Source organism: Epinephelus fuscoguttatus, linkage group LG23, assembly GCF_011397635.1.
Source record: "Epinephelus fuscoguttatus linkage group LG23, E.fuscoguttatus.final_Chr_v1".
NCBI classification, from domain to species: Eukaryota; Metazoa; Chordata; class Actinopteri; order Perciformes; family Serranidae; genus Epinephelus; species Epinephelus fuscoguttatus.
In genome coordinates this window covers 32,376,436-32,448,524 of record NC_064774.1, presented here as the reverse complement: position 1 = coordinate 32,448,524, position 72,089 = coordinate 32,376,436, and the positions used below count along the sequence as shown (strand labels likewise).

Below are 72,089 nucleotides of genomic sequence, written 5' to 3'. Positions count from 1 at the left end.
TCTTCTATGTCATGCGCTATCCACCACTTATGACTGTTCAGGTTGGGGCCAACTCTTATAATTAGTTATACATGCAGTGCAATGCATTGTGTGGGAAGAGTTTTTTTCTGTGTTATGAAGGGTTGTGTCTGATTGTGCATTGTGTCTTTAATATCTAAACACTCTAATGCAAAATATGAATATCCTCCACATATGAATTATACTTGTCATAAATACTGATTTTGTATAAAGCCACTGTCAATATGTGAGTCATGCATCGATGCGAGTCACGCACACATGAAATGGTCCTTCATGTTGAACATCTATGTACGGCTACATCATTTGGACAAACCACATGTCATGATCTAAGTTTTGTGTCACAATCTGAGTTTCAGCCATGGATGTGAGTCGCACATACACCAATTTATGTGCATGTATGACATACATAGGCACACATATAGCATTTTTTTTAAAGATAAAAGAAAGCTCTATAAGATCAAATGAGCTGTCATTGCGAAACAGATCTTCATGAGATAATGCCTCGAATCAACCTTTAGGGGTTAATTTCACAATAACGACCCGCTTGCTGTACATAAGCCTGCTTATTACATGGCTTTTTACTAAAGAAATCAATAACTTGACACAAACTGTTGATGTAAGAATGGTTTTATTGATTTAAAAACTATTCTATCTCCTTCTTTCTCTCTCACCCCAGCTGATTGCAGCAGATGGACACCCACCGAGAGAAGTTTTGGCACATGTAAATATAACTGGCTTCATTTAGATGTGTTTTTTCTGAGCTGTTTTGTTTCCTCCTCAATCCATTTTTCCATCCATCCGGGGACGGGTCGGGGGGGGCAGCAGGTCAAGCAAAGCACCCCATTCGTCCCTCTCCCCAACAAAACTTTCCAGCTCCTCTTCGGGGATCCTAAGGCGTTCCCAGGCCGGATGAGATATGTAATCCCTCCAGCGTGTTCTGGGTCTACCCCAGGGCCTCCTACCAGTTGGACTTGCCCAGAACACCTCTAACTGGAGGCTTCCAGGTGGCATCCTGATCAGATGCCCGAACCACCTCAACAGACCCCTTTCGACGCAAAATCTAAGGGGAGCTCTATTCCGAGCTCCCTCTGGATGTCCATGCTCCTCACCCTATCTCTAAGGCTGTGCCCAGCCACCCAAGAAACTCATTTCGGCCACTTGTGTGGGGCAATCCATCAGTTTCTGGCAGAGAACCATGGCCTCAGATTTGGAGGTGCTGACTCTCATCTCAACCACAATCCAGGCTGGCTCTGGGGACATTCATTTAATAAAACACTGGTTATTTTGCCTTTTTTACACTTGAATCCTGTAGTTGTTTTTATATTGTTTATTTTGGTAAAATGTCAGGTAAATATATTAAATATACTGAGATACAACAGAGATATTATCTCAACAAGCACAGGCTTACCTGATGGAACTTTTAGAGCTGTTTTCAGTATTCTTGTTGTATTGCATGACATTTGTTTTCCCAGAATGAGTTATTACAGAAAATGTTTGGTTCATGTTCAAGATGTTGTTTGTTGTTGTTGTTGTTTGACCCTGAGAATGAAAAGTACTAGTGTTACTATCTCATATGCTCCTTCAGTTGTAGTAGCAATAAAGCAGGCAAAAGTTATCATTTTGTGTTTTTGCATTTTCTCACTAATCGCCATTGAGTCAGTGCATCGACTTAATGGCGATACAGTCAAGTGTATGTGGTTTGCCCACGTGGTGCAGCCACAAGTAGCTGTTCGAGATGGCAGACCTTTTCATGCATGCATGGCTCACATCTTGTATTGACAGCCACCATATACTCATTTTGCACTTATGTTTCTGTCCCTCTCTGCTGGTGTATAGTAGGCGCATGGCAAGGTACAAAATACTATAGATCCCACTAGATTTCAACTTTTACAATAAAAAAACAACCTGCTTTTATATATTTTCATAAGAAGTTTAAGATTGCTTGTCCATACAGTTACCACACTTTAAAATCAAGGCTGTACCAACCAGCTACCACAACACTGCAAAGTCACTTCCCAAGTATTATGGCCAACATAGCAGACTCAGAAACCTGTTCCTATGTGTAAATTTACATACTTAGTGAAAATCAGGTTTGGAAATAATTACAATATATTTACAATAATGATCACTGACTACAGTATTTATATATATATAGTATTTAATATCATGTTGTTGTTGTTGTTGTTGTGTGTGTGCTTGTGTATATGTTCATATTTAATAAATAAAATAAAATTAATATTTTATATGTCAACCAGCTTTCTTCACAAAATAAAATAAAATAAAACCTGCAACTGCTGTTTACTAAAAAAATGTATCTATGAGTTTGTGCCTCAGTATTTCTAAAATCTTGAATCTGCAATTTAAACTTACCACATAGTTACCCAGGAGAGGTTAAACCTCTTCTGATATGACGTCAGCAGACTCAATAAACTGGCGGACAAGGCCAGTAATGTCATGGGGGTGGAGCTGGACTCTCTGGTGGCAGTGTCAGAGAGGAGGATGCTGTTTAATAGGTATCATCTCGAACAGTGTCTTCCATCCACTCCAGGATGTGCTGGTCAAAGACAGGAGCACATTCAGTGACAGACTTGTTCCCCCAAGAGCGCCACACTAGGTCATTCCTGCCTGTGACCATCGACCTATACAGCTCCTCCCTCAGAGTGTCAGCCTCTCTGAGTCAATAGACTGGCACTTGGACTTAATTCACCTATCAGCATTTATAATTCATAATGATCTATTATGTTTCTACTGTGCAATTTACTGTGCAATAACTGGTGCAATAATTCAACTGCTGCAATATTATTCACACTTACAGTTTCAGCACAGTGACATATATTTCATTTTCAGTATCTTAAGTACTAGAAAACACTTTAACACAATGCACATTTTATTTTTATTTTATTGCTTTATATTTACATACATTTCATAGTCTTTATTGTTACCTATTATAATTTTCTATTCTTTACATCAGAGTGACTGTTAATAAAGTATTTCTTTATTTGATCAATAAAGTATTTCTAATTCTGATTCTGATTCTGATATGAAAGGCCTATAAAGTCTGACTTCACACATACACACACACACACACACACACACACACACACACACACACAGGGAGAGAGCCCCTGCAGGGGGAGACACTGCCCTCCTCTTCTCAGACCGGTTAGAATTCAAAACACAACCGCCTTGCTCAATTTCCCGTCCTGCACCGCGGCCTAAGAAAAGCCCTGTGACGGTTATTTTAATTTAACATAAAAAATAAATAAAAATCACAGGAATGATATTATTCAAAAGTAACGACGGGGGTCGATTGTGCTGGTCGATCGGCATATTTTGGTACCGGTGAAATATTACTGCGCGCGCGTTTGAATTTCTATTTATTTTTTGTGTGTGTGTGACGGCTGTGTAGGGAGCTCGAGGAGCACAGCAGTTGGCGCCACTTTCAAATCCTCCACTGACAGAATGAGAGTCCGGCTTCAAATACATTTACACCCCACTTAATTTCTCTTTTTCATAATTACTGTAAAGCAAGGATTATCTTAACACCATTTCGTCTTTGGACATTTTTTTCTTCGGAAGGTAAGCAATTAAGTCATTAAATTTTGTGTGTATATTTTTTTTGAATTTTTGAGAGATAGTTTTGTGTTTTTAATTAATATGTACAGTTAAATATAATACCCTACGTGCTGCCCTCTTACAGTTTTAGGGAAAGACAGCGAACTGCTTGGGAGAATTTGGTGTTACTGTACAGCGAAGCCGTTGTGTAACCTCCTGCTTACTAAGCTAAAATGAAGTGCTGTCTAAAACAAAGGCTGTGTCGCATTTACAAACAGCTTCACGCGGCTCTTTTGTCGGACAGCTGCGACTTTATCCTTTTCTACATTGAGGCAGGTCGGTTTACAAAAGTCTAAGCCGTTGCAATATATGGGCTAACATTAACATGGGAGGAATTGTTTTATATTTCGGTACAAAAGAGTTTTGGGAGATAACTGAGTAAGCGGAGGAAGCGGGACACTCCCCCAGTCAAAGCCCCCTCCCCGAAGACCCCAGCCCCCTCCGACCGTTCACTCCGAAGAAATACGCTCCGAAATTACACTTTGCCCGTATGAAAACGAAAAAAAGCAACTTTTCCTTTAGACTCAACTAGCAAAACTAGTTTACTCCAGTTTAGATTGTGATGGAAAAGTGCTCAAACGAACTCGTCGGGTTTAGAAGGAACACTGACTCAGCATATTATCGAGGGCTCGCCCTGTTTGTCAACCTGCCATTACAGTGCAGCACACTGTCCGCACTTCGACGTTTTCCACAGCTTGTGAGCTATAGGCTTACAGGTGCAGTTACTTCAAGTCAGTGACTTTCATCCTGCTCACAATTTAGTTAATATCTCATAAGCGTCCTAACTACCATAATTATTAATAACCACGTTAAACAGTTGGTGCTAACGAAACAAATTATTCATGAATTAATTAAAAAAACAACAACACTTACAACCATGCAAGAATATATTGAGAACCATGTAAAAAGCTAGAAAAAATCTGGTTCGGTTTAATATTCTTATCACCTATCTAACCCAATAACATAATGTATGATAATGGCACATCTAACCCTGTCCATGTACAGTGCAGGCAGTTCTTACATTAATGAAGACAGACAGTCAAAATCTTCCCAAATGGATTAAATAGGAAAATAGTTGTCTGTGGAGTAATATGTGCCTATTTGAGGGGATGCATTAAGAAGTCCACAGCTCCCTCGCACTGCTGAGTAATAATTTAGTTAAGACTGGTTGTTAGCATTTAATATGCAGTCTTGCTTTTGAATTAACTGTGCAGATACAAGCATATCAGCACTACATTTAAGCTGAGTGATGATATTTGTATAAAGTTTATTCCTGTAGGTCTTGAATTATGTAATTAGATGTCGAAAGGAAGGCAAAGTAGTAGCTAGTCTTATCATAAGGAACAGTATCTCTGAGAATGTGTAGCCCAGTTATTATAAGATAAATAGCTGAATGTTACTGAAACAGGTGCTCACATAATGTAAAGTGAAATGTCTTTTTATAGGGCTGCACCTGAAAATTCTCCTTATTATCAGGCACCATACTGATGAATACTTAATCATAGATTTGATCAATAAAAAAAGTCAGAAAGTATTGCAAGATACACAAGATACTGTAGCTGAAAATGATACCTTGAGTTTACTTTGCCTGAGCAACAAACCTCAAACTGTCATTTACAATGAGATCAATGAGGAAAAAAGCAGAAATTCTTAACATTTGAAAAGCTGTGCTTATAGTGAATGTACTGTATTTTTTTCTGGGCATTATCAAAATTGCCATCCTCTATTTCTTGTCAGCTGACAAACTAAATGTCTTATTTATTTCAGTACTATATACATTATGTTCAAAGAGATGATAAAGAGTTAAAAGAATGAACAACAAAAAGACAGATTGAGAGATCTCTCATTATTCAGAAGAACTAAATGTGAGAGGGAAATTTAGCCTTTTTACACTACATAAATATATTTTAATTAGCTTAAATGTGGCTTTATCCATGTTAGGATGTTAACTGAACATAAAATTATAATACAAATGTGCCTCTCTTTTTTATTTAAATGAGGAAATCTACAGTTAAGGCCTGAAACCACCTATGTATGTAATCATATTAATCAATCATATATGACAGTTATTTTTGGATAGAAATGTAGTCTATAAAATGTCAGCCTCAGATGATGTGTTCAGATTGCTTGTTTTGTCTGATCAACAGTCAAAAAACCAAAGTTTTATAATTATCTAATCAGTTTACAGTGATGAACAGAGAAAAGCAGCAAATTCTCACATTTCAACCTGATGATGTTTGCACACTTCATGCCACAAAAGTTACTGCTTCCCTACTTCTACTTCATTTAAGTTTCTACGTTGGATCTTCATAAGGTCAAAATGTTTGAAAAATGGCAAAGAAAATGGTGTTACTTTTCCCTTATTTAAGCTGTTTTCTGATAGTCTTGTACCTACATGATTTGGATATAATTACTCTCCTTCAACCTTATCAGGTTTGACATTTTTGGTTGATAAATTACTTAAACAATTATCTGATTCAAAAGTGGTTAAACAAATAGTTTTTAAAGGCTAGAGCAGTTAAATGCTGCACAAAACTAGAGCTTGGTATTGATATTCTTAGATACTGGTGTCAGTGCCTGTCTTTTAATACTGTCTCAACAAAAACAGACATACAAGAACATACCTAAAAAAAAAAAAAAAAAGAAAGAAATGTATGAAACTAACAAAACTTTGACTCAAATCAGGAAATATTTGACGAGAAGATGTGTGAGAATCTGACCGGGATATTCAGTTGGAACTTTTAGGTGACAGTTTATGATATGAACAAATTTATGGCCAAAATTCAGGCAGTACTCGAAGGTTTTGAGGTTCTAAACAGTTTCAGAAACTGAAGTGCTGGCCAATTTTAAATGCAATGCCTTACAGTATTATCACCCTGTATTGATGGGATGGTGCTAGTGTGGAGCCTGGTGGTCATTATTACACATTGTGTAAGTCTGATCATTTCTAGCGAATTAAATAAGAATGCTGTGTGTTTAGGGGCCTCCCTTGAAGCTTTATTGTTAAACTGAGCAAAACTGGACATTTCAGTCCATTTTGTGTCTGTTTGAGGATTTTTTACAAGTCAGATTCCAGCTAACACAGACAGAGTTAGAGCCTTGGTCTTTTTTTGACGTGCACTTTTTTCTTTTTCCGTGTGTGTGTGTATGCACGCACGCGTTAACAGAAAGAGGGTGGGCAGGGCCTCTGTGTCCTCCTGGTAAAGCCATGTAGTTTGAGAGGAGCACTTTCAATAGTCTGAGGGCCGGCCTCTTTCCCGCCGACTTCCATCTCATGACCAAATTATATGAGAAAATACAGGAGAGACAGACAAACACTGAGCCCAGCCATCAGTGCTATTAACAGCATGTTTCTGCATTAATGCCAGTCCACCTGTGTCTCCCTTCAGCCCTTTCCCCCTCTGTCTCGGCGAGCAAAAGTCTGCCTGTTGCTCTTCCTTCCCTGATGTCGTTGCTGTGGTTTATGGTTTTTATTTTGCAACTTTCTACATGACAGCAGACTTCTCAAACCATGCGTCTGAAAGCGCAGAGAGCTTCCACTCAGAGCCACACTTTCTTCATTTTATCTCCCTCCCTCTCCTCCCTCCCAGTCTCACTCTTTCTGCTTCTGACAGCCCAGCAGCTTGGCAGGCTTTCAGCTCAGGGCTCGGCGCAGCTCAGCAGCCCTCTCGCCTCCCCCAAATTAATTTTTTACTCAGAAACGGTAGCTCCATCGGACCCCTCCTTTCACACCTGTCTCACACACACCCGCAGGGGCAAGCTCATTTTTTTCCAGATTTTTCGGCGCCCCCAAAAATGTTGATTTGTATTGTAGAAAGTGATGGCTAGGGAAAAAGGCTGCAGCCTGTACGTTTTATGCCTACTGAGCCTCCTCTCAGTTTCAGTGTGCGTAGCTGGGGCTCCAGCGAGGCAGCAGGCAGCACTGAGGAGGACTGGGACACACACACTCATATAGCTAGGAGGTGAAGATGTGAAGGGCCAGGAAGGAAGGATGAAGGGGGGGGACACTCAGGTTTTGGGGGCCAATTTTTGGGACTGGGACCAGAACCCCCCCGCCCAAGCCCCCCCCTGACAAACCCCCCCCCTCTTACTAGGAACAGAAGCAGGAGCAACCAGAAACCCCTAACAGGCCTTTTTTCTGCTCTCTCCCTGTCACTATAGTAGACTGGGTATATTCCCATTGATATGTGTTTGTGTGGAGCATGTGTGTATGTGCTGTAGTGGCGTTTTTAGGCCTGCGGTTTTTTTCCTGTCTTCACTTTTATTTGAATATCTCTGTCATCTGGTAGCCTAAATGTGTGTTAGAGAGTGTGTGTGTTGTTTATTATTTATTTTGTATTATTTTTTGAGGACTGGTAATAAGTGAGGACTAGGTTCGTGTCACTGGCCTGTTGGTAAGAGCATCTACACAACCTGAGGGGAGAGAGTGTGTGAGGGGCTTGTGTTGAGATAACTACCAGTGTTGTTGGTTAGGCAGCAGTTAGGGCTAGTTAGTCCTTCCATCACTTGGTTTATGATCTCAGCAGCAGACGGTAAGTGAATCTTTTTTTTTTTCTCTCTGAAGGATTTAAAATGGCCTCTTTTGCTGTGAATGAAGAGAGCTGTAGGCCACAGAGGGGAGCTTCTTTCAGCTCTGCGTTGCCTCTTTCTCCTTCTTTCTTTCCCTCCACCACAATTTTACTTGTGCTCTTTTCCCTTCTCTCTCCCTTACCCCCTCCTCTGTCTCCCTCTCTCCCTCTCTTACCGTTTCATGTTTTTTTTCCCCTTTGAATGAGGCTGAAAGTTTGGGGTCTGAATCTAATGCTTGTCTGTTGCTCCTGACATGACCCCTTGTTTCAAATCTAGTCACCTTCCATCAGCAGAGCTCTCTCTGATTGACTGTGTGTTCGTATGGCTCTGTAAGGCTTCAAGTCAGCTATCCTGGAAGCTTCGCATGAGTTACACTGCTTTTTCCACTCCATTACATCCATAATTGTCTTAAATGTTGACCCCACCTTCTAAATTCCTAATATGTTGTATTTAAAAGTGGATTTGATTTTTTAACATTTAATTTGTGGCTGAGCATTTGATGTATATGGGCATTTTTTACAAGTTAAACTTTTCTGAAAGTAAAAATCTTAAGTACAAAGTCGGGTGTGGTGCTTACAGGCCATGATTCCCTTCTTTCTCCTCTCCTCAAGCTTTATTCCAGCTTTACACTGGAAATGAGCACAAATCTTGGTTTGCAGTTACATCATGTATAAAGTGCATACTGTATATATATTGTATTTTAGTGTGGAAACAATAGCTTAATTAATTAATTATTAATCATAAACAAGTGCAGTTGTTTAGGTACAAATCCTCTGCAGATTCTCAAATATGAGGATTGGACTGATTAATAAAGTTATAAAGTGAATATGTTTGGGTTTCTAACTGTTGCTTGGATAAAATATACACTTTTAAACATCACTTTTGGGCTTTGGGGACTTACAGGTGGAATTCTTTATTTTCTGACATTTTAAAGCCCAAACAATTAATTAAATCATAAAGAAAAACATCTGCAGATTAACCGATGATAAAAACAGTAATTAGTTGCAGCACATTATAGCACAACTCAAAATTTGCACTTACATCTTATTTATAGGGTAGTGTAATGTTTAATTTATGAAATTATGAATGGATGCCAAACACTAGAAAATACATTACCAACAATCTTGGTAGTCAATTCTTCGTTGCATTCATTAATCATGCAAAAATGTCAAACATATCTTTACGTTTGGACTGCTGGCCAAAACATATGTTTAAAGACATAAACTCAGACTCTGAGAATGTGATGAGCATTTTTAACAGTTTTCTGACAACATTTTATCAGTAATTGGAAGTTGTAGCTCTGCTGTAGTTATCACTTGTCTGTAGTTTATAGCAATTTTTGAGACTTGAAATTGTCATCCATACAAATATATATATATATATATATATATGTGTATACACACCTAATGTGTAAGTTCAGAGGCTTAAAAATCAGATTCTGCAGCCAGATTCATTATAGTACTAGATTCATTTCATATTTTTTATTATTAGAAAGAAGTAATTTGGTTTTTCAAGTATTTTATTCACTAGATTTGCCCAAAACAGACTTTATTATTCATTAACAATTTCTAAATTGATTTTCCAGAAAGTGTACAATAATCAAAACGTGTCAGTGTTGCCATATGAAATGACATTTTAAAGACCAGAGATTATTCCTTTTGTTTACACACATATGTACCAGAGCTGAAAAGATTCAACTTTTCTAACTATGTAATTGTTTTTTAACTACTTACACTTAAGTAGTCATTGAGCATGTGTCATTGTTCTCATTAGAACCCTCCTCCAGTTCTTTGGTGGAACAGCTTCACTGTGCTCCCATGGCTCAGGTCTGTTTTTTTCTGGTTATTTGGCAGTAACATGCTGATGGAATCACTTTGCTTCACAGCTAAGAGCAACACTTGTAAAATCTGATCAGTTTACAGGCTTTCCTTGTGTTTTGTTAATTTTGATCATTTTATTTGATCCAAACTGGTGTAGATTTGCCCAGTGTGAGGTTTTACTGCTTTTCTCTGTTTCATATCATGTTTATTGAATATCTTTGATCAATTTAATGATCTGACTTTGGTGGACACTTGAATTCTTGTAATTTTATAGAGTAAATGATAAATAAGTGATTAAACAGTAATCAGTCGAAGGCTGTATAAAATAACAGTTGCAGCTGTAGCCTTCTGTGATAGCATTGTGTTCAGCAGTGTGGGGTAGTATAGAAAATCAAATATCACAATAGTTTTGACCAAATGGTTGATATCAGTATTGCGACAATATTGTAGGGTTGACTGTTGGTGCTTTCAGAAAATATTTACACACTGATAAATAAAAATCAGTATTGTGGATATAATGACTAAGTGGTAGGGGTGGGGGAAAAATAATAGCATACAGCATAGTCTTGCGATATTTTTGTGTGGCAATATCGTATTGTTACAGGGACACAAAGTATTGATTATTTTATGGTATAAATTACTGATACTACAAATACAAATTAAACTTTTGGTAGTCTGCTTGAATATAATAATTATAATAAGTTACTTTTTCAGATAACTAGATATATTTTGCTGCAATAAAAATGACTGAAGTGAGATGAACAGACTAACCTTTAATTCGATAAAACTGGCGATGTTAATGACATTTTCCTTTGGGGGGCATAATTTGCAGTTGAAAAAAGGTAATAAATCGCAACATATTTTATCATAATACTCAGCATATGGCAACATATTTAAAATCACAATAACATTGTGACTTGTCTATCGTAATAATATTGCATTGTTGGGCCTCAGCTGATTCCCAGCCCTACTAAGTGGGTAAAGGCAAATAAAAGTACAGCAAGAACTCTGGTGAGTTAAGAAAATTACATCACTTTACTGTAAAGCAGCTTTTAAAAACAGGAAAAGACAACACTTACCATTTTAAAACAAAAATCTAAGATGATATCTAGTGTTATATTATCGTATATTTATAATATTGATATATTATGATGATATGATATGATATATATATATATATATATATATATTTTAAGATTTAGCATGCTCTTAAATTAAATATAACACCAACAGGTTAGAGTCTTGTTTATCCTTCTCCAGCAACACTTTGTATTTTCTCATCCTGTCCTGTGACTCATATTAAACTGAGCTCCATCTCAATTCAGCCTGCTGAGGAGATTCAGGATGGAAAACATGAGGTGAAAAAGCTGTGTGTAAGGATGGCACGCCTCTAAACTGGACCATTAAACAATCATATTTAATAGTAGGCTACTGTATGAGGCACGGGTCTGGATTATTTCCCCAGAGCCACATCAGCAAAACATGACCTGCCAACTAACTCATCTCTCCTTTTTCCAGTGTTTTAGTGAGACCCTCTGCAGGTAAGATGCTATTCAGCTGATCACACCTTCCCTGTGGATCTTTTGTCTCACAGCTACAAATCTGCATCTGATACACTATTGATTCTTTTATTTTTTGGGTTATTTAAATAGCAATATAGGTTAATGTTGTTTTTTTTGTTTGTTTGTTTTTTTTTTAACCAGGCTGTCTATTAAGTGTAACAGCAGACACTGAAATCCTGAGTTCTTGTATGGTCAGTGTAAACTAGAAAATTCATTGGAAACAAAAACAGAATTTAGCCAGTTCACATGTTCACATCTCAGTAAATCTGAAAGCAGATTTAAAAATTAAAATTCAGTTTTCTTAATTTAAAACTGCACATAATTTCACAATGAAGCTGCTTAAAACTTACATCAAAATTTTAAAAAATATCATCAGGATCTTGAAATCATGGCAGATTGTTGCACTAGTATCAATAGATTTGACACTCGACTGTAGAATTTTTACAAGACTAGTGTTAACTAGTCTAATAATCTTATCAGTATTAGATTTTTTAGTGTTAAAGATTTAGATGCGATGCCAATATGTATTTCTGCAGTGTGGAGATACATCTTAATGTATAGAAACATACATATAAGCATTTGACAGTTTCTGTGATTTCTTCCCTGTGTTTTTGTATTTCATCATGATGATTTTCAATGTGACTTTTTTCCACTGTCCTCTGGTTTATCACAGGCAGAATGTGGTCATATGTCCTATTCAGAAATGTTATATTTAATTATTTCTGTTTGTCATTTATTTTGTTTGCACTGAAAATATGAGTATCTTCAGGAAAGGTAACATTATCTAATATGTGAAATGGGCCTAAAAAAATACACAAGCAGGTTAATCTCCACTAAAATGAATTCACAGTGAGGAAATATAAGAAAAAGGGGACAGAAAGTGAGAATATATTATTCCAGAATTGTAACAAATCCAGTTTTCTTATAGTTGTGATCATAAATGCAGATTTGATTTCTTTCGTCCACAGTAATTCTTAAAGCAGATAAACAGTGTGTGTCATGCACTCTTCACTTCCAGTCCTTCCTCCTTTTTCTTCCTTTTCCTCCATTTTGTTTGTGTTAGATTTCCCTTACAGATGATTCAGAACATTCACAAACCACTGAGTATGTTGATCTTCAGAATAAATACATTAATTCTGTCATTTTCTACAGATTATTATACAGTTGGCTGAAGTGAGCTGCTAAAAAAGAACCCCTTTTAGGCAGTGTGCAGCTGTTATACATGTGCTGTACATTTAAATTAAAATATTAATGCATGTTTTATGGAAATTAAACAGATTAGTAATTAACAGGTGCCTAAATTCACAAGAAAAAAAATTGTAAAAGAAGGAAGATAAAGAGAAAGAAATGCATTCCACATTAATTTCCCTTTTAAGTCTTCGACTGTTAAACTGATGTGTATTCCCCAAGTGTGTTTGATGGACTCACGGTCTCAGTGTCCAGGGTGCGCTCTAGCAGCACATCATGTTTTGCAGATATGTACTGAATCACTCCAAATCATTATGTGCTGCCACCGTGAGCCCTGGGATTCCCAGCAACACCCTGGGAGCAGCTCCCACCAAGAACTGTTTTGTCTTCCACACTTGTGACTGCAGTAACTCCTCTTACTGCACCTTGTCGTCTTAAAGGTCAGAGGTGATGCTGTACGTGTTGTCTGTCCACATCTGTGCATGTGTGAGTTTTCTGCCTTGTGTTGCAGCTCCATCACCATCACTGTGTTTTCCAACACATCAGTTCACTGTAGGTTTGGGTATAGAACAGCAGGACTCTGAGTTTTATCCAAATTCTGTTTGATAAGTTTGTTTTACTTTATTAAAAAGGGTTTGTAAAAAAAAAAAAAAAAACATATACAAAGAAAGTATTTAGTATTAACTGTGATATTGTATTGGCACCACTAATGATTTTTTTTTTATAATAACAATTGCATAATTAGAGAGTGTGTGTTAGTGTATGTAATAGGGATGGGACAAGACATGATTTTATTACAGATCACAAGTTAAAAAACGAAACAAAAAAACCCCACTTATGTACATGAATCTTATCGTGGTGAATTTCCATTATCGAGATACTTGTGAATATTGTATCCAGCAGGACCCAAAGAGACTGCTGGGCAACCAACAATAAAAGAGACTCTGCCAAAACAGGCTGCATACACACCAACATAAAAATGCAAAAGATCTTAACCAGATATTGGCATATTAATATTTTTAAAATTCTTTCTTTTTCCACAAAAAAAAAAAAAAATATCTGTGTATCTTACCTGCGATGTAATAAAATGTGTTTCTTAACAAAATCAAACATAAAGTGATTCCAGTATAATTTAGGGCCATTTCAAGAGTTTTACGCATATTTTGATAATTGTGCGGATAATTTCATGAATTGCAACTATTTTAGCAGGATAATCATGACACGGAATTTTCATATTGTCCCATGCCTAGAACAGTACCAGCCCTGTGCCAGTCATTAAAAACTATGAACAAAGTGGTCAACCTGCGATCCTTTATTCACTGCACTGTGACAAACACTGCCTAACAAGGCATTTAGTCTGACAGCAAACAATGTATTCTGCCAATGGGCTCAGATCACAGTTATATAGGAACCTCTCATAAACAACAGTGTCATAAAACAAAACAGAATAAGGCAAATGACTGCATTAGTATCAAAACAATTCAACTTAATCTGTGAAATTTCTTAAAATAGTGAATTTGTGCTGGAAACATAAAATTGTATCTGATTTGGCTGATTCTTTCACTTGTTTCAGAAAACGAGGTAAATAAATGACAGTTGACTGAATGACTTGTTAGGGTGGGCTTTTTTTGTAGAGTGTAGAGTTTGTAGGGTTTAAAAAAAAAAAAAAATACTAACAAACCAAAACATCTTTTTTCTCCTCACTAATCTGCTCAGTGTAAAACCAAAAGGTTACATTTATGACAGGGGTTTGAGTGGTGTAATTAGTGACTGGAGTAAAGTGTTAACACCTTAGTTCAGAGTTTCCTTCTCATTAACAGTCATGAAAACTTTCACTCTCCCCTCCATAAACCAAATTTGCTTTAGTGAACTATTAACAGTACTGAGAAAATTGATTGACCAAGGTTAAGTCTATTAAATTAAAATTTGTGGAACATCAATCGCATGTTTCTTGTGAATTACAACAGAGTCTGCCAGGGGTCGTATGGTGGGAAACAAGTTGATGTGGAAATGTGTGTGAATGATTCATAAACTGTAATCATGGATTGATAAACTGAGAGCACAGTTCAGGGCAGTTAAGTAAAACTTGTAGAACATGTATCTCGTATTCAGAGGGTGAATTGAATTCCATATTCCATATTTATTAAAAAAACAAAAAACATAATTCAGGATTTAATAATCACACCTGTTACATGGACGGACAGGCTAATAATTGCTGCCAGAAACACAAATAAAATACAGTAAAATCCTATTTTGTATTAAATAGACGTAACAAAAAAATCGGTCTCAAAATACCTCTGCTGGCCTGAACTGTATCCTCTCATACAAATATATACTTCAGTATGATGACGTTTTTTTTTGTAGGCCAACACAGAAGTGAGCAGCTCCATGGTTCCCTCGTCAAAATGCTTATGAGATTGTACTTTGGATTATTGCAGAAAGTAAGCACTGTGGCAAACATACGTTTATGGTACTTACACGATTTGTTAAGCAAGATAATCTTTACAAATGAACACCACTTTTATAACTTTTTAAGTCTAAATTTAATCGCCTGAAGTTAAAGCTAACGTTAGGCTATAAAGGAATTACAGCATGGTCACATGACTTCACATCGCCAACACAATATAGCTGTAAAGCAGTGTTCAATGTGATGACATTCTGTAGTCTCATTTAGCAACTTGTTAGCAACCGCTTTTATTAAGACACGTAGGAGCTTGAAATTGTACGACAGGGGTATTTATTGACATACTTTATGTTGTAGAACTTAATTTGAAAGTCTCTTAAACTTGTGTTAATCTAACATATAACCAAAAACATATTCAAAAATCCTGTTGACTTTGAGACGAGGGAACCAGTAGTAGTGAAATGCTAACTCATTCCGGGATTTTAGGACTCATTCCTCTTGAGTTTATACTGTGATTGGTTCATGGTCACTTTATGCAGCATACACGAAAGGACTCTGTTTTTGTGATACAGATTAATTTAGAGTTTATCTGTTTTTCTGTGGTAATATAAACACTGACTTGGGTGCAGTTGTGACAGTGCTTTATGAGTCCTCATAATTACTACACACCACACTGACCCCAAATGTCTGCTGTCTCTGAATGAGTGTATGCAGAGCATGTTTAACAACCAATGGTAATTCCTGTTGTTTTCTGTTTGTTTTTTGTTTTGTCCAGCAGGTGGACATGTCAGATCCTTTGTGTACAATGTTGACCACCACACTGTCACCATGAGTGGACTTTCTGTAAATGTTCCCTTCTGTCATCATGAGGTTTCAGAAATGTACCCAAAGTTACAATTACACTTTATCTCTTGACACACGGTAAGTAACATTTCTACAGAAACAGCCCGCTTGAGCTAAAAAAAAAAAAAAAAAAAGTGCAGACCCTCTGAACATTAAAAGTGAAAGTGTATTTTATGGATTTATCTTTGTATTTTTGAACATATGATTTTAGGTATTAGTAAAGCCAATGGTTCACACAGACAGCAGTTTCTTTAAATAGAAAACTACATCTTCAAACATGATGAAGACCTGTACATGTTACAAATCTTATTAACTGTCTTTGTTTCACACACACATTATAGCATGAACCTAAAACAATTGAGTTGAAATAAGTGTCTCATCAAAGAATGAATATTGGATAATCAGTGTGTCAGGCTGTAGCAGCACATCATTACTGGTAGTTGTTCTCTGTGCATTGCCAGTATGATATGTGCTGCTCCTGTCAGACATACACTCCTCTTCATCACCATCTTCTTTCAACACATAAGGCAGTGTCAAAACTTCTATAAAGTGTCAATTATTAGATTAATAAGGCTGACAGTAATATGTTTGTACTATTGAATATTAATAAAAGCCCTGTGTTTTTTTTGTAAAAAAGCAAAGTGTCTACTCCTTTCATGTTTTATACACTTTTTAATACTAAATTAATTAAGGAGCATGAAACAGAGCCAGCAGTGGCCAGCTGCCAAAGCCAGTTTCACTTCAGGATTATTTTTTCTAATTTTGGAGGAGGAATCATCTAAACCTGTTTCCTTAGTTTAAAATACTGTTACACTCAAAGGAAACAGACAATGCAGACTAAACAGAGACTGAAAATCAGCAAAGGGGAATTATCTAAAACTGGAGATGAAAATAAGTGGGAAATATGGTTGTGTGGTTATTTTGATCTCCAGTGGTAGAAGAAAGTGGCAAACATGAACAAGTCCACAGTACAATTTATAAATTGTTTTTATTAAATCACATGTACATTTTTGACACAGTCACACCCTCCTAAAGGGCATTTATTTAACTACAGCGGTCCACTTCAACGTGGATCCTTGCACACTTTTATTTTGTGCATGTTTTAAAAAACTAACCTATACTATACATTACTGCTGACTTTATTTAAAGACATACCATATTTGATTATTCCATGTGATCTTCCACATAGCCACTGGTTTCACTTCATTTAAGTTCAAGATGGATGGTCTACCAGAGTGATTGATTCATCATTCAACAACAATGCTGCTTGACAAATATGAATAGTCTATAAATTCTCATTTAGACATAGTGAGGTGTCTAAATAATATCCCATTTTACTTAAATCTCAGCAGATATTACTAGCTTTATGAGGGCTTTCAACTGAATCTCAAGGTCTTCATCAGGGGATGCAATGTACTCATTTGTCACAGGGCTCTTCAGTAAACTAAATGAAGGAATGTACGTTATTTTCTTCTTTCAGATTGTTCTGAAATGAACAGAATCTAATGGCTGCCTCAAAGGTGAAAAATCACAGAAAATATAAAACCACATGCTTTGGAATGAGCTCTGCAGTAATGTCAAGTATACATGATGTTAAATGCTACAATGGGCAAAAACAGAGCCAACACTTTACAGTAAATTGTATATACAACATTGACAGAAGAAATAAACAAATTACTTGTCATGGCATTTCAGCTTCTAAAATTAAGTTTTGTATGCAAATCTGGTATAAATATGGGTTTTAGTATTGCTGTTGCTATGAAAATATTGTAGGATAAAAACCAGCAGAACTTTACGTTCAGATAGATGAATTAATCATGTATGAAATCTATGACTATATTTCAAAGTATTTGTGAACATTACAGTTATTATTATAGAGTGCTGCAAAGATGACTTTTTTGTAGCCCAAACATAAGTATCACCATGGTTACTTTGTCAAAAAAAACCTTTGGGATTTTTCCATTGGATTTTACATTATTGCTGAAAACAAGCTCTGTGGCAAACAAAAGTTTATGATACTTACGCATCTTGTTCGGCAGGATAGTTTTCACATGTGAACACAAGTAAAATGGTGTTGTTAGGCTATAAATAAACTACACCACAATGAGGTTGTAAAGCTGTGTTTGATGTCATGACATTCTGTAGTCTCATTTACTCACTTGTTAGCAACCGCCTTTTTAGGACACTAATTTTAAGAGACCCATTTAATGTTTTAGAACAAAATGTGAAAATCTCAAACATTAACCACAGACCTTATTTTAGGCATCTAACCAATACCCATTCAAGAAACCCATTGACTTTAAGACAAGGGAACCAGGAGTACTAAATTGCTAACCACTCTATTTTACATGGTTATTTCTTAAGTACAGAACCCAACAGCAGTAGTAATGTTGATAACATCTGATCAAATGAAAAACATGTTAATCAGTGAGCTTCAGGGGTATTTGTGGGTATATATTTTTTTAGCTTTAGACAGAATCAGGCTAGCCATTTCCCCCTGCTTCCAGCCTTCTTGCAAAGCTAGGCTAACAGTCTTGTACTTAAAGCACAGACATGAAATTGACATTGATCTTCTCATCTAACTCTCAGATATAAAGTGAAAAGCCTATTTTTGAAAACTGTTTTAAAAATCAGTGGTCGATATTCCTATTCCTTTAATTTTAAAAAGTGGTCCACTTTCAAGCATATCCTAAAGTGTTCAACTGTACCTCCCAGTCCTCATTAATGGATGAAATCTGTTGAACAACTGGGCAAACCTTATCTACTGATTAAGACTAGGATGTGGTTGAAAGCTGAGAAGAAATCTAGTAAGTGGATCTTGAGTTAGGGGTGTTTTTAAAAAAAAATTATCATTTTTGATTATTTAAATCATTGTCATTTAAATATAAACCTCAAACTGACTGTCACCCACATTTATTTTTTACTCAAATGTGTTTCTGGGTCTAAAAAATGTATACTGTACTAATCAAGGTAAGGAGATATGTTATCACAAGATACCAGCTCTTAAAAATAATAAGCAACTACTCTTGTTGGTTATTTAGTTCCACCTTAACTAGAATGAAAGGAGCAGAGTGTAGGATCTGACCCTCTGTGTTCTTGTAACCTCTAACACAGTTTTACTGGCCAAGTTGAGAGGAAGGAAGGAATTTAGACAATTCACATTGAAAATATACTGGAACCAATCACTCAGACAGGAGTCCAACATGTCTTTGTCCTTCTAAAAACTCTAATTACTACATCATGTTTGACCTAAACTGAGGTCGTGTCTTGATGGTAGCCTCAGATTCACCAGATTTCATGTTCCAAGTTTCATTTGAACTCAAACCACGATCTTTCCCTAACCCTAACCAAGTGTTTTTTGTGCCTAAAACCTAACCAAACCTTCAACACAGTATTGTCACACCATAAAACCACAAGACAAGAATTTTTTTGAAGCAGCCTGCAAGATTTTCGCAAATCTAGGGTCAGCCACAGCCCTTAACTGAGGCCTAACACCTGCTAATACAATCATTAGCAAAATGGGGTGAGACTGAACATGAAATACAATAAATTGTCACTCTTTACCAGATGTTGAGAGGGGAAAAAAAGGATTCTTAGATGCATCGTGACTCTCTCTTAAAAGATTATGTCTTGATGCTGAAAAGTCAATAAGCGGAAATTCAAAAGCCAAATTTTTGACATTATGATCGCCTGTAACACTTGTGTAAGACCAGGCTGTATGATTCTAATGAATACATCAATTATATGGGGGAACAATAGAGACGTAAAATATGTGTGTCCTGTTTACATTGTAAGCTATTTTTTTGAGGATGCAGACCAACCAGCATGTCCTAGCTAAAAAGTGAAAAAAAAAGTTACATATTAGGGCTGCATCTTGATGGGGGAGCAAAATATCTTGTTGATTTAGCCAAAGTTTCTCTGTCTTTGTTTTCCTGGCTTCTCTTTAAAGAAACACAGGAAGTATGAATGTAAGAACAGTTTCCTTACTGCATACAGTCTTTTAGGAATGTCTGGATGTTTCTACATTGCAAAAGACAATGAGGCGGAGAGGAAATTGTCTAAAATTGCAAATTACTGCTGTTAATTTTTTTTTTATCCAAACATATTCCTGATAGTGCCAACAAGCAGGCCCGCTGTCAGGGGCGGACATGCAAAGGTCTATGCTGGACCCTTAGACTACAGCAATTTACTTAATGACTTACATCACTGACACTACAAGTTATATGTATTTACAAAATAAATTTATTGTTATTCTATGACAGGCTAAATGTGGCAAAGGTGAGGATCAAGGGAGACTAGAAAATAAAACCTGCTGTGGCGGGCTTAGTTTTAAAGATAGAGTAAAGATACTGATACCTGGAAGGAGGTAAATAATGCTCCAAAGTTAGGCTAAATTTTGGGGAGGCAAAAAGCAGCAATGCCTTTTTGAAATGGTATATTTGAATTTTTATTATAAATACTAGTCTTGGAATTGCATAAATGAACACATTATAAACACTGAATTTGGCAATGGTAACAGATGAGAAGTGAATTTATATTTTCACTGTTGATTCAATCTTACAGGTTAATCCCTTGCAGTTAATTTCATCAATAATTCATTTTACTCTTCTCTGAATCTTTGAGGGCATATTTTTCTCTACTTTTGTTTTGAGGTAAAAGGAAGAATATAACTGTCACAGTCTTATCTGAAAGAAAATCTGTGTTTTGAAATAACTGATGTGATCTTTTGTGCTTTGTGATCATATTGGCAATACAGAACAGAGCATGGTCTTGATGGGTCTATAACACTGGTTTTGGAAACAGTTGTTAGAGACTCTGTCTCTCGCACTACAAAACTAATGGCCGAGAGCTTATTTGAAATTGCCTGTGTTGGTATTAGAGCGAAGGGTGGATGGGGTTGGTGGTGCTGGAGTGAGTGTGAATAAGGGGTCCAGTTTGGAAAATTTTGTCCCCGTATCCATGATTCCTAATGGCTGGCCTGCCAACAACTTGATTCCTTTTTTCATAGTTTCATCCATCATTTGATGTCCATTGGAAGTGAAAGGTCAACGGGAGAGCAGAGGAAGGTCACTGGGATTCATGATGAGGCTTGAGTCCAGGTTCAGGTTATCTATGGAGACACAAAACAACAGCATTTCAATTGCTCCATTAAAGGAGAGGAGTCTGGAGTAAGTCTGGGTTTTGATTAGTGTCAACAAATTCCATTAAAAGACTAAAAATTACAACCTATTAGCCCGTCGCTCAACACTTTCTGACTTCTCTGCCCTGACTATCAGCTCCAAGCACATTAGTGGACATCAAAATCTTTAAAAACACCTCACAAATAGTTTGAAGGCAAGGCAAATGTTACACACAGTACTTTTAAGTGGGTACATACACTGCTGGTTTTGAGCTTCACATGGGATTATTTTGACAAGAACAGAAAACTCTCTTTTAAAACTTTAAATCATCGGTTTATGTGTGACTAATTCTACTGTATGTTATAGTATATGTTAACATGCACACACCATGAGAATTGAAGCCACTGTCAGTTGGTACCAGAAACAGTACTGATGTTCTATACCCAGTCCTACTCAAAATTCCTCCTAAATCAACCCCTCCGTGTAGTGCGTTTTACTACAGCCCGGTCTCATAGAAATATGTGAAATGGACACTAAGTCTTAACGACACATTACATGGCACGAAATGTGTTAAAAAGATGTGCTGGCAAGATGAAAATAATGCCAATGCAAAGTCTATTATGAATGGTCACATTTTTGTTATGAAACAATTAGGGTTGAAAAGATAAAAAAAATACTTCATTAAGTTTAGGAAAAGATCGTGGTTTCTGCAACAACAACTACGTACAGAACACAAGTGATGTAAATTTACATCAAGTCCATAAAGTTATGTAATTATATTCTCTTTTGGTGGTTTCACACAAGACACATAAAGAAGTGTCCTGGTTGAAAGTCCATGTTTGTTTGACCCATCCACCGCCCAGCCGCCAAGACTCAACAAATGTTTCTAATTGACCTGGCACTGGCATTATTTCCATGTTACCAGCCTGTAGTTTTAACACATTTTGTGTCCATCACCAGGCCTGAGCCGAATACTTGAGCATTCAACACAGATAATGCACTTTTTATGAGTATCATCCGAGTAACGTGTCAATATCCGTACTTGTGATGAAGGAAAACCCTAAATTGGGTAGCTGTGTTCAGTCTCTTAATCCTGTGTGAAAAATCTTCTTATCAACTTCTGATCAACAGTATCAATTTCAGACTTAAACTTGGTGTTCATTTCATGTATTTCTACTGGACTGTAGCGTTTCACTAGGTGTTGATCAGCCTCACCTTGATCAAAGTTATTGAGTTTTTTGGAGTTGGATCCTTCACCCAGTCCCTCGATGTCCACAAGATCACTGTTGACATCTGAGTCGTTGAGAGCACTGAGGGTCACGTCTACACACACACACACACACACACACACACACACACACACACACACCAGAAGAGAATTTCAAAAGGGTACTTAGCTGATTTTCAACCAGCTTAGTATCAAAACAATGTGGGCAGTATGTGTACATGAATTGTGGTAAACTTCCCTCCACCTAACCAGTGCCTAGACTTCCTTCCTTGCCCCCTGGACAAACTCCGCTGGATGACATAATTAACGTCATCTGGCGGAGTTTTGCTGGCTCTTGGCCTGTTGCTTGAACTACAGGCTGTACTAAAGCATTTTCACATTGCCCACCACTCATGCCGCCACCACAGACACAAGGTGTATAGAAGCAGGGCAAGAAACAGTTTTTGAAAAAACATTTTATCATTTTTTGGGCTTTTGCCTTTAACTGACAGGACAGTAGACTGGGTGTGAGAGAGAGGGGCGACGACAAAGGACACAGCCTTTATACATGCGGTGCCTGCCCTACCCACTGAGCCACTGAAAGCATTTTTAATGGAAGTATGTGTAAAAAGTATGCATTTTAAAAATAACTAAAATAAAAGTGAGACTCTTCATCCAGTTTTGTTTTTCAATATCATTGATAAGGGAGCTTACATGTTAAAATAACTGTCCATTTTCATACTGTGGTATACCTTAAAACCAGTATACTGTTGCAACCCTAGAGTCTCTACATTAAGGCTAGGTTAAAAATAATCAATTCATCTGATTCAAATCGATCTTCATTGAAATGACCTGATATTCAGTACAGGCCAAAAGTTTGGACACACCTTCTCATTCAATGCGTTTTCTTTATTTTCATGACTATTTACATTGTAGATTCTCACTGAAGGCATCAAAACTATGAATGAACACGTGGAGTTATGTACTTAAGAAAAAAAGGTGAAATAACTGAAAACATGTTTTATATTCTAGTTTCTTCAAAATAGCCACCCTTTGCTCTGATTACTGCTTTGCACACTCTTGGCATTCTCTCCATGAGCTTCAAGAGGTAGTCACCTGAAATGGTTTTCCAACAGTCTTGAAGGAGTTCCCAGAGGTGTTTAGCACTTGTTGGCCCCTTTGCCTTCACTCTGCGGTCCAGCTCACCCCAAACCATCTCGATTGGGTTCAGGTCCGGTGACTGTGGAGGCCAGGTCATCTGCCGCAGCACTCCATCACTCTCCTTCTTGGTCAAATAGCCCTTACACAGCCTGGAGGTGTGTTTGGGGTCATTGTCCTGTTGAAAAATAAATGATCGTCCAACTAAACGCGCCAAAGCGGATGGGATGGCATGTCGCTGCAGGATGCTGTGGTAGCCATGCTGGTTCAGTGTGCCTTCAATTTTGAATAAATCCCCAACAGTGTCACCAGCAAAACACCCCCACACCATCACACCTCCTCCTCCATGCTTCACAGTGGGAACCAGGCATGTGGAATCCATCCGTTCACCTTTTCTGCGTCTCACAAAGACATGGCGGTTGGAACCAAAGATCTCAAATTTGGACTCATCAGACCAAAGCACAGATTTCCACTGGTCTAATGTCCATTCCTTGTGTTTCTTGGCCCAAACAAATCTCTTCTGCTTGTTGCCTCTCCTTAGCAGTGGTTTCCTAGCAGCTATTTGACCATGAAGGCCTGATTGGCGCAGTCTCCTCTTAACAGTTGTTCTAGAGATGGGTCTGCTGCTAGAACTCTGTGTGGCATTCATCTGGTCTCTGATCTGAGCTGCTGTTAACTTGCGATTTCTGAGGCTGGTGACTCGGATGAACTTATCCTCAGAAGCAGAGGTGACTCTTGGTCTTCCTTTCCTGGGTCGGTCCTCATGTGTGCCAGTTTCGTTGTAGCGCTTGATGGTTTTGCGACTCCACTTGGGGACACATTTAAAGTTTTTGCAATTTTCCGGACTGACTGACCTTCATTTCTTAAAGTAATGATGGCCACTGGTTTTTCTTTAGTTAGCTGATTGGTTCTTGCCATAATATGAATTTTAACAGTTGTCCAATAGGGCTGTCGGCTGTGTATTAACCTGACTTCTGCACAACACAACTGATGGTCCCAACCCCATTGATAAAGCAAGAAATTCCACTAATTAACCCTGATAAGGCACACCTGTGAAGTGGAAACCATTTCAGGTGACTACCTCTTGAAGCTCATGGAGAGAATGCCAAGAGTGTGCAAAGCAGTAATCAGAGCAAAGGGTGGCTATTTTGAAGAAACTAGAATATAAAACATGTTTTCAGTTATTTCACCTTTTTTTGTTAAGTACATAACTCCACGTGTTCATTCATAGTTTTGATGCCTTCAGTGAGAATCTACAATGTAAATAGTCATGAAAATAAAGAAAACGCATTGAATGAGAAGGTGTGTCCAAACTTTTGGCCTGTACTGTAGATTCATAAAATCCAAGACTGATCTTTTAATATGCACTTTTTCCCACATCACATCACTTCCCACTTTCACCTCGTTAATCTCGCTGGTAGAAAACAGGCCATGGCACTAAATTAACAGCCGTAGTACTGAAAAGCTCCAACGTAACCAGTTCTTTTGTTTGTAGCTGATAGCTTACTGTTTTATGTTTGGCTGTAATTTATAATCATGCTGCAGCCACCACTCTTCATGGTGTCTGTGTGTCTGGGCTGCTGTGCCACTTTTACGGGCACACACAAACACACAAATACGGAGGGGAGATGCTGCCGTGGAGACAGATAAGTGAAGATAACTTGAGCTGATGACAACTACGCTTGTTTCTGTAAGTGCAATAAAACCTACATGAGGAAAAAGTCATACTTTATCAATATACCTTTCCAGCAACATGTGAAGATGTAGAAAAGAAACATTTCAATCTGCTCTGTCCACAGTCTCTCATCCACTGCTGCAAACATTATGTTATAAACAAGCACATAGTGTTTTCAAGCTAAAAGCAGATTGTTACTTACAATCTGAAACAACAACTGTTTATATCTAACGGTTTAGCTTAGTTTGCCACGTATCTTAACATTAACCAATGGTAATGTGACCTACAGGCAGTGACTCTCCTCAGCAGCAGAGAGGACAGGAGGACTGATACTGATACTGACTGATGTCTGTGTTCTTCATTCTTTCTTAACCTCACTCAGTATTGTGATGTCAGGAATGTGATTTATTTTACTGACATTTTAGATTTGTTTCCAGTGAGATATTGAGCTTGTATTGTGACTTTGTTGTTTTAATATTCCTGTTGCTGCTCTAGAAACAACATTTAGTTATAAAATATTCAATTTAAAACCTGTCCTGAATTTATTCTTTTTTAAAATACCCCCTTGTAAAATTTACAGTATTAGCTCTCTGAGAATCTCTTACACATTTTAACAAAAATTCATATTGTAATTAAAATATCCACAATTGAATCAAATCAAGACCTTGTGAATCAAAATCAAATCAGTTCAGGAAATCAGTGGCAATACCCAGCCCTACTTTATATTGTTTTATAGGAAAATCCTGCATATAGTATACCTTTAGGAAGTATACGCAAAGTAGTCCTACACTACATGATGCAGAGACATTATTCTGACAGTTAATTTAAAAAAAAAAAAAAAAGAGCTGTTGAGACAAGCTGTACCACTAATTGATTTGATTTGGGCACTATGAGCTCACAATCTACTGAATTACCTTACATAGTATCTCACACTTTACAGACCTGAGCCAGAGCACAAGCTAGCAGTTTAACAAGTTGAACCAAGTTTAAACTCTGTTCAAGCACAGTTTAGCAAAAATGCATGTGTTTGGGAAGTACTGAGCATCTGCCTGGATGAGACTTCTATTATACTGGACGTTGTCTTTGTAAAGGTATGCTTTGATGTAGTTTTGTTGTTGTTAAATGTGGACCCCTATGACTTTAATTCATAAAGAATTTTCTTCAGTTTTGGATTTGAGAAAAAAAGTTTTCCTCACACATTTATCATAACACAGGGTGAGTAATAGATATACAAATGGTCATTTTTTTACGCAAAGTATTGCTTTAATTACCAGGTTTGAGTGATCTGAATGTTCACAGCAGACTCCTTTCAAGTTGTGGAGGTGAGTATGACATGTAGTAGTAAACATGTTGTCCTGACTCACCTGCAGTCTTCTGTTTCTTCATGCTGGGCTGGCTGGAGGAACCCTGTAGTCCTGACGCCACGACAACCTGAGCCGTTGGTACGGAGATGACGGTTGGAGTGCCCTGCGCTGCCATAGCAACAGTAGCGATGGTTTTCTTGATGACCTTCTTAGGCCCTTCAGAGGCAGTGGGCAGAGCTCCCTCTTCGTACAGCTTCCTCTTCGCTGTGCTCTTCGTCTGACCACTGGAGGGAGGATGGGAACTAAACTGATTTTAGTATTTACATCAAGTTAACAGGAGCATCCACATGGGTTTGGATTCTTTGTAAATCTGCCATGGAAACTGCCACAAAAAAGGTGTGCACCTGGAGACTTCTCCATCACTATTAATATGTGTGTGTGTGTGTGTGTGTGTGTGTGTGTTACCCTGCAGGACTGGAGTCTGCCACTGGGTGAAGCTGCATGGTGAGCTCTCCTAGTTTGGTGAATGCAGCCCCAGCTGCAGAGAAGATCTCCCCAACCTGTGGAACACACACACACACACACACATTAAAACGGGACTCTGCCACAATGCCTGTTGTCAGTTTCATTTTCACACTGACTGTCTGCAGAGAAATATAGACTGGAAATGTATTTCCATGTAATATGTATCATTCAACAGGTATTGGACACAATCACATGAACACATATGCAGTGTGAGAGATGCACTACATGACCATGGTTGTCAGTCATATATGACGGTTGAAAGTTTGATTCTGACAAAGTCAGCAATAATGTGCTGCTGTAACAGCCTCCACACTTCAGGCTTCCTCAGTGAGGAGATGTTTAAGCCTGGCTGCAAGCTCTTTGGTACACACTGGAATGGTTATTTTTCTGTTTCCATTGTGAAAGTTGTGGATGAATGCCAGCTCACTACAATTAGGTAGAGAAAAAAGTGGATATATTGATATTGGTTATCAGTCAAATGAGTTGTTGCATCAACATATCAGATACTGGCATAAAATCCATATCATGCATCCGTAGTGCACATCAGATCATTAGTAACATTGACGGTAAAATAAGAAACCACAATATATCAATATGGAATTCCTAACCTCTCCACATTGACACAGTTTTCAACTTGCCTATAAACTTCAACAGCATAACTGAATTCCTGAAACCCATTTCTGGCTTTTGGTTTTGGTGCCACTCCAAAATTTTCAGTGGCCTCATCTGTCCACTCTATGAAAAACATCTGGGGGCACCACTGGGTCACAGCCAGGTGTTTGTGAAGCTGGCTTTGTGCATTAAAGTTCTGTCGTGATGTGTCAGGACCAAACACATAACTGAAAGCACTATATTGTCTAGTATTGTGTGGTGAAGCACTTCTCTTGATTGGCAGGAGCACCATAGACCAAGCCAGGAGAGAAATGTGGACAGTATGTACGCATACTTTTGTGCATGCAGCTTAATGGAAAGTATGACTGCACACACTTTAGAAGTGATCAGATTAGTGACCAATTAGAGCATATCAAAGCTGTTCAGTGGGATAATAAAACTAGAAGCGATACCTACGGAACTGTTCAAAGTATCTGACTTTCCTGAATCCATCTCTCAACACTGTGATGACCTTACAGTCAGTGATACATTTCTCCCGCGAGCAGCAGCGGGAAACATACTGACGGGCTTGTGCGTTTGTGTAAATTCTAATTAGTAGGATACTACTGATACTACTACTAACTGCGGCGGTAAGGCAACGCTACTTCTCACCGGTTCGTGTGTAAAAATGACTTACTTTAGTGGAAGCTGAGGTCATGTTGCTGCTCTCTGTGGTACCATAAACTGTCTATAGTCTGTGTAGGAGAACTCAATGATGCCTTCAAGTGGACGGAACAGCTGCTAAGATGCTAACAGCGTAGCTAGGTAAGTTAGCATTTGGTGCTCCTCGTGATGTAGCACCACAGCTAGAAATTTGCTATTCCACCGCTTTCAGTGTTAGTGCCTGGAGAAGTCCAACAATTGAACAGACTGATACATACTGCTATTAAAGTTTTATCTGCGGTGGTTTACGTTACCACTAAAGACAAATGGGTTACACTGTGAATACAAAGCAAGGCTGGTGCCGCCTTCACCGTCTCCTCGTAATCTCCGAGTTTTCTATGATAGCGCCCCATGTTTGGGGAATTTAGTGTGTACAGGAAGTCACAGAAACACTCACATCCTGTTAGATCTGATGCCGATTTACTAAATGTTATCAGAATCATATGTCAGTTTGTGCTCAGACTCCAGTGGCTTTAATTATGATAGAGTGACCTATTAAAATGCTTTATAGGCCATCTGTAGTTTATGTTCATAGTTCAACCTCCATTGTACATGAATTGTCATGTACACCTGCATCATATCAGTTTCCTGCTCCTGATTAGACCTTTCCCCTCAACTACATAAATAAACTGAAAACATCAGCATGACAGTCAAACAGAGGAAAGAAACACAAGACAACAGCTTTCATTAAAGATCAGTCAGATATAGTCAGGGCTTCACATCTGTACAGATGTTATTTTAGGAATTCTCTCATCTCACTTACTGCAAGTCTTTGTGTTCCGAAATACTTAAATAATTACAGTCAAATGTTAATATACAATAGACTGCATAGTTTCTGATGAATGTATTTAGTCTCTCTACTAAACGTCACCCTCTGTCACACAACGTGTTCTTTTAACAGAATAAAATGTCTGAAATTCAACAAAAATGAAAATGTATCTAAAACATCTCTGAATAATCTATCTTGCAGACAGTGGAGAGCAACTGCAGCGGGTGACTCTAAAAACTGCAGCCTCCTCAATTTCGTGAGAATATTGGTGTCCACTTTTGCATGACCTCAGAGCAGGTCGGGATGAAGTGGATGACAAATCTAACCGGCATGCATTGTGCTGTGATCGCTGGTGATTGAATCTATGCAGGCCTGGCTCATCTTGAACAAGCCTATACTACTATACATTAGTGGGCAGCAGAGGGCTTATGAAGCTTTGGGGTCTGACAGAGAATTAAATTAGAATGTTATAAATAAAGGTAGGTGTAGATTTCAGGGGGGATGTGGGGGACCTGTTCCCTCAGAATTCTTGCATTTGTCCCCTTCAATGAAAACATGAAGTGGCAAAGAACTATTAACAAAATTAAGTCATATACACCATAAACTGATACAGAAAAGGTGAGACTTTGTGTATACAAACCCACCAATATGGAGGAATTTAAGTGTTGATGATGTGATGCCTAAAAATTTTTGGCATGAGGACAGAACATATTACATGATTCTGTCACATAGCAGGAGTTATCATGTAGAGTGGATCAGTGAAAAGCCAGTGTATAATGCAGATCAAAGGAAGCCAGAACTAAACTCTTGGACTTAATTTGCATACTAACATGGTAGATATAGATAAATAACAGTTATATATGACAGGTGTATTTCATTTTTTGGCTAGTTGTCCTTAGTGTGCATAAATGAGACGTTACATTGTGTAGACAACACTGGGCTTGCCTGTGTTCAGCTCTGGTATTTACCAATTGGTCAGCTGTTCATGAGTAACTTCCTGGTAATAAAAAGGAGAAAATGTATGCCACAAAAAAGGTGTGCACCTGGAGACTTCTCCATCACTATTAATATGTGTGTGTGTGTGTGTGTGTGTGTGTGTGTGTGTGTTACCCTGCAGGACTGGAGTCTGCCACTGGGTGAAGCTGCATGGTGAGCTCTCCTAGTTTGGTGAATGCAGCCCCAACTGCAGAGAAGATCTCCCCAACCTGTGGAACACACACACACACACACATTAAAACGGGACTCTGCCACAATGCCTGTTGTCAGTTTCATTTTCACACTGACTGTCTGCAGAGAAATATAGACTGGAAATGTATTTCCATGTAATATGTATCATTCAACAGGTATTGGACACAATCACATGAACACATATGCAATGCCATATGCAGTGTGAGAGATGCACTACATGACCATGGCTGTCAGTCATATATGACGGTTGAAAGTTTGATTCTGACAAAGTCAGCAATAATGTGCTGCTGTAACAGCCTCCACACTTCAGGCTTCCATTGTGAAAGTTGTGGATGAACCAACTGGTCAGCTGTTCATGAGTAACTTCCTGGTAATAAAAAGGAGAAAATATGATGTAACAGCATAACGAGGACTACCCTGAATGCACCATTTTGTTTGTACAACAGCAGGAAGAACAAAAAGCATTTGCTCCCTTGGGGAGACAAACCCTTCACGGACAATTTACTTACAACACATTACAGTTATTACAACAATGTGTTTTTAAAACTATACCAAATTAAAAGGCACCAGACAGAGCACAGTAAGAGCAACTGAAGAAAGAAAGAAAGCAAGGAAGGAATATGTAATTATCTGTTTTGTTTTCTATGTGGGCTGAAGGTTTTAGTAATCCCGACAGTACTTGAACGCAGCGTCTTACACGTCATGCCTCGTTCCTGTGGTATCGTTCAAACCATAATAATAATGAATAAATAATTCAATTGATAAATAAACCGTGATTATGAGCAGTCGAAAGGCACCACAACTGGCACTTTTATGAAAATTAAAAAAACAATACTTATTTACATTAGTAAAACCAATTCAGCTATATTTATAGGAGCACTGTGCTGTTTGTTTGTATCTGTACTTAACTGCGACAAATACAAACACAACAAAATAAGCTAATTTAGAATGTTTATCTGGTGTCATCACAAGGTTAGGACTGAGGCTAACCGCTTTGTCATGATGCAGACTCCAAACGCGGGATAAAGTTTTTTTTTTTTAAATCTCTTCTCACCATTCTACCGACCATACATGAACGCAGCATCAGCCTGGCCATCGACAAGAAAGTCACGTGTCCATAGACAGTCAGGACAAGTGATTTTTAAAAAATATTTACATGCGGAAAATGTGTGTTAAATGTTTATCTATCTCAAAGAGGACACGCTGTTATTGCCTTGAACAAATAATTGTCAGTTTAACTGGAGCATTTTTATCCTAATGTACTTTTTTGTGTTTGATTTACATATAATTCGGCATATTTAAATTTAATTATTGATTTGACATTTAATGTAGACATATATGTAATCTGACGCTTTCTAAACTAACTACTGTGGCTCTGTCAACATGGTCAAACTTCCGGTGTTCAGTCACCTGACCGAACAAGTGACAAAAGTTTGATCAGCAAGTGACCCACCTGAAAGCTGGTTGGGCAACCGCCATTAAACTCAAAGAATAAGAAAGTGAGCTTACTTTTACTCAACAGAAGAGAACGGGCAGAAACATGTGTGCGTTGATTTGTGGACCAAAACTCGCCGCCTGTGGGATCATGTTGAGCACGTGGGGGGTTATAATGTTGGTGAGTGACTTTCTTTGCGTTGCCTTTTTTTTTAATTCTCAGTAATCACACCTTTATTTTCGATAGCTGTAAGTCGAGCTAAAACACGAGCCATTTCCATTTAAACCGTGGACAAAGAAGACGGATCTGCGAACAGCAATCAACAAAACGGTTATTTCAACATATACGTTTGGGTTTAATTCAGTTCAAAGGGCTTTTGTTGGTTTGGGAACATTGCACAAGCAAGGGTTAAAAAAGTATGAAGAGTAAGTAAAAACTCTACTAGAATCTGGTTTATATACATGTCGCAGCTGATTGGGTTCACCTCTGACACTCCACCTGACGAGAAAAACCTCAAAGCCCGTTACACACCACCTGAGGATACATGTCGTTCAACACGGACTGTCCTTGTAGTGAGTTTTGAGTTTAATTCCATTTCTCACTATCATATAAATATGGTACATAACTTTATGGTCATTTAAGAAGTTGTAATTTGTGCTGCTGTATTGTCATAATTTAAGTCAATAAAACCTGTTTGAACTGAATTACTGCAGCGTTGAATTAGAACAGGTATAAATTAAATTTGGCAAACATGAAACACATTCTTTTTAAGCACATTGTTTGTTTTTGAGTTGTTGTTATTTTTATTGTAAATATTATAAAAGTCCAGTGTTTTGGATTTAGGGAGATATATTGGCACAAATGGAATATAATATAATAACTATGTTTTCTGTAGTGTATAATTTCCTGAAAATGAGAATCGCTCTTATATTACTGTGTCTTGAATCAAAGCCATACCTTCAGCAAAGGCTCTGCATAGATGCGTACTCTACACCATAGCCTGATGTGCACCTCTTCAGAAATGTAGCTACACATCGTGTGACACGATGTGTAGCTGAAATGGTAAGCTGAAAACCATTTCCGTCATTGAAAACAAAGCTTTTATTTACTTTTATTTCACAGAAATAAAACAAAAAATGGTGAAGACAGTATTGTGGGGCAGCATAACTGACCAATAGTTCAGTTTGGGATAAAAGCACCAAATTCTGTACATATACTGTATAGCTTAACACAGAAAGAAGACATCTGGATATCGGGGTAAAGCAAAATGGCACGACCATGGCGGCAAAATCCAAAATGGCCACCACCCGTAAACAATTTTGGCTATAACTTTTGAAGCAGAGGGGCTACAAATGCAAGCTTGGTCTCTATTTTATGTTTTTTGACCATAACAAACACAATTAAATGCTTAGTTTTATGATTGGATGCATTAGGACCTCAAATTTGCATATCTCAAAGATGGCAACTACCTAAAATCCTGGCTTCATATGAGTAGATAAAAACTCCACTAGCCCTTTAGGCTAATGTATACAATGTAAAATACCATAGGGTTGTGCTCGTAACATTAGGATGTTGTATTTGTTTGGAAAACGCCTTAAGTATAAGACAGATGTTTTGTCAGTGAACCTTGTGAGCTGTAATGGAGCCAAATTTCGTAACATTACCTTTGATAAATGTTGCTGTTGTCCCAGGCTTTATATGAGTAGAGGAGATGGCTGCTCGCTGCTAGGCTAATTTATACAATGTAAAATGGAGGGGGAAAATAAATTGTGAAGACAATAAAGCCCCCCATAAAATAGCATTTTAAGTCTTGTGTTAAGTGGATAAAAACTGCTATAGCCGCTAGGATAATTTATGCAATGTAAATGTCAAATAGGCTTTTGCTAATAAGGTTTGCATGATGTATTTGTGCGGAATACGTGTCTAGCATACGACAGTTGTTTCTGTTGGTGAAGCTGGTGAGTTGTAATGAAGCCAAATTTTGTAACGTTATACTTTTGTTAAATGTTGATTTTGTCCATGGCTTCATATGAGTAGAGGAAATCTCTGCTAGCAGCTAGGCTAATAATAAAAAATTGTCATTGGCTTGTGCTAATAAGATTATCATGTTGTATTTGTGGGGAATATGTTTCCATTGGCCATGTGTGTAGAATACAGCACGACCATAAATCTGCCTTTAGAATGAGCCATTTATATCTAGCCTATATAGGGAGCGGGTCCTCATCTATGGCGTGAATGTATGTTGCACTGCCATGTTTGTACAGTAGCCCAGAATGGACAAACCAAACGCTGGCTCTAGATGAGGCCATTTGTGTCTTTGGGTCGGCCACTGGAGTTTGCAGCCCCTGCGCTGGATAAACACAGATTTTTTTTTTTTTTTTTGATTTTTTTTTTCATTTCTATGTCAAACTGCTTTATTAAGTGTTTTTACCTGCTTAAATCACTGTGTCCATATAGGAAGAGACCTCTGTGGATAATTCAGCTCCTGGTAATATCTCCTGAACAATGACCACTAAAGTAATTCTAATCAGGAAAAGTTTAAGCTGGCTGCAATCTGCAATCCTCACCACTAGATGACACTAAATTCCCCCACTCTAGTGACTGCTATCAATGAAAAAAGCCACTAAGAATTTGAGTGGGCTTTTAACTGTGACTCATTCAAAGAAATCCATGCTGAAGTCCAACGATGCATTTTATGACGGTTTATTTGATAAACTGGATAACTAAAGCAAAATGAGATGAAACAAAATATTGCTGATGTGATTTCATGATTATGATGACAGTCAACAGAAAATACTGGAGCCAGCACTCACCCTCTTTGTCTAAAAGCCACCAAGTGAATGAGCAGGTGAAATAATGTGAAACCACACCCACTCCTGCTCCAATTACTACCAGAAGTAAAGGTGACCAAAAGAATGTGTACAACCTAAACAAATAATAAACAGGGGTTAAACACATAATCTGGCTCCTACAAACACTGTTCCTTTGAGGTTTACCCCAGCTTGCATTATTTCCCGTATAATGTTACATACACTGCCTGTATAAACGTTGCACTACACAAAATGTGTTTGGTCAAATTAATTTGATGTAAGAACACATAAGATACTGTATAAATATACTTTTCATCAGTTATATTTTAGGAATCATTTTAATATTTTTTGCTGGATTGTCTAATTTTGATTAACCTACCTTTATACATATCCAGTTTCAGATTTTTGTAGAATGAGTAAAACCAGTGACATAAAATATTCACTTTTTTTTTTTTTGTCTCAAAATTATAGTTTTAAAAAAGTGGTTTTGATCATGTTTAGTACACAAGGCTTACAGCTTCATAAACCATTTCATGAGAAGTAAATGTGAGCCAATATTTGACATTAGATTAGTGTAAATAGATACAGGCTATTTGTTGAAGACTCCTCCTTCTGATTTTTATTTATTTAATAATGTCTTGTGTAAACCGATCACCCTGCCATTGTTACTGTAGGACCCATGACATACTGTGCCTTTTAGTAACAAGTCTCTGTCTTCATTCTCAGGCCATGCTGGGAATTTTCTTTACCACACATTCAGCTCTGCTGATTGAAGATGTGCCTCTGACCAGTGGAGACTTCAACGAGTAAGGCTTTTACTGTCACACTTCACTCCAGATTTCTGCCTATACAGCTGCACTGTGGCTTGATAGAGTCTCTACATATCAGAGCTAGACCTATTGGAGATATATCAGTATCTGTGTATACGCTGGCTGATAAACAACAAGAAATGGCAGTACAGAAATGCCAAACTGAGTCTGAGGTCATTAAAAGCAGTGTTTGCATTACGGTGATTGTCCACCAGAGAGCACAGTTTACATTTTGGTCTCAAATCTTAAAAAGGTAAAAGAAATCTAAGGAATCAGTATCAAGCTGATTGTTAATGCTATGTGTTGTTGTTTAAAAAAAAATGCAATTGCAATATCAGTATAATTCTCAAAAATCAAATATTAGTTGGGCTATCTTTTTCTCTTCATGTGGATTACTGTTAATTTATCATGCTGATCTGTTCTGTACGTCATCTATTGCACGTCTGTCCGTCCTGGAAGAGGGATCCCTCCTCAGTTGCTCTTCCTGAGGTTTCTACCGTTTTTTTTCCCCGTTAAAGGGGTTTTTTTGGGGAGTTTTTCCTTATCCGCTGCGAGGGTCATAAGGACAGAGGGATGTCGTATGCTGTAAAGCCCTGTGAGGCAAATTGTGGTTTGTGATATTGGGCTTTATAAATAAAATTGAATTGAAATTGAATTGAGGTGTTATATTATAGACATATTGGACACATCAGTGTAGAAGCCCTGCTCAGCAATCACAGGCATTGCTGCTGCTATTCAGCAATCACATGCACTCACACACTGATGGCACAGCCTTTTGGAGCAATTTGGGGTTCAGTTTAACCTCTTTGTCACTGTAAAAAGGCGATGCCAAGTATCAGTCTTTTATTTTATAGATCATTAATTTTTTGCAAATATATATTTTAATACAACTTGTATGCAGCATTTCTGACAGGTTTTTTGACGTGTTAGTCAGTCTGTCTCCTTTGTACCACGTTTTGCTGCAATAAAATGTATTGAAATCAGATAAACAGACCGAAAACTTTATGAGATATTATCTTACTGATGTTGGCAAAGTTTTCCTTTGGGGGAATTATTTGCAGTCTGGATAAATGTAATAAATCACAATATCTGACAATATATTTTATCGCAATACTCAACATATTGCAATAATATCATACCGTGACCTAAGTATCATGATAACATCATGTCGTCGGTGTTCTGGTACTTATGCTAGTTTTGGCGGAAACGGAGTATAACTTGCCCAATAATACTTAGCAACATGCCGACTGGAGGAGCTGGGGATCAAACCACCAATCCTTCGATTAATGCATGATCTGCTCTACCTCCGGAGGCACAGACAACCTAATAGGCTTTGCATTAGTGATGTCATACAATATGTTAATTAGTGAGCTCTAGAGGTGGAGGTGTTTTCTTGAACTTGCTTGCTACCCAAGTCCATCTTTTTACTTAACACACACAGATTAATATCGCGCTTCTTTTCTCTATCTCAGAAACTGTTAGCTCACAAGCATATCTCAAAATATCAGAATGCATATATGGCAGCAGTAACAGCTTTAGATGTTAGTAGGTGTTATCTAACTCCTTCAGTTTTTGTATGCTTTAATGATGCTGTGTTCCCCCTCAGTACGAACCCCCCTCAGAAGGTCTTTGATGTGTACGACAGAGTTGGCTACAACTGCTTCATAGCATCTGCTATCTACACCCTCATTGGGGCTTTCTCCTGCTACCAGATGAAGCTCAACAGACAGAAGGTGAAAATGTTTATTTGTTCTTGTTTGTTTGTTTGTTTGTTTGTTTGTTTGTTTTTTGTTTATTTTAGCTAAATGATATTGGCCGTCTTGGAAAGGCTCAAACCACAGTGAATGACAGAGAGGATCACATACAACATAGGAACACTGGAACTACTTTCTTCTTAAGTAATAATCAGCCCAGAAGTGGGTCACAAGTCCATTCTGAATGGACCGAAAGAGTACAGTGAATTTCCGGCACAGAGTTTTTATTTTGAAGGGCCATTTCCTGCTGTAGAGTGAGTGACTAACAGACAGCTTCTTGGCAGACTTGGCAAACATGCTCAATGACATGGCCAAACACAAGTATGATGCTGAACATATTAAACTGTGTGGACTAGGGATGCATGATATTGTATTTTTTGCAGATATCCGATAAACCGATATCTAAGAACTTATTTGGCAGATAACCAATACTGATACTGATATATTCACTTATTTCCCTACCTAATTTTAGTGATCGTCAAGTGTCTTCTGTAGTGGAATTAACATATTATGCTTGCATACTCTTATCGTGATGGCCCACCAGCAGATGAAGGCATGAAATACAATAGTTTTCAATTATGTAGTATTCATTACTTGTGCAAAATAAGAGAAAGCATGTTGATTCTGATAGTCCATTTTTAAGTTGATATTGGCTGATACCAATGATGGCTCTGTGAAATCTGGACCCCTTGGCTGGACCATTTGGGAACCACTGCCTTAGGGGGTGTTAAGACTATGCAGAATAGTGATGAATTTTGGTCAACCAAAAGTTGAGCCAGGTTCAACTTTTATTGCCATTATGATCCTGCGTTTGTTTCATGTTGGTGCTGCCACTGCATCAACGCAGTGGTCTCATTCAGATGCTTGTCTGAACACAACCAATAGACCCTAAAAGTCCTCTTGGACTCAGAGATGAACTGATTAGATTTTGGTATTCAAAGGCCAAGGTCACTGTGACCTTGAGTCTGTCTCATTTTCATTTAGAAATCTCAAGAACACCTTGAGGGAATTTCTTCAAATTTGGCACAAATGTCCACTTGGACTCCACAACAAACTGATTCGATTTTGGTGGTGAGAGGTCACTGTGACTTTGCATCCGTGTCATTCTTGTGAACACAATATCTTCTAGGCCTTGAAGGAATTTTACTCTAACTTGGCACAACCACCCACTTGTACTTGAGAATGACCTGTTATGAATTTGGTGGTGACATTTGGTCAGACACTGAATTGGTGACACTCATCTTGGGTGCTCACCTTGAAACTGTGCTTGAAGATGCGTGTGAAGTATCCATGTTGTAGAATATAAAGCTTCCTTGCAGCAACATCCATATATGAAGCATTTGGAGCATAATTGTAGTTCTTAAAATACCAATAATGGAGCTAAAAATGTTATTCCCCAAGTAAAAGATTGTTAGTTTGAACATTAAATTCCACACTGTGTAATTAGCACCATCATTAGCAGCAACAAAGCATGTGTGAAAGTAGAGTAATTGTAGTGATTATCTTCAATCCATCCCTAATCGGTATAATATATAATGATTAAACTGATCAATGATGTTTGCTGCAGTCTTATTTGTGTACTCATGCATTTTGTTTGACTTGTTGTTTAGGAGTACCTGGTGCACTAGTGCCACCTGCTGGACTGAGGAGCTCCCAGCAGCACTCTGACAGCAAGAGGTTCGCCTGTCCTCTGACCACTGTCACCTGTCTCAAGGTTTAAAGTCCTAATCATAAACTAAAGGGAGGAGACTAAACGCTATGTGACAGCAGGTCAAAGATCAGGCCTTCTGCACCTTTGTGTATCTAAGATGAGATTAATTCTACCTCTGATTACAAGTGCTGAAATGCAAAAAGTTGTTGTTCCCCAGTGATTGTTCTTGTTAAATTATTTTGTCTTGTCTTGCCCTTTTATACCCATTGCACAAGAGAATGTATTTCTGATTATTGCCAGTATCTATCTGTGTTTTGAATGTTAGTCATTAGATCAAATAATTAATTTCCTTCACCTGTCTATTATTCTTATGAGCAAGGTTCCATTCCATTTCAAACATTCAAAGGTATGTGTTTACTTGATTAGATGGTTTATTTGACACAAGCCTGGATTTTTCACTTTGTCAAAGCTGATGTTGTTTACACAGTTTGTCCTCACACTTCAAACCTGCAAAAGTGCATCTCATCCACAGTTAGTTGGATCATGTCCAAGACTTTTCAGCTTTTCAACACAAACATATATGTTGCTTAATTACCACAACTTAAAGAGATAGGATCTTTAGAAGTGGGGTTATATGAGGTACTAATCCGCAGAGGAGAAGTTTGGGGAAGCAGGCAGGTGTACAGACACGGAAGCTAAGTGATGTACTGCTGTGGAGGGGGCAACTGCAAAATGTTTTTTAACCACCTGAAAGAATCTATATCAGTTTATGTGTACAACATATTTTAAAATATTTTCACCACTTTACCTTCCCACCAGACAGCCCTGTCAGACAGGGAAGCAGTTGATGGCTTTAGTTCCACATGTGTGCTCTCCTCTATAGCCACCAGACTCCTCTGACAAAACCAATTAATTTAGCTTGCTGAACATAGGCGCTGATTGTCCTCCACTGCTTTGTTCACTTAAGTTAGCTTGTGTTTAGTGTGACAGTGGTGAATCCTAACTAACCCTTTTAAACACCAATGTCACATAATAACACAAACTAATTAACTGTTCGAGGCGGAAGTAGACCAGCAGCTCCCATTTGCAGCAGTGTTAAATAACTGTTTTTCTCAATGGAGTCTGGTTGTGAATAGAGCAACAAAACGGTTTCAGTTCCCTGTCAGAAACTGCCATCTGACAGCTAGGTAAAGCAGTGAAAATATTCTAAATATGGCATAGGCTTAAATTAATACTGATTTTTTTTTTTTTCAACTGGTTAAAATACACTTTGTTGCTGACCTCATCCACAGCAGTACTATGTTTAACTTCAGTGTCAGTACTCCAGCCTGCTTCTCCAAACTTGGGGCGTGTTGACCGCCATCTACTGTATGTATTACACTAACCATGGGTAAGTACCTCATTCAACCTCACTTCAAAAATTCCAAACTATCTAACTATAAATGGTAAATGCACACATGAAAATATTGGCTGTATAAAAAAATGAAAAGAGTGCAATGACAAAAAGAATCCACATTTAGTTTGACAGAGTGAGCTTAATTCAATATATGTACTAGCTTTTAGCCACATCTAATGAACATCATCAGTGTTTGGTGGCTGCATAAGGAGGGGGTGGTAACTTCTGTCTCTGTTCAAAGATGGTCTCTGGTGTCAGATGTAAATGTCCTCCTTCTTCAACTTAACTTGGGCCATGACCTTTGACCCATTCCCAGTAGGGATGCACGATAATGTCGGCACATCATTGGTATCAGCCAGGGGTAGGCAACCTGCGGCTCTGGAGCCTTGTGCCTTTTGTCTGTGGCTTTGACAAAAACAATATCACATAATCATTTTTATTTGTTATTGTAGGCCTAAAGAAATTCCTACATTCTCCATTTGTAAAAATGTGTAGTGTATGCATGGAATTTAAAAAAAAAGAAGAAAAAAAAGTAACATTTAGTCATGTGCGTCATACGCATATGGCCTGGCGCCTTTTACTCTTAATTTTGCCAGATCTCAATAGTGGTAGCTAGTCTTGAGTCTCCCTTGCTAGGCTAGCTATGGATTCCAAATCCATAAAAGAAAAAAAATGTCTCAGAGGAAAAAAAGAATTTAAAAGTGCATGGACAGATTTGTGTGGTTTCACTGCCGGCGCTGTAATATTTAAGTACCAAATAATCATAAATAGCTTACTCCAGAGGAGCTACCTTGTGGTAAGAAATATTTTTGAATGCTCATTTAGACCTATTGTTAATTTCGACTACACATTACCATAAGACTCAAATATGTTTTGCAGCCCCAGGCAGATTTTTAGATTTGCACAATGAATGAATAATACATACATTGACAAATATTGTATTACATGTCTTGATTTGCTGGTGGGCCATCACGATAAGAGTATGCATGCTTAATATGATGTTAATTCTACTACAGAAGAAACTCGAAGATATATCTGTCAGTCATGGGCTAAATGAGTTGTTATATATTGGCATATCAGATATTGTCAAAAAAAATCTAATATCATGCATCCCTAGTTCCCAGTCAACCACCTGATTGAAGTTTTCAGAACAGAAGCAGTTGTGTCTACAGCATTTCACTCAGAACAGGTATATTTTTGTGCCTCCATTATGCTTGCAGTGGTCGATGACTTGTGCCTGGCTTACAATGATCCATTTAAAAAAACTTTATGTGACAAAAAGATGATGTGACACAATCAAACTGCTTCTGGTTGACATTCCATTAACACTCCTTTACTTAACAAAGACACCTTGGCTTGCATTCTCAATTAAACATGTTATAGAAATCATAAATGGTTTAATATTCACATAAATAAAAAAGTATTTTCCCCTACTTCGGTTTTCTCATGTTTTTTTTTTTTTGTTTTTTTTTTTTTTTGTCAGTATTAACAAAAAAATATCATGGTCAAAACAAATGTTAGACACATCAGGTCTGGACCTCGCTCCCACATGTAGTCTGTTAGTCTGTCTATATAGTGATGCTGTTTTCCACGCGGCTAGGCAGGAGGAAAAGGTACTGAAGCTCCAGTCCTTCATTCTGACTCACAATGTTGTCCTCAATCTTCTTCAGTTCCATTCTGAACTTGTCAATCAGCTCCTGGGCCCGCTCCTCAGTGAAGTGATCCTCTGTGTACTTGCCCAAAGGAATCTATGCAGGAAAGAACAGAAAGATATTGAAGAAAGAGGAACAAGTGCAGGTGGTGCAACATGGTCACTGTCGATTAAGTCAGCGGCTCCAAACTATGGGATTATTGAAATGTCAAACCGCAAAAAAACAACTACTATAAATACAACACATATAATGTATGTTTTAGAAACTATTCACAAACATTATGGACGTCAGTGTGAGGGTGGGCAATATATTGATTGTACTCAATGTACTGCAACCTGTTCAATGTGAGATGTTTCAAGTGTCACATCATTTCTTTTAAGTCCCCAGCATGAATCTCTCTTTTGCGTTACAGTTCTCTGATTCTCTCCCTCTCACACACAGAAATAAAAAAAAAAAGACTCAAAAACATGATATGTCACACGCACACCCCCCAATCAAGGGCTTATGCAACAAAAAAACAAAACAAAGTTGGACACACACTGCTTGGCATTGTTTGGAGCTAAAGCTGCCATGGCCGCACCTCAGTGTGCTGATAGCTGATAGCATTAGCAGCACCACCAGTCATCTGCAGCAGGTAAGTCCACTCTTGGAACAGCAGTTTTCATTAGGAAAATAAACTCTGAATTTCTTCTCCTCTGACAGGTAGTTGTCATCCCAGTAGTCACTGCAGGCCAGCAGGTTTGCATGTGCAGTGTATGGACAGGAGTGTAAGGACCCATTTGTAGAACAACTAGCCAAAACTTCAGCGCATCCATATCCGACAAAGATAGTCTATGACAGCTGCTCAAAGTGTGGCTCCTCTTTTTTTCAGTACAGGTCATAAATTCACAAACGAACTACCCTTTACAACATTGGCATTTTTCCTCTGTGGGCAGAGGCTCACACTCTGGCCTTGCTGCTGGTTCATCCTCCACTGTCTTCTTTTCCTCTCTCTGTACTCGGCCACTCTTCATCCATTTACTCCGGCCCACATAAATACGCGCAGCAGTCAAATTCAAAAGCCTCGTCCACATGATTGAAATCAGGTAAATAATCATCCATGACACTGAATATCTTTCAGATAACACTAAACTATGTTTACTGTAAAATACTCTGGTTATCATACACTCTCCAGATCTCACACATTTCCACTGTTGTTTTCCTGCAACAAGTGACATCTCATGATATCTCCTGATATTTCAGACTAAGACTTCCGTTTAACAAGGTATTAACAAACAGACTGGATCAGTTGAAAGGTAAAGAGACATTTAAGATACTTACAACAATCTGAGCCACTCTGTCAAAAATAACCACTTTTAATGGACATACAGTGACAATGTTCAGTTGCCCCATGTGCCTCCATTGCAGCTGGTTCCACAGCTGCTGACCTCTGCCAGCTCCCTCAATACTGGACCAATCTCAAAAATTGTTGTTCACATCAGTCTCTCAACCAATTTACACTGGGAAATAGGATCCAAGTTGAAAAATGCCTACATTATCTTTTAACGTTATTAGTACTTTAACTTTACTGTAAAAGTAGAGATTTCAAAATAGCAATATATATTGTGTACCATGATATAACCTAAAAATATTGAGATACTATTTAGAGTCCATATTGCCCAGCCTTAGTGTCATGTTGTGACCAGCAGCAGTACGTGCAAAGCCAGTGGTAACAAAATTTAAAAGGTGCAGCTAAATGAAAAGGATGAGCTGTGTGGGTTGTCATTTATGGAAGCTTATTGCTGCCACCATGGCACATTTTTCTCTGTTTCTCTTTACTCTCAGATTTAACTCCAGAACTCATCAGCGATGTCAGCTCATCAAAATGTAGAACTTGGAGTCCCCATTAAATGTGACCTATCACCATATAAAGCAGACAGAGATGGACTCACTGCGTCTGGTTGTGCTCGCCCCAGATGCCATGTGATAGCCATCTGCACACAGGACTGGCTGACATCAGGAAGGGTGGCCATGATCATCTCCATGGTAACAGCATCCTTGTCTGTTGGTGGGGGGTGTCTCATGGTGCAAGGGGTGTTGGGGACCCAGGCACACCAGTCGAACTGGAAAAACATTAACAGAGAGAGAGAAAGTTAGGGGTGTCTGACACTATAAGATACTGTGGCAGAGGGCACTGTGTGTATTCAGCACCTGTCCGTTGTTAGTAGCAGCGTGCTGGGCTGTACTGGTGAAGATGGCCACTGACAGCAGAATGGAGAGTTCCTCTCTGGTGCTGAGCTTACTGGACAAACCTGAACACACACATCCAACACCAAGTATTAGATTCATAAATAATACTGAATTTCATCTGCCGCTGACAGCACTTTAAAGGAATGATTTCCTCTAATGTTTGAAAAAATGAAACATGTTTTATGGTACATAGTGAGACATCACTTTTGCATACATTTATTAAGTATCTGATAAAAAAAAAACAACAAATCCAACATTTACATTTTCTTTGAAAACACAGCTGTATACTGATCTTAAAATAAGGCTGAGGATCTTTGTGGGGGAAACCCTGCTTGAACTATGCTTTTAACCTGGATGTTAGTATAACATAAAAATGCAGCCAGGTATAACTGACCAAAGTTGGGGAGCTCTGTGAAGCCTTCCTGTGTTATGTCTCTGATCCAGGCTTGAAGCTCTAGGTCCTCCTGCACGTCATGGTCTGACTGGTAGTACAAGTTTACAATGCCTGAGACAAAGCTGAAGGAAGATATATGATTAATTGTTAGAGGCCTTATCAGTGTCCTCGAGCAGAATTCATTCCCTCAAATCAACAGCATTAAGTGAACATACATGCAGGATTTTTACACTTACAAAGAAATCCAGAAGAGCATATTATCCAGACCAAGACACCTTGTAATGATCTCTCTATTTCATAAGTGTTGCCAGATGGAGCCATGAACAATCTTGGTGTGGCACACCAAAACTAAAAGCTATAAGTTAAATTCCAGAATTCTGCTTTGTTGTTTAAGTACATAAGCTAGTTGAAAACTCAGTCTAAGAGTCAAGGAATCGCACACTGATATACTTTGGTTTCTTATTTCACATTTTGTATTAGTAATTATCCGATGTGTACAGACTAATATTAGTACAGTTAACATTTTGAGTTTCACAACAATCTTGTTTTAATGTGTCATGTATCTGTACATGTTAGGCGATTCATTGCTCTTCAAATAATCTGGTTGTCTTTTTTCTTTAAAAAGACAAATGTACAGCTTTAACTGGAATAAGGAGTAGACTGATGGTAAGAAAAAGAAAATTTACTTGGAACAAGCCTTCTCAAGTTTAGGGGAGACTTGTGGGTACCCATAGAACCCATGTTCATTCAAATATCTTGATGTGAGAGTTTAAGGGACATCTTTGAAAATGGCCATGCCAGTTGTTTCCTCACAAAACATTGTCTAAATTTGGAGCATTATTCACAAGATACCATTATTGTAACTCTAGTTTTTAAACTGAGAGTGCCACAGCCTCTTAAAGACAGTGACTTTGGCCTCCAAATATTTTCAGCAGTAACTGTATCAGGTTGGCCATGGCCTCCGCTGACCCCCTACTGCTCAGTGTGTTTACTGATCTCTCTGATAGAAATGCAGAATCAAGATCTGCTGAAAGGTTATATCAGTTAATCAACACAAATAGGTAGCAGCATGTGTACTGACAGGGACTAAGAAACAAGATCACATTTCTCCTGTTTTAGCTTCGCTGCACTGTCTCCCTGTAAAGTCCATAAAATCCTTCTCCTAACTTACAAAGCTCTAAATGGTCAAGCTCCGTCATATCTTAGAGAGCTCATAGTGCCATATTATCCCACCAGAACACTGCGCTCTGAGAATACAGGGTTACTCGTGGTCCCTAAAGTCTCCAAAAGTAGAACAGGAGCCAGAGCCTTTAGCTATCAGGCTCCTCTCCTGTGGAAGAGACTAAGACTTTCCTTTTTAATAATTCTTATAGTTAGGGCTGGTTCAGGCTTGTCTTGTACCAGCCCCTAGTAGGCTGACATAGGCCTAGTCTGCCAGGGGACCTCCTATAATACACTGAGGACCTTCTCTCCTTCTCTCTCTCTCCTTTGCTAACAATCATGTCCTGTTACTGCAGCTCACTAATTCGGCTCTACTGCATGTCACTAACTCGGCTTCTTCTCCGGAGCCTTTGTGCTCCACTGTCTGGCAGGTTACCTCATATCGCAGCTGTGCCTGGATCGTGTGACGTGGTTGTGCTGCTGCCATGGTCATGCCTGATGCCCCTTACTGCTGCTGTTATTATTGTCATACTTCTACTGCTATTATACACATAAATATATACTATCAGATATTAATATATACTTACAACATATTGTACCACAATAGCAGTAATTATTATTATAATATTATTACTTAAATTAATGTTGTTATACGCTATTGTCATTACTGTCTGTCCTGCATCTCTCTCTGTCTCTCTTTCTGTCTCGTTGTGTCATACGGATTACTGTTAATTTATTATGTTGATCTGTTCTGTACGGCATCTATTGCACATCTGTCCGTCCTGGAAGAGGGATCCCTCCTCAGTTGCTCTTCCTGAGGTTTCTACCATTTCTTTCCCTGTTAAAGGTTTTTTAGGGAGTTTTTCCTTATCCGCTGTGAGGGTCATAAGGACAGAGGGATGTCGTATGCTGTAAAGCCCTGTGAGGCAAATTGTGATTTGTGATATTGGGCTTTATAAATAAAACTGATTGATTGATTGATTGATTGATTGACTGAGAACTTCAAATTGTTGCATACAGCTAAGCAGAATGATTAGGCCTTCAGCAAACTCTTACTAGTAAGTGATATTTTATTACTGGACTTGCTGCCACTTTTCGCATGGTATTCTTAACTGTATCCTGAAGGAGGTTAACTAAGGAAAATTTTCTTAATAATATCTTTATGCATGTATACTACAAAATTATGTTGGTTCTGATTTTCATGTGAAAAAAGCCAAATTATGTCCAGGATAATGTTTACCATTCTCCTCTCTATCTGTTGAAATGTTGGAAAATACACTCAGGTAAATCTTGAATTGTGTCATCATTCACAATTCTATAATAAACCATATACTGTATAGTCATTATGGAATGATTACCAAGTGTAGTGTCCTGCCAGCTGCTAACGTGAGCACAGAGTGTGTTATGTACCTGAATATAGCCTCCCACAACATCAAACTGTGCTCTCTGTAGAAATATTTTGGAAGCCGGGAAACTCCTCTGTCATCGAAGTCATGGCAGGGATTGAGGGAGCGATAGGTCAGAACCTTGTACTCCCTCTGAGCCAGAATCAACAGGCCATCACCACCTGTAGACACAACCTACACACAAACAGGACCATCACCACCTGTAGACACAACCTACACACACACAGGACCATTACCACCTGTAGACACAACCTACACACAAACAGGACCATCACCACCTGTAGACAAAACCTACACACACACAGGACCATCACCACCTGTAGACACAACCTACACACACAAAGGACCATCACCACCAGTAGACACAACATACACAAAAACAGGACGATGGCTACGACCACCATCATCATCAACTGTTTAACACATTAAGCGTGTTTGTCTTTCACCGATTAATAATGTGGCTGTGATGAGGTGGAGGTCCTAGTGACATTAACAGTCTCTTGCTAAATACATCAAACAAGTTCAAACATTTAAAAAGTGCCAATGAAATGTGCTGTTCCAGAGTGACACACCCTTTTGAAGATGCCATCAGGTGAGATGAGCTGAGTACGCCCCCTACAGTTTATCTCCAGAGTGTAGCGCAGGTGAGGAGCCAGGAGCTGCAGCAGGAAGACAGAAACTGCTCAGGGTACACACTAATAAATATTATTAATAAAGGTCTAGAAAAGTATTGAGTAGGGGTAAATTCAGTGTCATGAGATAACAATAGAGTTAACACAAACACTTTTTCATTCCCTATCATTTCTGGGTTCCTCTGCTTTGCCATTTTTTGATTGTTGCTAAGTTGACGTCAATGAATCTCAACACTTCCTGCACATGTTTCAAATTAAAAGCTTGCCAGTAAAGGGATGGATAATGTCCTTTGTGTCAGTGGACATCTTAATGTGAAACATCTTTGTGGGAAGTGTTTAGTTTCACTGAAAGTAAGTTAAAGGTCCAGTGTGTAGGATTTAGGGGCATCTATTGACAGAAATGGAATATAATATTCATAACTACATAGTTTATAACCACCTAAAAGTGAGAATCATTGCATTTTTGTTACCTTAGAATGAGCCATTTATATCTACATACAGTGCAGGTCAGCTTCCACAGAGTCCGCCATGTTGTAAATACAGTAGCCCAGAAGGGACAAATCAAACACTGTCGCGTCTGCCTCCATAGTTCTCCTCCATGCTTGGTACCATACACTGTATAATAAAGATGGATGAAATGACAACTCCCCAAAAGTGAAACCAACACATCTCAATCGGCCCCTGGTAGCTGGCTGCAGTATAGGTCATAAACCCCACCCCCTCTGTGATAGTGAATGGAATATGGGCCAAACTAAAACATGGACTTGCATGGTAAATGGACTGCATTTGTTGTGTCTTTCTAGTCTTTCACTCAGAGCCTTCCACTCAGAGCACTTTGACACTGCATGCCACATTCACATATTTACACACACATTCATTCACTGGCGGAAATTTGAGATTAAGTACCTTGACTCAATACCTCGACTTGTGGGATGGAGGAGCCAGAAATTGAACCGCCAATCTTCCGATTAGTTGACAAAAACTTTCAATGAAAATTAAGTGCACATCAAGTAAATTTTTCACAAAGCTGGTTTCTGTCATTTTAGGTATAGTTCTTATCACGCTGCTGTATGTTCAAGTATTTATTTTTCTAATAAGCTTAGTTATAATTAGTTGCTGGGTTTGATGTTATGATTGACAGCTGTGTATGCCAATCAAGTGCTCACCATCAATGGCGCTGCTCATTATTGCTCGGACAGCAGGAAAGTGGTACCACGGAAATGGCTACTGTGCAGACTCTGGCTCCAAATGATGTCACCGACGCAAGATGGCTGTGGCAGTATCTGGGATATTTTGGCTTCATTAATGTACAGTGAGAGGAAGTGAAGATGCAATATCCATCTTTACTTAGTCATTGCTTGGCACACGGAACAGGTTTCAGTTGGTTGCAATCTACAACCTAGCTGTTAGATGCAACTTAATCCTACACACTGGACCTTTAACAGCAACCAAGAAAATGACAAAATGGAACAATATTTGTGCTAAATAGAGAAAGTGTTTCCAGCAGAGGAGTTAGTATGTAGAGTATGAGTCACATGTACATGTCTCTGTTGTTGCACTGAGAGAATTAGTGCCATGGAAATGTATGAATTTATTACAACAACAGATGAATGGGGAAAAAAATGTTGAGTTTGTCTGGAGAACAGGGGAATTAGAAGTCAGCTTGCACTTGCATCAAGTAAAGGTCTGGTTCTTACAATGAGTTCACTTGACCCCAAAAACAAGAATTCATGATATTGTTCTCTTTGATTTAAAAAAAACCGCAAAGTTTTGAGAAATTATCTGCTTACTTCAGACAAACAAGAATTCACAAGATTATTCTCTTTAATTCAGAAAAGCATGAGTTTGAGATAACTAACTCGTTAATTCGGAAAAATGAGAATTTTGAAGACAAGTATCTCATTAATTCAGAAAAACAGAGACAGATTGTTTTTAATGAAAACATTAGGCTTCATTCCATGGGTTCTCTCTGCATTAAAGGGCGCTTTCACATCTGCCCTGTTTTGTTCAGTTCAATTGAATTCAAGTTTATTTGCCCCTAAAGTGCGGTTTGTTTGTACAGGTGTGAACACAGCAATTGCTGGGCATTCAGGTGGGCACCAAAACAACCAGAATGAGACCTTCTTGAAGAGGTGGTCTTGGTCAGGTTACAAACAAACTCTGGTGCGGTTTGTTTGTGGTGAGAACATGTTCCGACCTCGATCTGAACGAACTGCAGTCATATTACACATTGTTTGGGTTAAACATGAGCATGTTACAGTCCCAGAGGATTATTAATGTGCGCCTCCTCCTGTACTGCCTTAATATGCGCATTTGACTGCATCAAAACATTGTTTTCTAGTTGGAGCCGTGCCTCATTCTCAAACCGTATGGTTTGCCTAAAATGAACAACACAAGCAATATAGTACACGATGACCAGCGCTAAAATCAACCCGTGTAGTTGTCCCTCCACTGTTTACTTCCTGGGTTTTTCCTGCATGGAATTTCTGACCAATCAAGAGCAACTTTACTGCTCAAGCATTTTATCTGGTCCGCTTGTAAATGCTGCCATGAGAACATGAACACTTTGTAACTTTGTAACAAAGCAAGCGAACACTAGGTCTAAGGGCACCCTAAGTTAAGCAAGTAAATTAAGGCCGCTGTCACTATGTGAAAACTGGTATGTTAGTTTTACAATGACACATAAAGTAAATTAACAATTACTCTAGGCCTACTTTGTGGCCAGAATTGTAACAGATATGGATTAAATCTTCTAACAGAAAACTACAGATGTGAATAACATGACTCACCTTATATATAGGGTGCACAGCAGGCAGCTGTCTCAGAGTAGCCACACAAAACACCTCTACCACTAGGTGAGTCCTGAGCAGGTGAGACAGCAGCTGGAACACCTGGAACTCAGAGTGACGCACCCACATCTTAGCCAACAGCCAGGCCAGGGGTGGGTCTTTGGGGAGGAATATGGGAGTGTCCTTGTCTGGATTCTGCTCGAGCTGAGGACAAGGAGAGGAAACTGTTACAAACAGTTCTGTCCCACTGTAGGAAAGGGAACCTAAACTTTACATATCAAGGTCTGGGAGGTCCCAGCTTCATTTCCATGGTAGCGTAGTACCTGCAACATTTGAAACAGTTTATAAAGTGGCCACTATGCAGCCTTTCTGTGGTGTTCATTCACTATTACCAGCATCCAGGTTTATGTACAGTATTTGCAGGTTTTCATTACGTTATCCCAGATTTTTAGGTTTCTTTGTTTTTCAGGTTTCATTCAGTATTCTTGCATTCCTGTTAAATATTGCCAGGTTTTTACAAAAATTGTCTCAAATTTACATTTAGTAGTCTTTGATTTTTATAAGATTTTCACATTTACTTTCAGTATTCTAAGATTTTGTATAGGATTTTCATGGGTTTACATTTTTCTTTAAGTGGGTTTGCTTGTTTCAGTTTTGATTTTATCTGTAATAATGGGTAAATACATTTAAAGAAGAAAGTTATTACAGCACAAACACACAACACTTTGTGAAGGCTACTGACTCACAGTCATGTCTCAAACGTATGCACCAATGCCTCCTCATGTTTATGCTGACAAAACTGACAGTCTAAAACTAAAGACATATATTATTTTATTTTTATATTACTAAGTGCAGAGTATTGCTTTTTTTTAATTTACTTTTTAATTTGTTTTAGTTAGTTTAGTTAACTAATATGTTTTTTCACACCTAGTTTTTTTTTCTTTTTTTTTTCACATTTCCACAATATTTATGATATCATTTCAGATTTCATTTTTTTCCTGTCATGCCATGTTGCAAAATTGTTGCTGTCTGCAGGCAGAGGGCAACATCGCACTCCCTGCATTTCCATGGTGTGTCGTTTCGCTGGCCTTGGCTTTGGCAATGCTCACACCTCCTGTGACCTTGAGTGACTCGCACATTGGGGCCTGGTGCATCGACATTAGAGATAGGCACTGGACGATGACCTGCAGGTGCTCGGGCAGGAGCTGTGTGGACAGGTTTGCCACAGAGCTCAGCAGTCAGCTCCTCCATGAAAGCTCTGTACGTCATGGATTTTTTGTTTTCCTGTGAAGGATGAAGCTGTTGGTGATGGCGATGTCCAGAAAATGATAAAACAGGCTTCTGTACCAACGCTTGGTTTTATGTTGTGCAGAGTCACTCCCCTGTCACTGGTATGGGACAGGGGATTGATACCTTCGTCCAGGAGCCATCTTGTCGTTTTACCTTCCTCTGCACACTTATACCAGAGTGTGCTGTGTGAATTGTGGAGCAGACTGATACTTTCCCTCCATCCATTTCACATTGACAGTGGGGCTGTTCAGGATCCATCTTATGCAGCCTCTTTGTGATTTCTTTGTGAGAGTGTTCGTATCTGTCCGAGGGCAGCACTTGCAATTGTCTCTATACGTCCCACAGGCAGCAAATCTGCGCTCATGCACAGCCCTGAAGAGCTTGGGGCCAGAATAAAAACTGTCCATATAAATGTGGTAACCTGTGCCGAGGCAACCTGGTTTTGCTTTCATATTACGGGTCATCCCAGATTTAGCCTTGGAGGTGACCATTCTCTCATCCACAGTCAGGATTCTGGGGAGCTGATAAAATCACGTGAACACAGTCTTGATGGTGTCCACACACCTACACGTCGCTGCGCCACAGACCTGCTGTCTATTTTTGTAAGCTGAAAACCATTTCCCTCAGTGGAAACAAAGCTTTTATTTACTTTTATTTCACAGATATACATTCCTGGGGGCTTGGTTGTTCCTAAACACACATTACTTCCGCCTTTTCCGATTACAACAGAAGCCTGTGGGAATGTCATAACTCTCTTTTTCAAGGACTCAGAAGTGCAAAGTCTACAGATTCTGTCATTTCAGCCATATTTCTGCACTGTACATTATCGCAAAGATATTTAGAAACATCAAGTAAATATCAAGTAAACAGGTACTACAAGTTGATTACAGGTACTTCAGGTTTAATTGAATATAATATGCATCTGTGCATGCATATCAGTGTCATGTTGAGTTCGATCAGTATTTCAGTACAGGTCTATGGGTACCATGGGTGTGAATGATTTACCTGTATAGCAATAGGAATGAGTCCATCATCTGGGTGTTGGTACAGGAGACAGAGTGGAGCAGCGATGTGCTGAATTTTTCCCCTGATTGTATTGGCGGGAATCCCATCCATGACAGCATAGTCCAACAGGTAGATATTCCCTGCCTGGACATGATAATGTGGACATAGAGAGCAGAGGGTTTGAGACATAATTGACACAGTTCTGCACTGCAGTTGCTTTATTCCTGGTGTCACATTAAAGCCTGTGAAGACTATAGAGACAGATACTGAGCGTTTGTCCACCTTGATTTCTTTGTTCAGGTTGGTCCTGGGAGCCATGGAGCTCTGCACCATGTTAGGTGTGACAGGAAAGTTCTCTGGCAGCTTCTTGCACCTCTGAATCATTCTTGGGTTAGAGCCATTCATACACTGGTAGCCAAAAAACCAGTCCTCCTTCCAGTGCTCCATACAGTACTCTGAGTCAAACACACACACGCAATGCATGAGAAATTAGCCCCAGGGGTCGCTGCAAGATAAAAGTGTACGGTACTTGCTCATCAAGTACAATAAGGCTGTGTCAACAAAGATAACCACTGAGCCACTCCACCTCCTATAAAGCTTTGATGCGGCATCTATATTTATGACTCATATGATAGATTTCAAGAGAGTGGTGACAGATACCCTCTTTCGGAAAACACATTGTGCAATGGAAGCTTTTGGCAGAAGCTAGTTTAGCTAACTGCTAGCCTGATCGGTTTGTCTGAAAGTCTAAAACATCTTGGAGTGTCAAAATGTGTGAACCATTTTTGTAGTAACATAAAAAAGCTCCACCAGATGGCAGGAGCTACATTTGAAGTACTGCATGCAAACTGTCCAAGTCACTGAATCCTCTACAACAAGTTCCTGGAAATATTTCACAATAAAAGCCTTTTTAGAAAATGAAGGGGCTCTCTCAACCGAAATGATAAGGGGCTTTAACTTTTAAACAGATACAGGAATTGTTGAGTTTGAAATGACGGCACGATGCATTAAATTCAACAGGGCAAATGGGAGCAATTTAAAAACAAAAATAGAAAAATGCAGAGGTAATAAGAAATAAAGGCCTGTGTCTGGAACTAAAGGACTGTTTCTAATGTAGACTGTTTCAAATGAAGCTGGTACCCTCTGCATTTGTGGTAAGTAAAAGTCCCGCCACTATTTGTGAATTGTATTTCTTTTTATCCTCCATTATGAAGAAACAACATTATCTGCTGGCTTAATGCTAAAGTACTCACTGGGTTGCTAAAGGGCATCTGCTGTTAATATTTCCCTTTTTATTCTGTTGTGATAACATCCATTAAGGAAATATCAAAAAGGCTAGGGGGTTATTGCCATACAGTTGTCACTTGCAGCAGATCGCTCTGTGTTTCTATTGGTCAAAGTGATGGCTGTGACAGGAGAAGTTGTGGAAGACAAAAAGAAAATCAAACATGCTAGACTTTCTGTTGGGACGTCATGAGGCGTCCCAGACATGGTGTTAGTTATTGTCTTCTTTGACCCACTACACAGGATAAAAAATTGAAATATTGCATACGAAACTCATTGTTGTTTCCAATCGAGTCGACATCATATGACACTGCATCAGGCTATGATCAGGCTGATATCGTAAAGTCTGAACCTGGCATTAGGCTGTCATCATCAGCTCATGTCAGCAATGATGAGGTTCAGCCATGGTTCCGCCCCGAAGCTGTGATTGGACAGTTGATTGTTTTTCATGGGGCATGGACAACACATCTCCATCTTAAAAAAGAAAACATTCCCTTTCACCTCTTCATGAAAACTACTGGTGACACACTGCATGTATTATTATCAGGTCCATGTTATCCTCTGCTGGACAATTCTGATTTACATTACACCTCTTCATTTGTTTTCAGGGTTGTAATTTAATCTTAATGTGGCGTAGAAAATTCACTCACAATGAAAAACAGTTGATTCCATGATGGAAGGAGCTGTATTTGACATTTAGAACATAGCAGCAAACCACTATTTGCTTTTTTAAGATACAGAGGAGTAATGGCATCCTAAGCAGAGAATGAAGTCATGCTACCTTTGTGTGTGTGTTGTTATCTAAGCTTGTCTGTTTGTGTTTGTGGTAAATGGTCCTGCCATGCATTAATGTTGGTGCATGTGAGTCCCCGTGGGTGTGTCTCACGGGCTAGCTAATTGTCCCTGCTCTGCTACAGCGATCACTGCTCATTTTGGGACAGCGGTGGAGCAGAAGCATAGTGCCCACCTTTTAGTTTCCCGCAAGGTTAACAGTGTTAGCTTTGTCAGCACTGTTATCATTGTTAGCTCTGTTTATGGAGTTAACACTGTTTGCAGCTAGCCACTGGCTCAGCCACCTCCATGTTGAGAACCATATTTATTTAGGCACTCTAAATCTTCCATATAATTAATGTGTACATACTGTATAAGGCCTATGTGTTAGTGCATATCAAACACATCTATTAGAAATGTAGTGTGCAACAGGAAACTCATTTTCTCCATCAGGATTTGGGAGGAGTCTGTAGTGCGCATTTACCCACCAGCTATGGGGCTTCGAAGCCTCCAAAAGATCCGTTTGAAATCATCCAGGTCACTCCAGGATTTCCCAAACCTGATGGCCATCTTCTTCAGAGACAACTCCAGCAAGCTGATGAGAAGAAAGGAAACATTTATACTTAGGTTCATCACGTTGTTGGGAAACAGATCTGATTAGACAATACATTAGACTCAACTCCCAATAGGGACCAAAAAATCTCTGTGAGGACCAATTACAGTTTGTGAGGACAATGTAATTGGTTCTCATTACAAGATTTGAAGGTTCAGAATTGGTTTCAAGGTCAAACTTAGAGTTAAGTTTAGGTTCGAATGTATTATGTCAGTTCAGATCCTATAGAAAGTATAGAAAGACAAACACATGTGTATGCACCACCCACGCATATTGTAGGGAATGTTCAAAGTCGCTCCTCTTTTCATTGTCAAAGCGGACGTCTTGGGGTAAATCTGCTTCTGTTTTTGCGTCAATACATCTGGGGATCCCTGGAGCCCACGTTACCCATCTGAAAGACAAAAATGCACGATATGATTCAAGTATTAGCACATAAAAATCTATATCTGTATCTTTGTGCTGTCATGTGTGTCGGACCTGTAAGTTGTCTTTCTCTCCTGCAGCTCTGTCTTCCTGTGTGCCAGCAGCTGAGGTGAGGAGTCGTCCCTCACTGTCTTCGCTATAGATGCAGAAAGAGGGGAGAGACAGAAACATCCACCTTTAGAAACAGTTAAGACCTACAGGGGCTCCTGCCCACTGCCCCACAGAGAGGAGGATGTTGATCTGCATCTAGATTATGACATCCTATACACAGGCCGTTGCATTTGCATCTGGTATTAATAAGCGTTACCTCTATTCTGCCCGCATGGTGATTGTATCTCAATATGCAAATGTTAGGTGGGGTTAGCCAACTTGCCAACAACAATGGCACTTTCCAAGTTCCAGGGAAGCAATGCCACTGACAGGTGTCACACAATAAAGATAAAGGGAGATGTGCTTTTCTGTATATGTATCTTGTTGCTGTAAAGAATATTTGATTTTGCATGTTTTGTTTTTTTAGTGTGATTTTGTTCATTTTGTTGTGGTGCATTTATTGCATGTTTGAATTGTATTTAGGGGACATTGCTGTTAAGTGTTTCAAATGTATTTTTGGTGCTTTAAGCATCACAAGTTGAGTGCCATCTAGTTCCATTATATTGGAGAGAAGGCAGACATCTCTACGGCCAATATCTCCAACAATCAGCAACTCACACCAAAACTATCTAGACTGATAAACAGCACTACAGGAAAAAGGAAAAATAAAGTGGCAGGCAAAAGTTTAAGCACTCTGGTCAAATTTTTGTTTACTGTGAAAAGTTAAGTAAGTAGAAGATAAAATTGATCTGCAAAAGGCATGAAGTTAAAGATGAAACATGCTTTTCAATCAATCAATCAATCAATCAATCAATCAATCAATCTATCAATCAATCAATCAATATTTTCAACATTTTAAGCAAATTTAGTGTATTAGATTTGTTTTGTATAATCTTAGAGCTAACAAAAGGAAAGGAGCACCATGCAAAAGTTTGGGCACCCCAAGACATTTGAGCTCTCAGACAACTTTTGCCTGGGTCTAAGAGCATAATTAACTTGTTAGGGCTATGGCTTGTTCACAGTCCCCATTAGGTAAGGCCAGATGATGCAAATTTCAGAGCTTTATAAATACTCTGACTCCTAAAACCTTGTCCCAAGAATCAGCAGCCATGGACTCCTGTAAAAAGCTGCTTAGCACTCAAAATTAAAATAACTGATGCCCACAAAGCAGGAAAGGGCCATAAGAAGATAGCAAAGTATTTTCAGGTAGCTGTTTCCTCAGTTTGTGATGTAATTAAGAAATAGCAGTCAACAGAAACTGTGGGAGTCAAGTTGAGGTCTGGATGACCAAGAAAACTTCCAAGAGAGCTGCTGGTAGGATTGTTAGAAAGGCAAATCAAAACCCTGTCTGACTGCAAAAGACCTGCAGGAAGATTTATTAGACTCTGGAGTGATGGTGCACTGTTCTACTGTGCAGCAACACCTGTACATATATGACCTTTATGGAAAAGTCATCAGAAGAAAACCTTTCCGGTGTCCTCACAACAAAAATCAGCATCAGAAGTCTAAACAAGTCTAAACAATCTAAACAAGCCTGATGGTTTTTGGAAACAAGTTCTGTGGTCTGATGAAGTTAAAATAGAACATTTTGAACGCAATGAGCAAAATGATGTTTGGGGAAAAATAAGTGCAGAATTTCATCAAAAGAACACCTGTCCAACGCTAAACACAGGGGTGGATCGATCATGCTTTGGGTTTTGTGTTGCAGCCAGTGGCATGGGAAACATTTCACAGGTAGAGGGAAGAATGGATTCAGTTAAATTCCAGCAAATTCTGGAGGCAAACATTACACCTCGAAATCCACAATGGACTACCTCAAGAGGAGCAAGCTGAAGGTTTTGCCATGGCCTTCACAGTCCCCCAACCTAAAACATCATTGAATATCTGTGGATAGACCTTAACAGAGCAGTGCATTCAAGAAGACCCAAGAATCTCACAGAGTTAAAAGCCTTTTGCAGGAAGAATGAGTGAAAATCCCCCAAACAAGAAATGAAATACTCCTATACAAAAAGCATTTAGAAGTTGTGATACTTGCCAAAGGGGTCACTACCAAGTACTGAACATGCAGGGTGCCCAAACTTGCTTCAGGCGCTTTTCATTTTTATTTTGAAACTATAAAAGATTGAAATTAAAAAGTAATCTTGCTTAAAATGTTGAAGAAAGTATAAGTTCATCTTCTACTTACTTACTATTTAGAATAAAAAAAACTTTGATCAGGGGTGCCCAAACTTTTAAATGCTACTGTATGTGTTTTTGATTTGGGGGTAAACTGTCCCTTTAACCATAGCTTATTAGCCAATGGTAATTTTTCCAAACACATTATAAAACATTGTCCTGCCCTTGTTCCAAAATTAGGATCAGTCACAATTTGATGCTACAATGGATACTCTGCCTGCACTACTCCACCCACCTCAGGCTGCTTCAAAGCAGGTTAGGTTGGACAAAAGATAATAAAACTGATGGCGCACACATTAGGATTTGCATTACACTATGGCAGCACAAAAATAAAACCCAGTTTTTGATTCTCAGCCATCAAGAGAAATTTGACCCTGCATCCCATTGGTGCAGTTTAAGAGCTGCTGCTCTCTAACACTGACCAGCTGCAGTGGATCAGTTTGGTTAGCAGACAACCTCAACAGTACCTTTAAAGCTAGCCATAAAGAGTTGATTCTAAATGTCTTAAATCTTTCTTACCTGTTCCCTCTCTTATCTCTACCTTGATGTCTCCTATAAACCAGCGGTAACAAGGGAAAGTCAGCACTGTGCCTCCACCTGGAGGTTCCACTGTGACATAGCGACAGAACCAGTTATCTTCCAACCAGTATCTCTGTTTTTCCAGTCTGACCAGTTGAATGGGGCCTAAATGTGAAGAGCTGGTCACCTTGTACTGATCCACCTGATGGAGATGAAGGAATGGTGAAGGAGAAAGTGGAAAAAAGTCAAACCATACCAGCTTAAACAAACATAAGTACACTTATCCTCACTGTTCCACACACACTTACTGCTCCGCGACAGAAGTCTAGTCCAGGATTGTCCAGCAGGGTGCGTTCACTCTCCCCCTTCTCCCCCACCAGGGTCAGAAAGATGTAGTTGTTGGTGCCTGAATACTCCGATGTACCAGTTGCTACTGTCACAGTGTAGACTTCCATCTAAACATGAACACACACAGCCTGCTGATAACCAAGAGTTCAACTGACAACGTGTTGGTACTACAGATGGATTGATGCTGTTGATGGGTAACATTTTGTTGCACATGTCTCACTAAAGGTTTCCAGCTCAGTGTCAACAGTTTGTGTTCGTCCTGTTTCAATGTGATACTGCCCCCATGCACATAACCAGCTTCATAAGGAAACTGTTTTCTCACCCTTTGACCTCAACCCATGGGTGGATTTTATGTCAGTGAGCCTGTGGGCACTGATATGCAAAAAGCCCTACCACCTCTCCTACACAGAAACAAGAAACACAGGTTTGTGGTGGTTTTGCCTCCTTTTTGTTGTCATTTTGTGTCTCTTTGAGGTTCTTTTGTGTAGTTTTTTGGTTGTTTTATATCTGTTTGTAGTTTGTAGTCAATTTGTGTCTCTTTGTGGTTGTTATTCCCCTTTTGTTGTTACTGTGTGTCTCTTTGTAGTCATTGTGTCTCTTTGAGGTCCTTTTGTGTAGTTTTTGGTTGATTTGTCTGTCTTTGTTGTCAGTATGTGTCTCTTTTTAGTTGTCTGCCCCTTTTGTTTTTATTTTGTGTTTATTTGAAGGCATATTGTCTCTTTGAGGTCCTTTTGTGTAGTTTTTTGTTTGTTTTGTTGTTGTTTTGTGTCTCTTTGTGGTCAAGCTTTGTCTCTCTGTGGTTGTTTTGGACCTTTTTGTTCTTATTTTGTGTCTCTTTGTAGTTCCTTTTCATATTTTTGTGGTTATTTTGAGTGTCTTCCTGGCCAGCATTTGATCATTTGAGTGACATTTTGCATGTCAAGAGGGCCCCTGACACTTTGGGCCCCTGGGCCTGTGCCTTATAGGTTCAATAATGCATTCATGCCTCAACACCGTGGGGATGAACTGGAACATCCACTGTGAGACTTCATTACCCCGTGTTGAACATTCTGGTGAGTGGCCTTACCTAGACTTCCCTCCATGACCTCGCAAAGCCTGTTATCAGCTGACTCTGATAACTCTGGGGCTTACCAAGATAAACATGTCAGCAGAGCAGCATTAGCACTCAATAGGATGATCATGTTGATATGTCTGAGAAAGCCCAAATACTTCTACAGGGGAAATTTTGAGTTTAGATGATACTTGTCTTAAACACCCCACATAAATGTATGGTTTTTACAGCTGAAGCGACTGCATATAGGTATTACACTAGCCATCATGTCATAGGAGTCAATAGGAGTCTTCATCAAAAATAAATAAACTGTAGCTGTCACATACTGTGTGCTGATGTGAGTCAACTTCCTGGACATATTTGAATGTCATTTCTGTGGTAAACAAATGTGTAAACCACACTGACGCAAATGACCTGATAAAACAACAGATTAGAGCTCTGATGCAACAAGCCACATTTTGCAGGATGTGACTAAGACTTGCTGTTGGAATCATGAGATGTCCATGTGTTTATGTTACAGCAGCACAGTAGCTTCTTCTCCAAGCGCTGACCTCATGAGTAAAAAAAATTACTGATGTGAATATAATAGTAGTATTGACAAACCACGTAAACACACTGACAGGAGTAAATTTGCAACAGCTGCAACCATGTAAACGCATGCATCCATGCGTTGTCCCTTTTTGCCAACTAGAATGAAAAGTCAGTCAGCAGTCTTTTGGCTTATAAATAAACTTTCCACAACACCTTGGGTAAGTCTGTGAATCCATTTGGGAGTTATAGTCTTTGGCCAGTTGGCAGAATCACATGTAAACCTTCACACATACACACACTTGACCCCTTAGCCAAATTTCCTTAGGAAAAAAACTGTGGCCACCAAAGGGTGGAGACATTTTTGGGGAATGACAGACCAACAGAATGAGCTATAGAGCTGCTGATCACAGCTAATAAACTAAGTGCATGGATTCATTAATCAAACTGATTAAGTTAAAAAGGGAAAAAAAAACTGGAGGACTGTTTAGTCAAGATATGTTGTCTGTCAGGGAACCCAAAGACTGAGACTTTGAGTGCTATATATATATATATATATATATATATATATATATATATATATATATATATATATACTGCCTGGCCAAAAAAAAAGTCACCACCAAAAAAAAAGGTCATACACTCTAATATTTCGTTGGACCACCTTTAGCTTTGATTACAGCACGCATTCGCTGTGGCATTGTTTCGATAAGCTTCTGCAATGTCACAAGATTTATTTCCATCCAGTGTTGCATTAATTTTTCACCAAGATCTTGCATTGATGATGGTAGAGTCTGACCGCTACGCAAAGCCTTCTCCAGCACATCCCAAAGATTCTCAATGGGGTTAAGGTCTGGACTCTGTGGTGGCCAATCCATGTGTGAAAATGATGTCTCATGCTCCCTGAACCAGTCTTTCACAATTTGAGCCCGATGAATCCTGGCATTGTCATCTTGGAATATGCCTGTGCCATCAGGGAAGAAAAAATCCATTGATGGAATAACCTGGTCATTCAGTATATTCAGGTAGTCAGCTGACCTCATTCTTTGAGCACATACTGTTGCTGAACCTAGACCTGACCAACTGCAGCAACCCCAGATCATAACACTGCCCCCACAGGCTTGTACAGTAGACACTAGGCATGATGGGTGCATCACTTCATCTGCCTCTCTTCTTACCCTGATGCGCCCATCACTCTGGAACAGGGTAAATCTGGAATCAGACCACATGACCTTCTTCCATTGCTCCAGAGTCCAATCTTTATGCTCCCTAGCAAATTGAAGCCTTTTTTTTCCGGTTAGCCTCACTGATTAGTGGTTTTCTTAAGGCTACACAGCTGTTCAGTCCCAATCCCTTGAGTTCCCTTCGCATTGTGCATGTGGAAATGCTCTTACTTTCACTATTAAACATAGCCCTGAGTTCTACTGTTGTTTTTCTTCGATTTGATCTCACCAAACGTTTAAGTGATCGCCGATCACGATCATTGAGGATTTTTTTCCGGCCACATTTCTTCCTAGAAGACGATGGGTCCCCACTATCCTTCCAGTTTTTAATAATGCGTTGGACAGTTCTTAACCCAATTTTAGTAGTTTCTGCAATCTCCTTAGATGTTTTCTCTGCTTGATGCATGCCAATGATTTGACCCTTCTCAAACAGACTAAAATCTTTTCCACGACCACGGGATGTGTCTTTCGACATGGTTGTTTAGGAAATGAGAAGCAACTCATTGCACCAGTTGGGGTTAAATAACTTGTTGCCAGCTGAAAGATAATCACCCATGCAGTAATTATCCAATAGGAGGCTCGTACCTATTTGCTTAGTTAAATCCAGGTGGCGACTTTTTTTTGGGCCAGGCAGTGTATATATACATATATATATATATAGAGAGAGAGAGAAATATATATATATATATATATATATATATATATATATATATACAGTACAGGCCAAAAGTTTGGACACACCTTCTCATTCAATGCGTTTTCTTTATTTTCATGACTATTTACATTGTAGATTCTCACTGAAGGCATCAAAACTATGAATGAACACATGTGGAGTTATGTACTTAACAAAAAAAGGTGAAATAACTGAAAATATGTTTTATATTCTAGTTTCTTCAAAATAGCCACCCTTTGCTCTGATTACTGCTTTGCACACTCTTGGCATTCTCTCCATGAGCTTCAAGAGGTAGTCACCTGAAATGGTTTCCACTTCACAGGTGTGCCTTATCAGGGTTAATTAGTGGAATTTCTTGCTTTATCAATGGGGTTGGGACCATCAGTTGTGTTGTGCAGAAGTCAGGTTAATACACAGCCGACAGCCCTATTGGACAACTGTTAAAATTCATATTATGGCAAGAACCAATCAGCTAGCTAAAGAAAAACCAGTGGCCATCATTACTTTAAGAAATGAAGGTCAGTCAGTCCGGAAAATTGCAAAAACTTTAAATGTGTCCCCAAGTGGAGTCGCAAAAACCATCAAGCGCTACAGCGAAACTGGCACACATGAGGACCGACCCAGGAAAGGAAGACCAAGAGTCACCTCTGCTTCTGAGGATAAGTTCATCCGAGTCACCAGCCTCAGAAATCGCAAGTTAACAGCAGCTCAGATCAGAGACCAGATGAATGCCACACAGAGTTCTAGCAGCAGACCCATCTCTAGAACAACTGTTAAGAGGAGACTGCGCGAATCAGGCCTTCGTGGTCAAATAGCTGCTAGGAAACCACTGCTAAGGAGAGGCAACAAGCAGAAGAGATTTGTTTGGGCCAAGAAACACAAGGAATGGACATTAGACCAGTGGAAATCTGTGCTTTGGTCTGATGAGTCCAAATTTGAGATCTTTGGTTCCAACCGCCGTGTCTTTGTGAGACGCAGAAAAGGTGAACTGATGGATTCCACATGCCTGGTTCCCACTGTGAAGCATGGAGGAGGAGGTGTGATGGTGTGGGGGTGTTTTGCTGGTGACACTGTTGGGGATTTATTCAAAATTGAAGGCACACTGAACCAGCATGGCTACCACAGCATCCTGCAGCGGCATGCCATCCCATCCGGTTTGCGTTTAGTTGGACGATCATTTATTTTTCAACAGGACAATGACCCCAAACACACCTCCAGGCTGTGTAAGGGCTATTTGACCAAGAAGGAGAGTGATGGAGTGCTGCGGCAGATGACCTGGCCTCCACAGTCACTGGACCTGAACCCAATCGAGATGGTTTGGGGTGAGCTGGACCGCAGAGTGAAGGCAAAGGGGCCAACAAGTGCTAAACACCTCTGGGAACTCCTTCAAGACTGTTGGAAAACCATTTCAGGTGACTACCTCTTGAAGCTCATGGAGAGAATGCCAAGAGTGTGCAAAGCAGTAATCAGAGCAAAGGGTGGCTATTTTGAAGAAACTAGAATATAAAACATGTTTTCAGTTATTTCACCTTTTTTTGTTAAGTACATAACTCCACATGTGTTCATTCATAGTTTTGATGCCTTCAGTGAGAATCTACAATGTAAATAGTCATGAAAATAAAGAAAACGCATTGAATGAGAAGGTGTGTCCAAACTTTTGGCCTGTACTGTATATATATATATTCATATATTCATATATTCATATGGGGTTGCACGGTGGTGTGGTGGTTAGTACTCTCGCCTCACAGCAAGAGGGTTGCTGGTGCCCTTCTGTGCGGAGTTTGCATGTTCTCCCCGTGTCAGCGTGGGTTCTCTCCGGGCACTCCGGCTTCCTCCCACAGTCCAAAGACATGCAGATTGGGGACTAGGTTAATTGATAACTCTAAATTGTCCGTAGGTGTGAATGTGAGCGTGAATGGTTGTTTGTCTCTATGTGTCAGCCCTGCGATAGTCTGGCGACCTGTCCAGGGTGTACCCTGCCTCTCGCCCGATGTCAGCTGGGATAGGCTCCAGCCCCCCCGCGACCCTCAAGAGGATGAAGCAGTTAGAAGATGAATGAATGAATGAATATATATATATATATATACATATATATGCATTGTTGAAGGCCACATTGGCTTTGTCACATGATTGACACAACACTGCTTGGCCCCGTGAATGAAACGTTTACATTTAAAAAACACTTGGATGGAACTGTTGACAATTACTGGAGTAAGGAATTTTCGTACCATCGGAGTACTTGAAGCCTGAAATATCACTCCAACACAAAGCATTTAGTAGTGAATCCGGAGGTCTGAGCTAGCGAAGCCTCTGATGCAATTGCTAGTAGCCAGCCTCATCAAGCCACACCAGGCGTTCAGACACAAACTGAGTAAGTCTACCTGTGACCGACTAACTTGCAAAATGGATTGCAGTGGACTGCAGACCAGTTTCGGTGGTAGAGGACAGCGGGACAATTGTGTCCAAAATCCAGCAGCTTTACTACACACTACATCACTACAATTAATTTGAATTGAATTTTTAAAAATACTTTTACAGCAAAATTTGATGTATGCAATTAAGTTAGATCAACTGATAATAGAGCATGTGATTAATGAGATAACTTTTTTAATGGCTTAACAGCACTACATATACATATATGAACAATGTGGTGCTAGTGGATGTGGAAAGGTCTGCAAACTGGATCAAAACAAGCTTTTGGCAATGTGATAGCATGCCATAGTGTGTTATATGAATTGAACGTTAATTCAATAAGGGAGCAGGCTGATCTAAACCTACAACTGAACCCTCATTCAGTGTTTTCCCTGCCCCCTGCACTTTTGAGTACACAAGAAAGTTAGTTTTAGTTCAGTGGAATATGTGTCACATTTTTGCATGAAACATGCTGCATTGCACTGGACAGTTGTCAAAATAGTATACATACGTTGAGGACCAATTGTTTTTTGTTGTGAAATTTTTTAGGGAACATAACATAGCATAAATTTCACATTCAGAATTCAGACACTTAAAAAAAATGGCAGACAGTCTCTGTAAAGCACTATAAAGTGAAAACAGGGAGTGCGTTCAAGACAGAGCCTCAGAGAGAGGGCACACAGACAGGCTTTCATTGTACATAGACTAATAAAGATATTGAAAATCAACATAATTTACAAATTAAATGAGATATATCTACAATATATGTAAATATATATTTGTGAATTTGAAGTATAGTAACTTCGGTTGCTCCTGTGTTGAGCCAATACCATGGGTTTACCAAATACAGTGATGAAACCTGTGTGTTTCCATAGCAGTGTCGGCAAAAGTAGTACACACAAGAGTCTATAAGCATATTTAAAAGTAATTGAATACTGAAATAATATCTCATACCATCATTCCAATATTCGTTCTGAAAGCCCACATCAGCTGATGTGGGCTTTCAGAACTTTTTTAACAAACTGTTGATGCAGCATGAGCATTCAAGTAAATAATCACAGTCAACTATACATGATAGTATTAAACCTCCATGGGTTGTCAGAAGCCCAAAAAAACCCAGCATAAATACACTTACCTCAGTCCACAATGGTGTTCACAGCTGTATCAGTCTTGATTCTTTTAGGCTCTGTTTGTATTCTGGCACTTCCCTCTTTTTGCCTTTACCCTCTCTATCCTATTTCTTCTCTTTGTCTCTAGTAAAATTCCTCACAGATCTGTAAGATCAACAGTTTTCTGGTAAGGTAAGCATGACATTTCTAAATGCAGAAATCCTCCTCTGTGTCTCTGGCCAGTGAGAAATTTCTCAGCAGCAGTTTCTTCAACACACTCACTCACTCACTCTTACCTCACCGCTCTGCTGACTCTCTGCTCTCACACTCCACTCCCCTCAGTCAGTCCTTTGTGTAGTCTCACCTTGCTCTACAACAGAGAGAGAGAGAGAGAGAGAGAGAGAGAGAGAGAGAGAGAGAGAGAGAGAGAGAGAGAGAGAGAGAACTGCAAAAGGGAAGTTGGGTTCATATGTGGGCTGCACAGATGAGGCTGTCAGATAGCACTCACATTACAGAGCAGCATACCAGCAAAAGCTGTAAAAACTTCACATTCAACAACTTAAAGGGATACTTAACCTGCAAAGTTATCAATTGTACGATTACTTGCAGCATATTACATTTAACTTGTGAAAAAAAAAATTTCCTCGCATGTCTCCACGGTGAATGAAGAATCCAAAAAAGCAAACATACTTTTTAAATTGTCAACAGTCGCATGCATGGCCGAGAAGCATCCCTGGGCATGCATCTGAGCACTGCACATGCCCAGGCGCATACAACTCAGGTACTTGTGTGTGTGTGTGTGTGTTTATATCTTATGTTTTCACAATAAAACAACTGGATAAATGAGACTTGGATTATGCTGCATGAGTTGTGTGAGAGTATTTAAAAGAAAGTTTTGATATAGTTTTGCTGTTGTTAAACATGGACCCCGTTTAATTTAATTCATTAAGAATGTTCACCTTTTTTGGATCCAGAAGTTTTACGGAAAACAAAGTGCAGGGCTCAGATTTGGAAGAGGGAAGCAGTGCAAGCCTTTTGCAGACTGGTAACACTAACGACGCAAAGAGCATCGAAAGTCCCTCCATTTCAAACATTGTAAAGGCCATACGATCCTTCAAGCAAGACTTTCAAACTGAAATGGACAGTGAATTATCAGCAATTAAAAACATTCAAACTAACATTAAAGAATGCAGTGGGCGTATCGCCGAGGCTGAATAACGCATATCCACCACCAAAGACGACATCAACACACTGCAAGGTGTTATTACAAGATTGGAAAAAAAGGTAAAACTTCTCGCCACCAAAGTGCATGACCTGGAGTGTAGGAGGCGGTGTAACAATGTGCATATACTTGGCATACCAGAGAAAGAAGGTTCTGACCCCCGCTATTTCATGGTTGGTTTCAGGTGACAGCTGTTTCCCTTGCAACTTTAGCAGCTTCCTCTGGCAACTAACTGTGAGAATTGGATTGCACCAGTACAGTTATGACCATAACAGGTGACTTATTTTTTTCCTCTTTTCCCTGAGTAATGTTAGTGTCAGCACCGGTCATGGCACTGGTAACTGCACTGGCTGGAAAATGTTTAGCTGTGTTACCCACATGGTAAATCATTTTAAATAATTTTCAAGGATCGTGTCAGCCACTTCAACTGGAAACTTAGCCCGAACACCAACTGCAACTTAAGATACCAAACCTCAAACCAGCTGTATTTTGTGAAATGGAACTAAAGTAGGAAACCCATCCCTTGGACAACAGTGTCTCCAGTACCACTACCACCAGAAAAGCACTCAGACATTGGCGCCACACAGTCAAACGGCTCCCCCAAAGAGGGATCCAACTTTTGTGCCTCCATCAGTTCTGTATGGGACACACACAAGAGGTCAGCAGGTAAAGACAAAGCAAATTTGACATTGTCTTTGTGTACATCAGATTTCACTTTCCTAACAGAGGCAGTCATGGAGTGTGTCACTGCGCAAACTGAAGATACTATCTGATTTGGTGTGTCAAAAACGTGATGCTTTTCAGCAGATGCCACTTTGGGCATCCTTGGCTGCTCATCAGGCCATATACGTGCTTCAGCTACATCAATGCCTAGGTTAACATCAACCCCCTCAACAGGCAACTCTGGCCACACCCCAACCCCAGTGCCAATCGTGCAGTATTTTAACAGCAACTTCATCACTGCCGGCTAGAGATACAAACCCCTTAGAAATATACCAAGATCAGACCATACCTTACCAACGTTATCTCTAACACGTATCTACATGCAGTCATTCTCTCAACAATATCCTACTGTCTCCCAATTTGGTCTCTCACCACACAAGAAATTACTGAACCAATAGCCAGACTGTACAATAGAGTTTATGAGTTTATAAGATCCATGGTAAATTTCCCCTCTGGACTCACCATTGTACTGTACTTTCAAATTTGAATGCAATGACCTTTCAGAACTACACAAATAATCAGGCTATTAAATTTTATCATTGGATACAAAACAATAACACGTCTCCAACACTCGCTGATCTGGTTCCAAGACACAACACAGGACAGGAATGCATCACTAGATCAGTCTCCCAAGCACATATCCCAGCACCAGCTTATAAAAAATAGCTATGGTCAGAGATAATTTTTTCACGCATATACTAAACTCTGGAATGAGATCCCATATCATATTAGAACAATAACCTCTGTTCATTTTAAAACGGGCATACAAACACTGCCTGATGGAAGGATACATTTGCAATCACTGACGCTTTTATGTTTTTTGTTAGATGTCACTGTCTTTGTGATGTGTTTCTGTCTTTATGTGCTGCAGAACAGGAACCTGCTGTAAACCAGTTTTAACTGAGTCAGGCCTGATTAATTGTGACTGATCTTTATTATGTTACTTTTAATCTTTTCCTATAAAAATAAAATGAAATTAAATGAAATGGTGCATAAACTGCTGCAATCTCTGCTGTATCCAAAGTTTAAAGGGATAGTGCACCCAAAAATGAAAATTCAGCCATTATCTACTCACCCATATGCCGAGGGAGGCTCTGGTGAAGTTTTAGAGTCCTCACAACACTTACGGAGATCCAAGGGGGAAGTGGGTAGCAGCACAGCTGCATACCTAATAGCCCACCCAGATTAAAACTTCCAAGAACACAGAATTGAAACCACAAAATATCTCCATACTGCTCGTCTGTAGTGATCCAAGTGTCCTGAAACCTCAACATAAAAAGTTGTTTGGAAAAACATCATTTGAACTCTGTTTTTAGCCTCATTGTAGCCTGTAGCTGTAATTGCCTCTGTGTACACTGCGCTGGCATGTGTGCGCTTGCACAAGACCGTGAGACATGGGTACCGCCTTCATGTGTGTTCACGTGCTTTCGCTGGTCTTGAACGCAAGCGCGCACATGTGAGCACGGTCCACAGAGAGCTAATCAGCCAATCATGTGGCAGCAACTCAGTGCATTTAGGCATGTAGACATGGCCAAGACAACCTGCTAAAGGTCAAATCGAGCATCAAAATGGAGAAGATTTAACTGACTTTGAACGGCATGGTGGCATGGTTGTTGGTGCCAGACGGACTGGTCAGAAATTGTGGTCATTTCAGAAACTGCTGATCTACTGGGATTTTCACACACAACCATCTCTAGGGTTTACAGAGGATGGTCCGAAAAAGAGAAAATATCCAGTGAGCGGCAGTTCTCTGGGTGAAAATGCCTTGTTGATGCCAGAGATCAAAGGAGAATGGCCAGACTGGTTCAAGATGATAGAAAGGCAACAGTAACTCAAATAACCGCTAGTTACAACCAAGGTATACAGAAGACCATCTCTGAACGAACAACACGTCAAACCTTGAAGCAGATGGGCTCCAGCAGCAGCAGACCACACCAGGTGCCACTCCTGTCAGCTAACAACAGGAAACTGAGGCTACAATTCACACGGGCTCACGAAAATTGGACAACAGAAGAGTGGAAAAACATTGCCTGGTCTGATGAGTCTGGATTTCTGCAACATTCAGATGGTGGGAGCAGAATTTGGCGTAAACAACATGAAAGCATGGATCCATCCTGCCTAGTATCAACGGTTCAGGCTGCTGGTGGTGGTGTAATGGTGTGGGGGATATTTTCTTGGCATACTTTGGGCTTCGTTAAATGCCACAGCCTACATGAGTATTGTTGCTGATCTTGTCCATCCCTTTATGACCACAGTGTACCCGTCTTCTGTGGCTACTTCCAGCAGGATAATGCGCCATGTCACAAAGCTCAAATCATCTCAAACTGGTTTCTTGAACATGACAATGAGTTCACTGTACTCCAGTGGCCTCCAGAGTCACCACATCTTAATCCAATAGAGCACCTTTAGGATGTGGTGGAACAGAAGATTTGTATCATGGATGTGCAGCCAACAAAACTGCAGCCACTGCTTGATGCTTTCATGTCAATATTGACCAAAATCTCTGAGGAATGTTTGCAGAACCTTGAATCTATGCCATGAAGACTTCAGGCAGTTCTGAAGACAAAAGGGGGTCCAACCCGGTACTAGAAAGGTGTATCTAATAAAGTGACTGGTGAGTGTATATATGTATATATAGAGGTGATGGGTCATTTGGGGCATGTTGAGTAAAAAGCCCTATCTGTTGGCAGCAGAAAAAAATTGTGATAGTGGGGTAAAATCTGTATTTTACAGAATGGGAATTATTGCAGTGTATTTTTCTTTTCAGTTTTAACAGCTTTAGTTACACTAAAACCATCTGAGGAGACTAACACTGTGTTAACAATAAGCTTCCATACATATTAGCTCAACAGGATCTTCAAAATTCAAAAATTTGCTACCTATTATTTTTTATTTATGATCAAGTGGGAGCAGGTTTAAATACTGAACTAGACTCAAAATCTCCTGAGCTATATTAAAAGAAGCAAATATTTTAATCAAAATAAGTTGTCATGTCTCCCCAAATTACAGTTGGTAATATGAGAAGCTGGGTTACATCACCACATCCTCCAGATATGATGTAATCAGCCCTGAAACCCACAAAGCTCTGTTGTAACCCTAAAGACTGATTTCAGCTTGTGCATGTCTCTTTCCATCACTCAGTGTGAAAAATGGGTTGATCAGGTTCACAACTGCAGGGGCAGAGGTGGGACCAAATCATTGTTTTGCAAGTTGCAAATAAGTCTTTGCACTCAAATCCCAATTTAAGTACTAAGTCAAGGCAGATAAGTCCTGAGTCAAGTCTGACAAGTCCCAAGTCAAGTATTAAGGCCTAAACTTTGAATTTCGAGTTCTACACAAGTCATAATGAGCTCTTTACTAAATGTAATGCCATTTTAACAACACAGTAATAATTTATTAGATTTACAAAAATCATGAATGCCTTTAAAATTTTTATTTGTGTGACTCAACTTAATCATAAAAAAGCAGTGTTGACATTGCACTATTAATTCAGTACCACTACAGAATCAATTTTGCATGCCTCTGTCCTGTCTTGCTGTATTCAGCTCCTCTCATATTGGAAAAATGTCTATAACTTTCTCTTTACAAACTTATAAGACATTTCTAAAGATATATATATATATATATTTTTTTTTAAAGATATTTTTTGGGCATTTTAAGCCTTTAATTGATAGGACAGATGAGTGTGAAGGGGAGAGAGAGAGAGGGTGTGACATGCAGCAAAGGGCCACAGGCTGGAGTTGAACCTGGGCTGCTGCGGCAACAGCCTTGTATATGGGGCGCCTGCTCTACCACTAAGCCACCAACGCCCCAAGACATTTCTGAAAGAATAGTTCTTTCTTTAAAGTGATATTTAATGTTGTTGCATGCTTTTTTTCAGTCCTTTTGAAATAAAAAGACATAAGTTAGTTGATTTAGGAAATGAAGGAAAATGAACACACTTAGGCACACTTGGTAAATAACATACTTTTTAATCTTTTGGTTTAGGGGACGTTATCAAGTATTTTAAAGTCAAAAGGCTCAAGTCCAAGTGATGTCACAAGTCTTTTTTCGTTTTGTCAAGTTGATTCTATGTCAAATATATGACTCCAGTCTGACTTGAGTCTAGGTCATGTGACGTAAGTCCACACCTCTGGGGAGGGGAGGCAGAAATTGGAATGATGTACTTTATTTTTCAATTTATTGAAAGCCTGGAGGCAGCAATTTAAATAAATTAGAGACAGAATTGATTTT

The 72,089-nt window shown here is 39.1% G+C and overlaps 3 protein-coding genes across 6 annotated transcripts; 1 reads left to right on the top strand and 2 right to left on the bottom strand.

Moving 5' to 3' along the window:
* Nucleotides 1-16,900: 16,900 nt before the first annotated feature.
* LOC125884115 (chromatin complexes subunit BAP18-like) lies at nucleotides 16,901-30,323 on the bottom strand. Of its 4 annotated transcripts, none has more exons than XM_049568917.1 (5): nucleotides 28,297-28,684; nucleotides 26,949-27,043; nucleotides 26,544-26,785; nucleotides 22,355-22,462; nucleotides 16,901-21,129 (listed from the first exon to the last, which is right to left on the bottom strand). In XM_049568917.1, exons 1-5 carry the CDS (start codon nucleotides 28,315-28,317, stop codon nucleotides 21,065-21,067), a joined length of 531 nt encoding a protein of 176 aa, XP_049424874.1. In that variant the 5' UTR covers nucleotides 28,318-28,684; the 3' UTR covers nucleotides 16,901-21,064. The 4 variants fall into 4 exon arrangements, with proteins under 4 accessions (XP_049424874.1, XP_049424876.1, XP_049424873.1 ...); XM_049568919.1 differs by having other exon boundaries at nucleotides 26,544-26,767; XM_049568916.1 differs by lacking the exons at nucleotides 26,949-27,043; nucleotides 28,297-28,684 and adding an exon at nucleotides 30,202-30,323.
* A 1,265-nt stretch (nucleotides 30,324-31,588) lies between these two features.
* On the top strand, nucleotides 31,589-39,579 carry rnaseka (ribonuclease, RNase K a). Its single transcript, XM_049568924.1, has 4 exons — nucleotides 31,589-31,894; nucleotides 35,251-35,330; nucleotides 36,940-37,066; nucleotides 38,698-39,579. Exons 1-4 carry the CDS (start codon nucleotides 31,820-31,822, stop codon nucleotides 38,713-38,715), a joined length of 300 nt encoding a protein of 99 aa, XP_049424881.1. The 5' UTR covers nucleotides 31,589-31,819; the 3' UTR covers nucleotides 38,716-39,579.
* Nucleotides 39,580-40,925: 1,346 nt separating this feature from the next.
* On the bottom strand, nucleotides 40,926-66,232 carry alox12 (arachidonate 12-lipoxygenase). The gene is made up of 15 exons (XM_049568837.1): nucleotides 65,938-66,232; nucleotides 58,876-59,022; nucleotides 58,568-58,769; nucleotides 55,838-55,919; nucleotides 55,629-55,751; nucleotides 55,236-55,342; nucleotides 52,975-53,147; nucleotides 52,693-52,836; nucleotides 50,398-50,601; nucleotides 47,549-47,635; nucleotides 46,981-47,150; nucleotides 44,410-44,531; nucleotides 43,977-44,077; nucleotides 43,718-43,888; nucleotides 40,926-41,882 (listed from the first exon to the last, which is right to left on the bottom strand). Exons 2-15 carry the CDS (start codon nucleotides 59,020-59,022, stop codon nucleotides 41,703-41,705), a joined length of 2,013 nt encoding a protein of 670 aa, XP_049424794.1. The 5' UTR covers nucleotides 65,938-66,232; the 3' UTR covers nucleotides 40,926-41,702.
* Between the last annotated feature and the right edge of the window lie 5,857 nt (nucleotides 66,233-72,089).

Coding starts and splice junctions, on each gene's coding strand:
- rnaseka (XM_049568924.1), top strand. CDS start 31,820: ATGTGTGCGTTGATTTGTGGACCAAAACTCGCCGCCTGTGGGATCATG. Junction 31,895..35,250: donor CGTGGGGGGTTATAATGTTG/GTGAGTGACTTT, acceptor CTTCATTCTCAG/GCCATGCTGGGAATTTTCTT. Junction 35,331..36,939: donor ACCAGTGGAGACTTCAACGA/GTAAGGCTTTTA, acceptor GTTCCCCCTCAG/TACGAACCCCCCTCAGAAGG.
- alox12 (XM_049568837.1), bottom strand. CDS start 59,022: ATGGAAGTCTACACTGTGACAGTAGCAACTGGTACATCGGAGTATTCA. Junction 50,602..52,692: donor TCATTCCTATTGCTATACAG/GTAAATCATTCA, acceptor CCTTGTCCTCAG/CTCGAGCAGAATCCAGACAA. Junction 47,151..47,548: donor CTGATGGCATCTTCAAAAGG/GTGTGTCACTCT, acceptor GTTTGTGTGTAG/GTTGTGTCTACAGGTGGTGA.
- LOC125884115 (XM_049568916.1), bottom strand. CDS start 30,323: ATGTGTGTGTGTGTGTGTGTTCCACAGGTTGGGGAGATCTTCTCTGCA. Junction 22,463..26,543: donor GAAGAAACAGAAGACTGCAG/GTGAGTCAGGAC, acceptor GTGTGTGTGTAG/ACGTGACCCTCAGTGCTCTC. Junction 21,130..22,354: donor ACTCAATAACTTTGATCAAG/GTGAGGCTGATC, acceptor GTGTCTCCATAG/ATAACCTGAACCTGGACTCA.